The sequence below is a fragment of the Quercus robur genome, chromosome 5 (assembly GCF_932294415.1).
Source record: "Quercus robur chromosome 5, dhQueRobu3.1, whole genome shotgun sequence".
Classification (NCBI taxonomy): Eukaryota; Viridiplantae; Streptophyta; class Magnoliopsida; order Fagales; family Fagaceae; genus Quercus; species Quercus robur.
Genome location: NC_065538.1, coordinates 79,734,886 through 79,806,974, shown reverse-complemented (window position 1 = coordinate 79,806,974; position 72,089 = coordinate 79,734,886). Strand labels below are relative to the sequence as shown.

Genomic DNA, 72,089 nt, shown 5'->3' with positions numbered 1-72,089 from the left:
GTGTCGAGGAAGTGTTGAGGTACAAAACATCAAACACAAGAGTTGAGGCTCGATCAATCCACCAGGTGTCGAGAAGCTATCGAAGGGACAGGAACATTCTCGTTTGATCCACCAACTGTCGAGGATCTGTTGAGATTGTGATAAGAAAAGTCCTTAAGTGCTCGACAGATAGCCAGGTGTCGAGGAGGTATCTAGGAGGTGTTGAGATTGCTTAAAAATCGTTTTTCAAGAAGGGAAAAACACAGATATGAATGCAATCAAACATGCAACTCAACCAAAAATCCAATCAATATTTTAAGCCCTCAAAATCATCTCTCAACAAAAATTTAAGCAAAATGATCCCAAAAACATACACACACATACTAAACAAGTCTAACCAATTTTATATTTCAAAAACAAGTCAAGACAGTTTAATGAGCATAAATTAACACATGTAAAACCTTGTGATGGCCAAATCACATTGTACCTGCACATGTATCAAAAATAGTAAAGAATATTGTGTGTTGTGTGTGAAAAACATCACAAGATTGCATAAGTGTATACATGTTATGACGATTTGAGATATGAGAAAATCACTTTAACTCACACACAATCATAACTGTTTGATGGGGACTATCACCTTCGATGTACATCCTATAACTCCCACATCTCCTAGAATATATGCTTGCAATCATATTTAAAGCATTTTAATCTTTTTGCTTTTCATTTTTTTGCATATTTTTATTTGAGCAAATCATGCATGGGCATATAAGAGAGAGAAAAGAAATACCTGAAAGTTCAAAAACGTGTACAAAAACACTTTTGAACGTTTAGACCCCCAAAAACCAATTTAATCAACACACGCAATATGTTAAACAATAGAGTGCGGAAACTTAACATATGCTATAACATGGTATTGATTAAACAACTATCTAAGCCACAACAAAATAAACCACAGCAAATAATGTAAAGGCAGAGATAGAGAGGAAGGAAGATGCAAACACAGCGATAACACCAGATATGTTATCGAAGAGGAAACCGAAGACCTCGGCGAAAAACCTCTCCGCCGCCCTCCAAGCGGTAATCAATCCACTAGAAAATACAGTTGGGATACAAGGACAGCAATAGACCCTCCAAGCCTAATCTACCCAATGCACCTAAGCCCTCCAAGCTTCTTGCTCCAACGAGGTTGCGCCGAACCCTTTTCTTTTCTAGCTTTCCGGATTCCGCTACTTCACCGTAGCATCAACCAATGAATATTGGCTCCTTCCTAACTGCTTCCCAGAACTCCAAACGACTGTCTCACAGAGATGATAATGGTGAGAACCAGGTTTGGTATAAAGGCCTCTCAAGGATTTGACAATGGAGAGGAAGAGAGTGAGGGATTTTGATGAGACTCTAAGGTAGAGATTGTGGGTAAAACAATCTGGTTTTTCTTTAGGGTTTCTCTCTCAAAATTCTCTCTGGAAGCTCTCTTTCAATCGTGGGTTAAAAGGGTATTTATACTGAAAAAGAGTGGAATGCGAAACGTCAGGTTTTTCCAAAACAGGGGTGGCTCGCGGCTTGACTAAGTCGCGAGTTCCAGTCGCGAGTTAACCGTATGGCCAGTTGTCCTGTTTTGTCCTGTAGTGCTCCAGCTAGCATGACTGTTCATCTTCCAGCATGCTTGGCACGTGTGCAGATTCTGGCGGGTTGAAGCCGCGAGTCCAGTCGCGAGTCCCAGCCGCGACTCTCTGTTTTCTTGCACACTCTTGAGCAATCTTCACACTATCTCACTCACTACCCTTACAACAATCCCACCTAAATACAGGGTTACTAAATGCTGAATTACAAGCAAATTTGGCACGGAATAAAGCCAATTAGATGGTTAAATAAATTCAACCTTACAATCTCCCCCTTTGGCTATTCCGTGACAAAACCCTAAAACAGACTCTAGACTTAACATGTGAGTTGGGAACAGTTGATCAAAACTCACTCACACCTAATTCTAGAAGCTGTGAAGCACTTGAATCATATGAACATAAACTCCTGAAACACAACAATACACCATGATCATTGTAAGCAGAAAATTATTAATGCATATGAAACAGGCAAAAAGAGATCAAGCATAAGATGGAGTTAATGAACAAACCATGGCTTGATCAACCAAGTGAACACCACAAGGTAGTGATCACAGTGTTCATTCACACTTGGAATGAACACAAGGACATACAAGTTAACATGCACAAGGCAAGACACTTGTATGTACAACACTCAACCAATGCATAGCACACAAGGCATATGCATCTAGGAACAATCCTACAAGGGCACAAGAGTGACAGTACATAAACCACAATGCAGAACATTTAGATTTAAAATACTGATTTCACATAGCATAAAGGCTGCACTTAAGCATGGTACAAACCACAAGGCCTACAAACTATGCATAAAACATAAACCCTCAAAGCTTACAAAAGCATATGGGTACAAAGTAACAAATACCTGAATAACATCATCAAACATATATAAAAGTTTATCCAAGAGTATATGAGGAAAGTTAGAAACAGTTATACACCAAAACACAGTGTATCAAAACCAAATAACCATAAAAACACTAATTACTCCCCCTCAACAAATTACTCCCCCTCAAGAGCTGCTTTTCTGCTTCAATTATCAATGGACTTTCTCCCCCTTTTTGACATGGAATGGCCAAAGGGTCACTGGTCATGCTGAGTTGTGAAGCTGTCAAGTGTAGCAGCCAAGACATCAATCTGGTCTTGCATGGCTCTCATTCTGTCAGAATGCTCAGTCTGGACTGCCCTGATCCCATCAAGCCTTTCCAGAATGATCTGGAAAGCATCTGGAGGTGCAGCTGCAGAAGTTGAAGCTCTGGACCTCTTGCCACTCCTCCTTGGTGTTGAGGTGGATGCATGCCCTGCTGCCTCTGCATCAGTCTCCATTGGGACTTCCTCTCCTTCATCACCTTCATCTTCTTCTCCTGGAAGCCTAACACTGATCCTTTTGCAGGTAAGTTTGTTGATTGCAGAGGGTGTGGACATGTGACTGATGTCTTGAGGAATTTGAACACCCTTCCTTCGAAATATCCTCATTAAGAGGCTGGGAAAGATCAGTTTTGGTCTAGATGTTGTTCTTGTCTCATCCACAATGATGTCAAAGATGTGGGAACTTATATCTATGAAGTTCTTCTCTTTGAGATCCATCAGAAAAATTGCTCTAGCACAATTGATTGTGGTCAACTTCCTAATAGGATAAAGGTTAAACATCATGATTATGGTTAGAACCCTCATGTCCACTGGAAAGGCAGTGGTATTCAAACACTTCCCTTCTCTCTGCCCACCTATTCTCTGTTGAACTGTTTCAATAGAGACACTCCTATCCTTGAAATTGACAAACTCCTCATCATCCAAACCCTCAAGCCCTAGTACATCATCTATGACATGTGCATCCAAGATGAATTCTTTCCCTCTAACCCAGCAATTTAACTCATTCTCCTTTATCACAGCATTTGAATAAAATTCTCTAATCAGAGGTTCACACACCAAAGGGAAATCACTTAAAAGTTTGTCCCATCCTCTTCCTTCAAAACAACTGGGAATAAAAGTTTGCCTTAAATCATCCAAATCCACAAATCTCTCTTGAATGATTCCTGCATTCAAGAAGTTATCCTTGTATCTCTCAAAATGATGAACTGACCTAAACAATCTAGGATCCAGCTTAAGTCTTTTGTCAGCCTTCTTCGCAGTAGATTTCTTCTTCTGAGGTGAAGGAGCCATCTGTGAACAATCAGAAAAGGCCACAACAACATATAACAATATATGCGCATAACTAGTCAGTACCATGTAGTTAACAGAGAGAGATATCAATCAAACAAGTGAACTTCAAACACTTAAACAGCAAGCAATTTAGTTCAAACATATGGATAAACCAAGCCTAGGATAGGAAACACATGAACAACATGGTGAAGCCATCCTGAAGGCAGATGAAGGACATTGAGGCAAATTAAAAAAAATGATATGACAAACAAACAATATATTGAACCTAACAGAGTCTTCCCACAGATAATCAAACTAAGACATGCACATCTTGCAAAGGAAAAACTCACAACCTCAAACAGAACCAATAGTAACATCTCAACAGCTCAAAGTTCAGATTGAAATGAAAGGAATACTTAGCTAAGCATAAGATCAATATGACAATGACTATCATTAACTCAACCTATAACAACAGAATCCACAAGCTAAGCAAGAACAAAGAGCAGAGACCGAACCACAAACCCATTTCAAAAACACAATCAAATGCGAAAAATCAAGTGTAAAAGCACAAAATCAAGTAGAAAAGAGTGAAAATCAGAAAACCCATACCTGGAACTCAACGATTTTGGGCTGTAAGGATGCAACACAAGAGATTGGAAAAGGGAGCACGGAGTGTTTGGGAGGGAGAGTGTTTAGAGAGAAGATGAACAGTCACAAAAATTCGAGGGAAAAATTGAAAAAGTTTAAAAACTGCTCCTGTTTATGCAAAACACGCGATTTTCGCGACTGGTTCAAGTCGCCACACAGTCGCCAGCTCAAGCCGCCAAACAACTCAAGATGAAAATTTTGAAAAATTTTTCTAAGTGTTTTTCGCGACTGGAAGGTCTACCCGCGAGTGAGTCGCGAGCTGAGCCGCGAAAATCTCTGAGTGAATCTCGCGACTGGACCTTCCACTCGCGAACAAGTCGCCAAAACTGACCAGCGAAGATGCGACTGAGGCTTGCGACTTGACACACCCGCGACTGAGCCGCCAAAACAGGGCAAAACTGTATTTTTGAAATTTTTTAGATTTTTCCAGCAAAACACTTTCCAAAAACACCTAAAACACTCAAAAATCTTTTTGTGCTTGAATTAACAAAGATTGAGCATGTGAAAACACATTTTATCAAGTACAATCACACAAATGAATAGGGCATTTATCAAACATAAACTTGTGTGTTGTGTGTGGATATCAGCATTGAAATAGTCCTTTGTCTAATGTGAAGCTTCAATGATCAATTCAACCAAGGCATACACAATTAGCACTAGATCATGTGACCAATCTCAATTACAGAAATATGAATATATGACTTCCCACACAACTTGATAACATAACTAGGAGCCTTTCATTTGACTCCACTTTCAGCCATAACATTTGATCTTTTGAGGCAATCATCTCTCATTGTGAGAGGTATAGACAACATTTTTCTTTGAAGAACAGGCCTTTGGCCTTTTTGAAAGAAATTTCACTTTTGATATAAGGTCGCTTACCCTTTTTCCTAGTCAAATACTAGAATGTGCGACAGGCTTTTGCAGCTCAATATCTCTTTTCATTTGGAGATTTACATTTAGTGAGCTCTTTTTAGCAAAAAAAATAAAAAATGGGAAGAGATATAGACACAAGTCTATGCATGTTTCAAGATCAACATAACCATTCACCAATCATTCATGACAAGTTTGAAGATCTATTTACAACAATCACATAGATTTCAAGATTTTTCCCATAGTGATATGAGTGCATGAAAACAAGTAATGTTCGAAAATGCACAAAGCCATTAGCACAAAGGTACACGGCAAAACGAGTTTTAAGACAAAAAAAAAACTCAACACAGTCAATCAAGCTTTTTGATTTTCAAAGTTTTATGTAATTTTTGGATTTTTGACTCAAGAAACAAAAAGACTGATAAGACACAATTAAGAAATATTCACAAACAAACAACCAAAAACAAACACAACAAGCATACCAAACAAACATATTCACAAAACATAGGAAGTATTAATGCATGGACATGTTGTAATGCTTATGCATGAGTACCCCTTTTCACCCATACGACACTTGCGTTTTGGGTGATTTCCTTAGAGGATTGGGTACGGGAGTTAGGGCTTTCAAACCTTCGTGAGAAGCTTTCCAAGCAGTTGGTGAATGCACCAATCATCTTCATCACGTTCATCATTCCGGGATCTCCGTTTTGCTCTCTAGGTTGATCCCCTGCCCACGTTCTCCTATCAACTCTTGGTCCTCCTGACCTTTGAGGAGTAGCACTGTTCTTTGCTCTCAGCTTTTGGCAATTTGGTCGAGTGTGCCCTTGAAGTCCACAGTAATGGCACACATACATTCCTCTAGGACCTCTTTGTGGTCGAGGACGTGACTTGGCACGAGACTCAGACCTGCCCACATGCTGATTATGATGATTCAGCATCCGTTGGTCCACCACATTCTTCTTCTCCTCCACCTCGAGGTTCACACTAGTAGAGTCAGCTACAACTGGATCTTTGGACTTCACAAACTTCACTTCTTTAGTGACATTTCCAGTTGAGCTACTTCCTCCGGTATATCCCAGTCCGGATTTGTCTGAGAAGCTCTTTGGAGATGATATAACATCATCAAGCTTCTTGGTGGTGACCCTCTCTATTTTTGCATTTGCTTGAACAACCTCATTCTCAAGGAATCTCACTTTAGTGTAGGCTTCGGACAGCTCACCATTAAGGGTTTCAATCTCGCATTTGGCCTCCCTATACCGGATTAGGAGACTTTTGTAGTCCTCCTCAGCCTTCTTCATCTTTCTCACAGCAGCCTTGGCCACCCTTGTGTATTCGCCAGATTTCTCCAACAGTGAATTGTAATTTTCTTGAAGAGTTGCTGTGCTTTCTTCTTCTTCAGCTTCTGATTCTTCAACAATTCCTAGTGAGTCATCCTCACTATGTTCTCCAAGGTCTTGAACAAGCAAATTCAATTCATCCGAAGACTCAACATGAGCAATAGTCATGAAAGCTGAGTAGTTCCCTTCTCCATCACAGCTCTCCTCAGATTCTGAGTCGGACGAATCTGAATCACTCAAAGTCGTGGCGTACACCTTGCCTTTTGATTTCAAATAGTTAGGACATTCCCTCTTGAAGTGTCCATGCCCGTTGCATTCAAAACAAGTAACACCTTGTGTGGATTGGGATTCTTTTCCATCTTTCCTCTTGAAATCCCTCTTCTCCCTTCCAGAATTTTGGAAATTTCTCTTATCATCAAATTTTCCATTGTTTTTGAATTTCAAAAACTTCTTGAAATTTTTAACAAGATAGGCTACATCCTTGTCAACCATATCTTCTCCTGACGAGCCTTGATCTTCCACCTTCTCATTAACGGTCTTTAGAGCAATGGATTTACCCTTCCGTTGATTTGGCAGCGACATTTCATAGGTCTGTAAAGAACCAACCAGCTCCTGCACCTTGATGTCGTCAAGATCCTTGCTCTCTTCAATGGCTGTCACTTTTGCACGGAAGCTTTCCGGCAATGATCGAAGGATCTTCCTTACAATCTTAGAATCCTCCATCTTCTCCCCCAAGTTAAACTTGCTGACAACCACTTCATTTAACTTCCCATAGAACGAGTCGAAAGACTCATCCTCACTCATCTTGAGCTCCTCAAACCGAGTGGTCAGCATTTGTAACTTGGTATCTTTCACCTTCTTCGTGCCTTCATAAGTTGTTTCCAGAATCTCCCATGCATCTTTGGCAATAATAATGTGAGAAATCCTGTGAAATTCATCTGGAGACACACCACAGAAAATAGCATTTAGTGCTTTACTGTTAGCATTAGATGCAGTAAGTGCTGCCTTATCCCATGTGGATTTGGCTGCTTCAGGTTTGGTCCAACCTATCTCAACAGCATCCCACACGGATTCATCAATAGAGCATAAAAAGGCTCTCATACGAACCTTCCAAAATGCATAGTTACTTCCATCAAAATATGGAGGTGCATTAAGGGATTGAGACCTATCCATCTCAAAAAGAAAGGGAGTCAAGGATCACACAATGGTAATAAAACCAAACAGATGTGTACCCGCTCTGATACCAATTGAAAGTTCAAAAACGTGTACAAAAACACTTTTGAACGTTTAGACCCCCAAAAACCAATTTAATCAACACACGCAATATGTTAAACAATAGAGTGCGGAAACTTAACATATGCTATAACATGGTATTGATTAAACAACTATCTAAGCCACAACAAAATAAACCACAGCAGATAATGTAAAGGCAGAGATAGAGAGGAAGGAAGATGCAAACACAGCGATAACACCAGATATGTTATCGAAGAGGAAACCGAAGACCTCGGCGAAAAACCTCTCCGCCGCCCTCCAAGCGGTAATCAATCCACTAGAAAATACAGTTGGGATACAAGGACAGCAATAGACCCTCCAAGCCTAATCTACCCAATGCACCTAAGCCCTCCAAGCTTCTTGCTCCAACGAGGTTGCGCCGAACCCTTTTCTTTTCTAGCTTTCCGGATTCCGCTACTTCACCGTAGCATCAACCAATGAATATTGGCTCCTTCCTAACTGCTTCCCAGAACTCCAAACGACTGTCTCACAGAGATGATAATGGTGAGAACCAGGTTTGGTATAAAGGCCTCTCAAGGATTTGACAATGGAGAGGAAGAGAGTGAGGGATTTTGATGAGACTCTAAGGTAGAGATTGTGGGTAAAACAATCTGGTTTTTCTTTAGGGTTTCTCTCTCAAAATTCTCTCTGGAAGCTCTCTTTCAATCGTGGGTTAAAAGGGTATTTATACTGAAAAAGAGTGGAATGCGAAACGTCAGGTTTTTCCAAAACAGGGGTGGCTCGCGGCTTGACCTCGCGGCTTGACTAAGTCGCGAGTTCCAGTCGCGAGTTAACCGTATGGCCAGTTGTCCTGTTTTGTCCTGTAGTGCTCCAGCTAGCATGACTGTTCATCTTCCAGCATGCTTGGCACGTGTGCAGATTCTGGCGGGTTGAAGCCGCGAGTCCAGTCGCGAGTCCCAGCCGCGACTCTCTGTTTTCTTGCACACTCTTGAGCAATCTTCACACTATCTCACTCACTACCCTTACAACAATCCCACCTAAATACAGGGTTACTAAATGCTGAATTACAAGCAAATTTGGCACGGAATAAAGCCAATTAGATGGTTGAATAAATTCAACCTTACAATACCCAATGAAGGTAAGCATTTGACATTCCAATTTTGCTATGCCGAAGCACACAAATGTCATTGACACTACACTTTTGCTATGCTGAAGCATACATGTGTCATATTATGATTGGCGGGCAACAGCGGTGAGATGGTTATTTATGCCTTTCTCTTAGGATTTTCTAGTCCTTCCCATTAAAAAGAGTGATACGAGTGTTAAGTACAAGAGATAACTTAATTTTACTCATCACAAACAAAAGCCACAAAGCTCACTTGCTTAGTTATGCATAGAGATGTTCATCTAAGCTACAAAAGATACAAAGTTTAGAAAACTTTGTTTCAATGACCATCCAAGGTACACAAGTACCAATGTACACAAAACACACATAGTTTTTGTATTTTTCTTATTTTTTTGACTCAAAACTTGAAAGCAAAACACACAAGTAATGCACAAAAAAAAAAAAAAAAAAGATTGAAAGAGAAAAGTGATAGAATCACTTGGAGCTTTTTTCCTTCCACACCCTAGAAGAACCTTTCCTTTGATTAAACCCTTGAACTGACAGTGAGGGGGAAGAATTAAAACCGTTCAAGTTCAAAAGGAACATGAGAGCTTTGAGAAGATCTCCAAGGGTAGCTAGAGAGGATTGAAGTTGATTCTAGCTTTCAGATGCGATCATGCCGTTGCTTTGTTGAGTGGCAATCCACGTATAGCAATTTGGTCGAGTATGACCGGCAACTCCATAATGATGACAGAGATGCTGCTTCTTTTGTTTAGGCTTTTGAGAGTTAGCCTTCTTAGCCCTAGGATTCTTAACTTCCTTCTTATCTTGCTTAAGGGGTGCTTCTAAGATAGATTTTCCCTTGTCTAAGTTCTCACTAGCTAAATCAGTTTTAACATCATTGTTCTCAATTTTAACATTATTGCTAGGTGGAACAAAAACAGTAGTACTAGTAGAAGCAGTATTAGAGGAAGAGAAACCATACCCTAAACCTGTTCGATCAGAAGCAGATTTCTGAAGACTGAGCATCTCATCAAGCTTTGCACTTGAAGTCCTCTCCAATTGAGCTCTGACTTGAAACAGCTCCGCTTGAAGCTTCTTGGTCTTTTTAGCCAAGAAATTGTTTCCGTACTTCAGTGCTCCAATAGTATGATTAGCCTCATCAAACTTTGTGGAAAGCTCTTCATGATCAAGTTCCACATCACTGAGCTTATTGGTGGTCAACCTATAAAGTTTCTCATGTTTCTCAAAAAGCTTGTATAATTTCTCATAGGCTGTATGGATATCATCTTGATCATCCATCTTCTCAAACTTGGATTCCACCAATTCCTCTTCTTCAACCACATCTTCAACAATCCCATCTGTAGGATTGACAGTGGCAGTGAAGGCATTCAAGATTCTGTTATCCTCATTGTCGGAATCATCCTTAGGCTCGGTGTCGCTCAAGGTAGCAACAAGTGCCTTGCTCTTCCTAATGCTCTTAAGATATGTAGGACATTCTTATTTCATATGACCGAAGCCTTAACACCTAAAGCACTTAGGTCCTGTAGGAATAGTGTACTGGCCGCCATCCCTTGCATCCTTCTTCCCTTTGTCTTGGATCATGAACTGAGAAGAACTGGATTGCATACGGTCCTTGTCGAAACCTTTTCCATTGGCATTCTTCATAAACTTCTTGAACTGCCTGGTGATGTAGGACTTCATCTTAGAATCTTCATCATCTGAAGACTCATTTATCTCACTGCTCTTGGCCTTTAGTGCCATGCTCTTGCCTTTACCCGTCTTGCCAATCTTGTCAATGTCCTTTGATTCCTCGATTGCTGTAATCACCTTTCTCACAATCTTGGGTTCAGAAATGGTTTCCCCAAGATTGAAGTTGAGTTCACTATGTCCTTGAGCTTGGCATAGAACTCATTGAATGACTCATCTTTCTCCATCTTAATCTCTTCAAAGCTTGTAGTGAGCCTCTGAAACTTTGAATCCTTAACAGTCTTTGTTCCCTCATAGGTTGTTTGGAGGATGGTCCATGCTTCCTTAGTAGTTTCAGTGGAGGATATCTTCTTGAACTCCTCATTGGTGACCGCACTGAATAAGGCATTCAATGCTCTGCTGTTGAAGTTTGCTGCCTTGACCTTGGCATCATCCCAGTCAGCTGGCGCTTCCTTCGGCTTGGTCCAGCCTATCTCAACAGTTTACCACACTTTCTCATCTAAAGACTTCAAGAAAGCTCTCATGCGTACTTTCTAGTATGCATAGTTAGTGCCACCAAATAAAGAAGGTATGATTAACAACTGTCCTTTATCCATGACAAACAGGGTTCAATGGATCAATCACAGCAAAGATTAAACCCTAATCAGAGTGTGCCTGCTCTGATACCACTTGATAGGCCAAAAACAAATTGACCCCTTGTGGTAAATTAACCAATTAATTTAGCCAAGTGAATTAATTAAGTTAATTAACATGCAAATGCGTGGTAGTACAAACAAATCACTAATAAACTAATTATGCAGAGGAAAATAAATAACACGGTGATTTGTTTACGAATGGGGAAAACCTAACACGCATGGTAGCCCTTACCCCAATACCCAATTCGACTTGTTTTGTAGTGACAATTTCCCCTTTCGATGCATGGCTCCCAAGTACGTGACTAACCAATGCGCAAATCCCAGTACGTGACTTTAATCACCAATTAGAGAAGGTTGTTGGCTGCGAAATTCTTCAGTTCATCCCAACGATGAAGATCAAGAAGATGATTGCTCACAAAACCCTACGGTGCACAAGTTCTAATAAATTATTTCATATGGTTTTGTAATATGTTATTAAGTGGATACATTAACGCTTAGTGTTATTGACACTGACACACACAGTGACACTAATGATATTATATGCTACATGATAGTGTTTTGGGAGTTGAACTCTTATTGATGCAATTTCAAAACATTTTTGCATGGTGAATGAAATGAAAAAATTTGGATAGCTTGTTTGTGTGAAACTGTTTGGACAATTTGCTGTGTAAAAAATTTGCACAAATTGTTTATGTGTGAATGAAATGATGAAATTTGGATCATTATTGTTTATGTGTGAATAGATTTGAACAGTTTGAACATATTAAACAGATTGAACAGATTTTTGAATAGATTGAACAGGTTGAACAGATATGAAGTTCCTATAAAATTTGAACAGATTTTGTTGCTTTTTTTTAAGCAGATTGAACAAATTTTGTGTGAACAAGTTGAACAGTTTTTTATGAAGTTTCTATGAAATTTGAACAATTTTTGTTGGTGTTTTTTGAACAGATTGAATAGATTTCGTTGCTATTTTTTGAACAGATTTGTGTGAACAAGTTGAACAAATTTTTTTATGAAGTTTATGTGAAATTTGAACAGATTTTGTTGCTGTTTTTTTATGAGATTGTACAGATTTTTGAATAGATTTTATGTGTGAATACTTAATAGGTTGAACAATTTTTTTTTTTTTTTTAAAAAAACAAATAGAATTTTTAATGTTTCAAACTGACCAAATCGATTAAACCGAGCTGATCAAACCACATCGCTTTAGGTCAGAAAATCGACTGTATGCATTGGTTTTAATTATGAGAAAACCGATCTCTATCAGTTTGGTAAGAAATTTGAGAAAAAACCGAGTCGATCAAACCGCGCACACCCCTGGTATGCACTCTTTCTCTTTTTCTTTTCTTTTTTTTTTTTCTTTTTTTTTAAGTTAGAAAATTTTAGGATCAAATGAAATATGTATGTAAGAAAAAATTTAAAAGGAGAAATTTAGGAAAAAAAATGAAAAGAAGGAAAAAAAAATTCACGTATAAAAGGTTGTTGGAAAATCAATGTAAACATATACCAATTAGAACCGCTTTCCTAGCAACAAACGAAGAATTGTGGACACCTCATGTCCCCATTAAACCACGCCAAACACGTATCTATTACATGACCCCATTAAGTTGGTATAACATCACTTATTAGCTAAACCCACATGGATGCAGAGACTAAAGGTCCGTTTGGATACAACTAAAAACTGAAAACTGAAAAAAAACTGTAGTAAAATAATTTTTAAATGTGTGAATAGTACCGTGAGACCCATTTTTAATGAAAAAGTTACTGAAAAGTGAAATTTGTGGGTCCATGAACAGTGCACGGTATGCACTTATTAGCTGAAAATTGTTTGACAAGTCAAACTTTGTCGCTACTGTTCATGAACAGTAGCTGTAACAGTAAAATTTGTCCCTAAAACGCATGAAAAAAAAAATTGGAAAAACGTAGACACAAACGCTTTCAGTCGAATCCAAACATACACTAAGTGTGCATTTGGGTCTGGCTGACGCGTTTGTGTTTGCATTTTTCTGTTTTTTTTTTTTTTTTTTCCACGCGTTTTGGGAAAAATTTTACTGTTACGGCTACTGTTCATGCACTGTTCATGAACAGTAGCCGTAAAGTTTGACTTGTCAAACAATTTTCAGCCAATCAGTGCACACCGTGCACTGTTCACGGATCCACAAATTTCACTTTTCAGCAACTTTTTCATTAAAAATAGATCTCACGGTACTATTCACATATTTAAAAATTATTTTGCTACAGTATTTTTCAGTTTTCAATTTCAGTTTTCAATTTTCAACTGTATCCAAATGGACCCTAAGAATAATACTATGGGCATATAAAAATACACAAAGTAATGTGAGGATACATTTCTGCCATTTATAACTTATCACGTGACAAGTTATGGTGTAAAATTGTGCATTTTTACGTATGCGGAAAAAAAATGAAAATAAAAAATAAAAAAGCAATATGAAGCACATGTTTAAAATTTTTTTTTTTTTTTTTGGGGGAAAGGACAGTTTAGTGGGACCATGTTTTGCACCATGCAAATGTGCAAAACGTGGTCTACTAGATTACAACGTTGTTGAAAAACCATTACCTTTCTACCATGGGCATCCTATAAAATTGGATCTAGAATTCTTTTCTACATCAAACTCCAACAAGAAAAATCTCCGTCTAGTATTCACTTTGTGACATTCTCCATGGCATTGTCTACTAAAGCTTTCTTTGCTTCCTCCAATCCTCCAGTTGCTCCAAAAAGAATTCCACAAACTGGCAATGCAAACCCATTTAGCCTGACCTCTTTGCCTAGTGGTCCCAAATGGAGCATTGCCCATGAGCACGCATTGGCTTCTACACCCTTAAAGCGTCAAAACTATGGAATTAAATATGACACAGTAAGTTTTGTGTCACCTTTGGTTTGTGATTCCCAAATTTTATTAATTCACTAGAACTTGTAATTTTCCAGTTCCTAAAGCTACCCCTCTTTGTCTGCAGGGTGATTTTAGTCTCAAACACGCTAAAAAATTGAAAGTATGCGGACATCTGCTGAGGGAACTAGGAGAAAATCCAGTTGAAGGTCTAAAAATGATTGATGCTGTCCAACGCTTGGGCATAGACTACTATTTCCAGGAGGAGATTGGAACAATTTTACATAGGCAATATGTAGAATCTAGTGCTCATGATGACTCTGGTCATTGTCTAAATGAGGTTGCACTACGCTTCCGCCTATTGAGACAACAAGGATACCATGTACCTGCTGGTGAGTATCGCATTTGTTAGCAATGTTATTATTAGAATAATGATTAAATAATTAAATTTATCATTTTCGAATGATAAATTATCATAGTCTCAAAGTGGTGAACCTAGACTAATTCCTAAGACAAGTCATAATTTATCTGTTATAGTTTACCTTAGTATTAAAAATTATTATAAAGCTTTTATTGTTTGGAATAGATGTATTTAACTGCTTCAAAGACAAGGAGGGAATGTTTAACAAAGAAGTGAAAGAAGACATCAATGGATTGATGGGTTTATTTGAAGCTTCACAGCTATGTATAGAAGGTGAAAACACACTTGTTGAAGCTGGAGACTTTAGTCGGCAGCTCCTAAATGAATGGATGAGCCATCTTGATTACAACCAAGCCAAAGTTGTAGGAAATACTCTGAGGCATCCTTATCACAGGAGCTTGGCAAGGTTTATGGCCAAAAACTTTTTTGATAATATCCAAGGGACAAGTGGATGGTTTAATGATTTTCAGCAATTAGCAAAAATGGATTTCAATGTGGTCCAATCAAAGTACCGAAAAGAAATTGTTCAAATTTCCAAGTAAGTTTCATAATAACTTGACTACAGTTGTCTTTTATTGTTGACCTTATTTCTTAATTAGCAATATTACATATTTTAGTACACTAATTTTATAAATTAAAATTTTAATTTTCAAACATTCAACTAAAAATTAATTAAAATACCGAATTATTATGTTGTTGATGTGGAATATTAGAATCAATTATATTAATTTATGTTTTATAAACTTTTTATAGTGAAATTTACAGTAATTTAAACAATTTTTTTTTTTTCTAATAATTCCCACCAATTTTTATTATCTCAGATGGTGGAGTGATCTTGGGTTAGCTGAGGAATTAGAATTTGCCAGGGACCAACCACTTAAATGGTACATTTGTTCCATGGCCTGTCTTACAGATCCAGAGTTGTCAGACCAAAGGATTGACCTCACAAAACCCATTTCTTTTATCTACATAATAGATGACATTTTCGATGTTCATGGCACACTTGAGGAACTCACTCTCTTCACAGAAGCTATCAACAAGTACACGTCTACTGCACTATTAATTTGCTCTCTCTCTCAACAATTCTTATTGATTAATGAATTGTTATATACAGATGGGATTTTACTGGTCTTGAGCAATTACCCGAATACATGAAGATTTGCTTCAATGCTCTTAGTGACATTACAAATGAAATTAGCCACAAGATATATCAAAAGCATGGATGGAACCCCCAAGACTCACTAAGAAAGACGGTATATGTCAATTATAATATTATATTTACTTCTTTGTCTAAAAAAAAAAGAATTTTATTAACGAATGTCTTTAAGTCATACATTAATTATCCATTTTAAGAAATTTTTTATGAAAATTGAAAAAACTGTAAAATAAATGTTTGATGGTTTTTAAAATTTTGCATAAAAAGTTTTCAAAAATAGTTTACTAATGTATGCCCTAACGGCCTAGACCCATAAAAGAAAAACACATCTTTATGAAAATTAAAAGCATGATATTCTATGATTGTTACAGTGGGCAACTTTGTGCAATGCATTCCTAGTGGAAGCACGGTGGTTTGCTTCTGGGCACTCACCAAAATCAGAAGAATATTTGAAGAATGGAGTTATTAGTTCTGGGGTACATGTGGTACTAGTTCACATTTTCTATCTTTTGGGTCAACATATGACCAAAGAAACTACAGCTATTGTCGATAGCATTCCGGACATTATGTCTTCTGCGGCCACAATTCTTCGGCTCTGGGATGACTTGGGAAGTGCCACAGTAAGTATATATGCACAATAGTTTTTATATTTCTTTTTTGCTCAACAGGTAAATAAATTGAGTTTGTGTTATAAACTCGATATTTTGTGTCACTGTTAATCTGCACCATGCAAATGCAACCATCCTTTTCAATTAGTTGGAATATAGTGGACCACTGGACCTGCATTTTGTTTACTTTATCATCCCAACATAATAATAAATAGTCCGTACTGTCTATTTTGGTTCCGTGGAAAGATACTGGTCTACTTTATGCTTCATAGATATTGGTTCACAACCACATGTTACTTGCAACAAACAATAATAGTAATTACACATTTAATTTCATAAATTGCAGAAGTGGTCAACATTAATAATAATTACACATTTAATTTCATAAATTGCAGAAATAGTCAACTAAGAGGGATAGGAAAAGAAAAAAGAAAAAAGTTGAGTACATACAAAAGGTGGTAAATAAAAATGATCCACCACTCATAATCAACTAGTTTAACATATATTTTCTCAAATTGAATCTAAAATTGGATAGATCCTAGATTTTTTTTGTTTTGTTTTGTTTTGTTTTGTTTTTTTTTGTTTTTTGTTTTTTGGTAATTTGACAAATTAGTGGTTCCTAGTCTCAACCAAGGTTTTTAACCTATATGAATCGTGAACACTCTCATGTTATCCATAATTTCAGAAATAAAATACATACAAGTTTGGTTTGAATCAATGTTATTTCATGACAGTGAACAAGAAATAGATACAACTTATATCCAAAAAATAATCATACGTCACTTTCATGTAAAACTTGTAAGGAAAGTTTAATCTTTCGTACCAAATTCAATAAACACATCATGAAAATTTTATGGAACTCAAGTGTCGGTGAATATTCACTACAACACCAATATGACACAAGTCCAAAAAATAATCATTAGTCACTTTCATGTCAGAAAGGAATCTTAACTTGTCGCACGAAATTTAATAAAGATGTCTTGTATGAAAGGGAATTGTATGATGCATAAGTGTCCACGGGTACCAACAAATTCGTGGTCGCTTAATAGTTGATGTGACTGAAAAATAATAATGCTTTCCGATATTTGACTAATAATACTTGTTGACGTTACTTTTGCTTTTTATGTAGCTGTTTGGTTTATGTTTTTAAACAATTATTTTTAAATTTTAAATAATATTACATGTACGGATGATGAATATTTTTAGTGAAACATATAACTTATATGCAAATTTAACCATGAAAGCTAATTATTGTAATTGCAGGATGAGAGTCAAGATGGGCACGATGGATCGTACATAGAGTACTATATGAAGGAACACCAAGGCTCTTCTGTCAATGAGGCAAGAGAGAAGGTTGTCAACAAGATTTCTGACGCATGGAAGCGACTTAACAAAGAGTGTCTGTCTCCAAATCCATTTCCAGAAACGTTCACTAAGGCTTCTCTTAATCTTGCAAGATTAGTTCCTTTGTTGTATAGTTATGACGACAACCATAGCCTTCCAAGCCTTGAGGCTTATATGAAATCCATGTTTTATGAGACTGTGTCTGTGCAGGGCATCCAAAAATAAAATAAAATAAAATTCAAGCTTTTATTACTATAAAACTTATATGTACCTAATTATAACAATAAAATAAGCACAAGATTTGGAAAAGTGTTCATTTATCACTAGTCTCTGAGCACACACTCATAGGCGTGTTCAAAATCTTTATTTTTTATTTTTTATTTTAAAGATTAATAATTTTTGATAGGTCAAGAATGTATTGACCATTTTGGTAAATTAACTAATTAATTAGCCAAGTGAATTAATTAAGTCAATTTAATATACAATACGCATGGTAGCACAAACAAATCATCAAATAACTAAATGCAGCGGAAATTAAATTTGACACGGGTGATTTGTTTACGAATGGGAAAAACCACCAAGGCAAAACTCCACTGGGTGAATTTAAGGTCACCATTCCTGAGAATCCACTATTATCAAAATAAGCAATTACAAGTAAAAGAATCCTAGTAACTTATATCAACCTACAGTTAAACCCTTACCTCAATATACAATTGGATTTGTAATGTAATGACAATCTCTTCTTTCAATGCATGGCTCTCAGTACGTGACTAACCAAATGATGCACGGATCCAAGTACGTGACTAACACACCAACTTGAGAAAGATGTTGGCTGCAATGTTCTTTAATTCATCCACACGATGAAGATCCAGAAGCTCCTTGGTTACAAAACCCTTGGCGCACAAACACAATAGCTTCTTTCAAAGAAAGATGAACTAGGGAAAATTGTCTTCGGTCACAATTTGAGTGAATAATCACTTTGCATCATGTTGCATCACCTTTGACGACCCTTAAAATAATTCTTATATATGTCTAAGGTTGTAAGAAAAGAAACCATACACAAATAGTTTGGATATGCGTGAAAAACAGATCTGGAAATCTGAATTTTGTAATCCTCGATAGATACAATTGTCGAGCTTCAAATATTAAATCTCAATAGATACATCTGTCGAGCTTTAATGAATAGCATTTCTTCACTTGATTTTTGGACAGATTTGCATGGCTTCGATACTTGGACTTGAACTCTTGTTCCTTGAAGTATTAAACACATCATAGATCTACCCAATTACAAGTAAAGTGCGTTTTGTCAAAGAATTAGCCAATTCTATATGACATATGTTCTTAACATGTTCCACATATGTCCTAGCAATTTTTATTTACCCACAAACGCATAAATCTCATCACACCATTATTGGAAACCAAAAACTAAAATTTAGAACTTTCCCACCAAATACAAATCAAATAAATATAACAAAATAGATATTTAAAAGAATGTAAATTAAAGTCATGCTGGCAAAAAATGGAGTGCTACAAAATAAGAAAAAATAAAAGTTAAATGTGATGAATAATAGAAATATTGTTACAATAATAGAAATGGCTGAAGTAAATAATTAAAAGTAAAAATAATATGAAGAGTGAAGATTTTATGAAATGAAATGAAAAAAAAAAAATGTACTTGAAAAAATTATTGCATAGTATAGACATTGTTCTTCAAAATTCTTCAGGGAGAAATTGAGAGAGGAAGAAAGGTGAAGACATGTATTTTGTGGCTTAACCTTGATTCTTTGAATCTAAAGTTAGGATTAGAAAGTAGAAACAAAGGATAATTGTCAAAAAAAGTAAACCCACGTAGTGATTAATACAAAAATGTAATAGAATAAAATAAAAAACAAAAAATATGGGAAGGCACATAGTCAACAAGAGTGAGCTAGCGTTGCGTGAGGCAAACCAAAACATGTTTCCTTGTGCATGCTTTGGCTTCACCAATAAATTATGGGTTTAGTCTGACAATATGTTTGGCTATAGCTGAAGCAATAACATAGCAGCTATGACAAAGTTCAGTTTTAGTGGATGGGGTGAAACCGTGAAAATTTTGACTTCATCTTCTTTAAAGTTTAAACTCGCCAATTTTTTATTTATTTATTTTTTTTTTCTTTTCTTTATGGAACATGTTATCTAGACATTTATGAACGTAACTTTCTTTTTCAATTATATCAATGGTAAAATCTGTTACATTAATGAATACAAAATATGATAAACATGACAAAGGATTATAAGGGTCAAACATGTGACACGAATATGATGCAAACGTTGTACTGTGAAGAATTTTGAGCATTTTTTTTTTTATTTTTTTATTGGGTGGGGGTACATTTCAGTGGTGGTATTTGCATTTTCACGGGACAAAATGGGCTTCTGTCATTTTTGGGCAAATTAATTAGTCTTTTGCCTTTCTTCCCAAACTAAATAGGGAAATGTCATTCTTTTGGAAATCGAGTTTCTCAAAATTGAGTTAAAAAAAATAAAATAAAATTTTGGAGCCCTATAGTGACGTTTTCAAGGATCTATAGTGGTGTTTTGTAACTTGATATCCATGAAATTGAGTTAAGGGCAAAAGGCTAATTAATTTGCCTGAAAATGGCAGAAGCCTATTTTGTCCCATTTTCACGTGGTAATAGATCATTGCACATGTCAAAATTAAGGCTCAACTCTAAGTATACAGATTGTGAAAGTCCTCTGGTTAGCTAATAATTCATGTTGCTTTCAACTTTCATGGAATGCTAATACACGTTCTTGTCTTGTTCAATTAAGTTTCCTTCAGTGTCACAATCCAAATCTAATTGCTCTTTCGTAAAATGTTGATGAACAAGATTACATGCAAGAGTCAATAATTAATGGGTTGTGTTAATTAACGCGTAAGGTGCCCGTTAACAGTAGCTTTTTGTCTTCTTTTTTAATTTGCAGCTTTCTGTTCTCATATGCAGCTTTATAGGCTCTGTGAGACTGTGACCAATTTCATAGAAAGAAATGAACAATATCAAAATAGGTTGTGTGGTCAGTTTTATCATTTATGCCTTTTCTTATATTTATCCAATTTTTTTATTAATTGAGACCCACATTAGTCTAACTTTAACGAGCACCACATGGTGCTTTTTAACATTTTCCATAATTAAAATGGCAAACACTATTCTCATGACAGGATAACAATTAACACTTCATCAATTCTTTTCTAAGAAATAATTTATTAACCAATAAAATATCAAGATTAAGCAAATTACCATCTAAAATTTGGGAATATTTTGATTTTACTTCCTAACATTAAAAAATTTGGCATTGGACTCCTAAAATTATATAGTGTTTTGAAATAAGTTCTTCCATCCATACTTGGTACTATATATATATATATATATATATTAAGGGTCGCCTAAACTACATTATAGTTATGATGACAACCATAGCCTTTCAAGCCTTAAGGCTCATATGAAATCCATGTTTTATGAGAGTGTCTGTGTAAGGCATCCAAAAATAAAAATCAAGCTTTTATTACTGATAGGCCAAGAATGTATTGACCACTTTGGTAACTTAATCAATTAATTTAGTCAAGTGAAATTAATTAGATTCAATTACATGCAATGAGTGTGGTAGTACAAACAAATCACCAAATAACTAAATGCAGCGAAAATTAAATTTAACACGGGTGATTTGTTTACTAATGAGGAAAACCACCGAGACAAAATCCCACCGGGTGAATTTTAAGGTCACCACTTCCGAGAATCCAATATTATCAAAACAAGCAGTTACAAGTAAAAGGAATCTCAGTACCTAATACCAACCTACAGTTAAACCCTTACCCCAATACCCAATTGGACTTACAATATAGTGACAATCTCTCATTTCAATGCACGACTCTAAGTACGTGACTAACACACCAACTTGAGGAAGATGTTGGCTGCAAATTTTTTTAGTTCATCCAAATGATGAAGATCATGAAGCTCCCTGGTTACAAAACCCTTGTCGCAAAGACGTAGCAACTTCTACAAAGAATATGATGAACTATGGAAAATTTTGTCTTCGGTCACAATTTGCATGCACAATCAATTTCCATTAAGTTGCATCACTTTGCATCACCTTTGACGGCCTTTAAAATAATCCTTATATATGTCTAGGGTTGTGAGAAAAGAAACTCTATACAAATACACTTGGATATGCGTGAAAACAGATTTGAAAATCTGAATTTCGTAATTCTTAATAGATACTATTTCTGTCGAGCAGCTGTCGAACATCAGCATTAAACCTCGATAGATATTATCTATCGAGTTATCTATTAAGCTTTAATGAACAGCACTTTTCACTTGTTTCTTGGACAGACTTGCAAGGCTTCAAGAATAGACTTGAACTCTTGTTCCTTAAAGTACTAAACCCATCCTAGATTTACCCAATTACAAGTAAAGTGCATTTTGTCAAAGGATTAGCCAATTTACATAACATATGTCTCTAACAATATCAACATATGTCCTAATAATCTTCCCCTTTGGCAATCCGTGACAAATCCACAACAAACAAATGAAGTACGAGAAAAGTCATAAATCACTAAACTCATAATCACTTGTTGAGTACAATAAAATCTAATCCTAACACAAACTCTTGAAAAACTTTACAAGAAGAGAGTTCATGGCAGGATAGATTTTGACAACCTGTCTTTCTGAAACACTTTAAACAAAATTCATCAAGGCATCTTAGTGTGAAACAGAAATAAAGGATTGCATACATAAAGAAACATATGTATAAAAAGAGAAAAGAAAAAACACATGGAGAGATAGGTGAAAGACAACATACATCATCATATATATAAATGAAAAATAAAAGTACAATGTATGTTATCAATAAATGGTCACAAGACCGGTGTACAAAAGGATAATGTATCTAAGATAAATAAAAGAAAAGTACATATATCCTTACTACATCCCTCAAAAACAAAAGACACTCCCCCTATCAAAAAAAAAATCATATGCTAACTCTCTCCCTAAGTACATGACTACTCTCGTCATCCTAAACCAAAACTACTCCCCCTTTTTGTCACGAATGACAAAGGGTAAGTCACTGAGAGGTCGTCATCTCCTCATCACTAGAAGAGCTAGCATCCTCATCCTCATCATCATCATCATCATCATCACCAGTACCATCTATACGTTTTTAAACCCCTTAAAACACAAGTTGTTTAACCTAGTTATTTAGCCAAGTGATTACTTAGATAAATTATTCAGATCTAAGTTAACACAATTAAATCATATCATGTAAGTAATGCGGAAATATAAAGAATACAACGATATGATAATCCAGGAAAACCAAACCGGTAAAAAACCTAGAAAGGATTTAACCTAGCTATCCTCAAGGTAAAATAGATCCACTATGAAAGAATTGAAGTTTTACAATAGCGACTTAGGCCACTAACATCCTATGGCTATCTCAAGTAGAAAACTTACTACCACGACCACGTGACAGCTTCGAGTCCATGGACTAATTCTTTTCTTGATCTACAGCAACCACAAGTACTCCCACTTATGTTTTCTTTAAGCTTTTGAAACAGCAACCAAAGAGATCACCAAGCTCTCGACATCAATCTTGATCTTGATAACCCTAAGTGTGTATGAAGGCAAACACCTCTAGATCTCACAAGAGATTCACACACAACATATCAACAACCTCTAAAACGTGGCTAGGGTTTTTCCTTTTATACTTGAAGCAAAACATAAAACCCTACACGTCATATGGGCTTGAGCTGAGTTGGAAATTCTGCAAAAAAAAAAAAAAAAAACAATCTGCACGAGCTTCGATCGATCGAGTCTAATTTTCGATCAATCAAGCCTTGTAGAAATTGAATAATAATTTCCTGCAATTACTCGATTCCAACTTTACACATAACCACACTTTGAACAGCCTAAATCTAGATTAAATGTTTTGATCATGGTTTGCCTACATTACACACTGAAGTTCTAATACATTTAGATCCTAAAGTCTTAAAACCTAACAAACTCCCCCTTTGGCAATCCATGACAAAACACATACCAAAACAAAAATGCTCAAAGTTACAAAATAGTCCATTAAACATTAAACATTCCCAAAAACAATTCAACCTAACTACTATCTATCAGTTGTCAATGTAGACAGTAGCACAACTAAATAAACTTGTATATTCCTAAAACACTCAACAAACACATAAACGTATGTGTGGAAAATGCAAGTAAAAACAAAATAAATTCTTGATTTCACCAAATAGAAAATAAAAGACATATATCATGAATAACCTCATAATATAAATCAATAATCAATTTAGTACATGTGAAACAAGAAACAATAATAGAAATAGAAACATAAAACAAAGTATCTCCCCCTAACATATACAACTCATAAAAATAAATACATCAAGATAAACACATCATGAGCCAAAAAATAAATACAAGACGAAGCACCTAGATACAATCTAAAGCTCCAAAGCTCCAAAAACTCAAAACCTCCCCCGATCTCCATCAATATGTACTCCCCCTTTTTGTGACGAATTGCCAAAGGGCAATCAAGACTCATCATCGAAAGAAGATAGTGGAGAAAACCGCTAAATGCTCGTCAAATCTGCACGCAAAGCCTAAAGCTACGTGAGCACATCGACCAAAAGTTGTCAATGCGCCGCCTAAACGGTCATGACAGTATCTAACATACTTCGAATGCTGGAATCATCCGAAGCAGAAGGTGGTGGATCAACTACGGTAGTGGGATCAACAAACTCCTCAGCTGTGGGGCCACCTGAAGAAGGAGGATGAGATGTAGCACCTATGGAAGACTCTACATGAGGGCGTTTAGAGCTAGCTTTCATCTGAGCTGCTTTCTGCCTAAGGAAGGTGGTACCTATGGGAGCTATAATATGTAAAGGCTTAGACACGGGAAAATCCTCTAAACCTAAATGTAACAAACTACTATGTATAAAAACAGAGAAGAAAAGACCATGTGCTATAGAGCTACTCCTATGAACCTCAACCAAGGAACAAATGAAAAAAGTAGGAAAACTCATAGGAGCATCAGTCACAAGGGCATACAAAAATGCACATCTCTCAATAAGAATGGTGTGCAAGTGAGAGATGGGCCAGATAGAATGACAAGAAATCTGGAAAAAAAAATAATGAATCTCAGTGAGCTTATGGGAGGTAATACAAGGATCAGTACCCCACTAAATGGAAGTACCGGTGAGATATGACATAATATCATCAAGAGGAGGGGTCTTATCATAAGGGTAAACTGGTTGTCATACCAAAGGTACCCCAAGAGCAAAGGCCACTACTGAAGGAGTAATGGTATACTCTTCACCCCTTATCCAACTCATCACATAGTGAGTGTTGGAATCATTGGAGTGGATAGAGAGGTTCGAGTAGAACTCTCTAATCAAGGCAGCCGGAGGAGAATGAGAAATATCCAACAAAAATAACCAGCCCCTATACTCAAAGTTCCTCCTAATCACTGGATCTAACTCATCTAACACAACCTTTCTCTCAGCCCACACAAACCTAAATATGTTCAACTTCTCATAGGCTTCTTGGTTTTTCTCAAACCGAAACCTATCACTATCGAAGGCAGGGGTAGAGGTGGAGGTGGTTTTCGTATTTGCTCTAGTCTTCCTAACCATGATGCTAAGGGAAGGAAAGGAAAGACCAAAACAGAAACCAAAGAAAGAAAACAAAGAAAACCAAGGGCAGACTGCATCAGACAGAGTTAGAGAGAAAACAACAATAGAAAAAAATCAATCTATATGATGCATGAACTAAATGAACAAATGATGCATGCTCTAATGCAGTGAAAATTGTTCAATTATACTTTAGAGACCAACAATTGACTTCAACATAGAGTTTTAGAACAAAAACCCAAACTTTATAAAACCCAATTTCAAAAAGTAACCCAAAATGAGCAATTAACCATCATACTAGTTGCGAAACATCATATAATGAATTAATCAATCAATTACACAAGTCAATTTTACCAATTATAGCCTATTTGAACAAAACCCCCAATTTCATGTAGTTTCAAGCCCTAAAATTTCAAATTGTTCTCAAATCACCAAATTAATCAAATTAATGCATGGGAAACATGTTTACAACATCTAAGAACAAAAACCCAGTGATCAAATTTGAAAGAAACTAACTCAAAAATCAAAAACCCTAAAAATCTTTAGGTCCGAAAATTTCACCTAAAATGCATGAAAAATGTGAATAAAATGAAAAAGGAGTAAAAAGGTCTTACCAACACTTGAAGACAAAGAAACTTGAGAAAAATTAGGAAGAAAACAACAAATTTGACTTGAAGTGGATCGGTCGAAGAAGAAGAGAGAGAAAGCTTTTGAAAAAGTATGAACAGTGTGATGAACACGTGAGAAAAACTTTTTAAAAAACTCTTGGACCGATTTTCAATCGGTCAAAAATTAGATTCGATCGATCGAAAATCAATTTTGATTGATCCAGCACTAATCGAGCACCGATCGAGCCAGGCAAATTGTAACCAAAATTTTTATCACATTTTCGATTTGTCAAGCAACAAGTTCGATTGATCAAAAATCTAGAAAAAACAGTTTTTTGAAAAACAGATCATTTTGATGCAGAAACTCCTCAAAGCACATTGTGGTAGGCCAAAAATGAATTGACCTCTTGTGATAAATTAACCAATTAATTTAGCTAAGTGAATTAATTAAGTTAATTAACATGCAAACACGTGGCAGCACAAACAAATTACCAATTATTTAAAGTATGCAGCGGAAAATAAATTGACACGATGATTTGTTTACGAATGGAGAAAACCTACATGGCAAAAACCCTACAGGGTGATTTTAAGGTCACCACTCCCGAAATTTCACTATTATCACAATAAGCGGTTACAAATAAAGGAATCCCAGTACCTTATACCAACCTACAGTTGAACCCTTACCCCAATACCCAATTGGACTTGTTCTGTAGTGTTAATTTCTCCTTTTGATGCACAGCTCCCAGTACGTGACTAACTAATTGCGCAGATCCCAGTACGCGACTTCAATCACCAACTAGAAAAAGTTGTTGGCTGCAAAGTTCTTCAGTTCATCCCAACGATGAAGATCAAGAAGATGCTTGGTCACAAAACCCTATGGTGCACAAACACAGCAACTTCTTCACAAGAAAGATGAACTAGGGAAAATTCAATCTCCGGTCACAATTTGTTTGAACAAACTTTACTCAACACTTGTGCAACTTGTGTCACTTTTGACGGCCCTTAAAATACTCCTTTTATATGTCTAGGGTTGTGAGAAAAGAAAGCCCAAACACATAAACATGGATTGGAGTCAAAACATAACTGAAAAATTGTTTTTCATAAACCTCGACAGATACCCTGTCAGTCGAGCTGCTGTTGAGCCATAGGGCTGAACAGCTCTTTAAGCTCGATAGATGGCTAGCTGTCGAGATTTAATGACAGACACTTTTCAGCTTAAATCTTGGACCGACTTGTATGGTTTCAACACTTGATCTTGAAACAAAGTTTCTTGAAATATTAAACATATCCTAGATCTACCCAAATACAAGTAAAGTGCGTTTTGTCAAAGGATTAGCCAATTACATAAAATAGTGACATATGTTCCTAACAAGTGAATCACATATGTCCTAACAATCTCCCCCTTTGGCAATCCTTGACAAAACCACAACAAACAAATGAGATATAAGAGAAGTCATATATCACTCAACTCATATTCACTTGTTGAATACAATAAAATTTATCCTAACACAAACTCTTGAAAAACTTTGCAAGAAGAGAGTTTATGGCAAAAAGACTTTGATAACCTGTATTTCTGAAACACTTTAAGCAAAACTCATCAAGGCATCTTTGTGTGAAACAGAAATAATAGATTGCATACAAGTAATAAGAACCATGTGTATAAAGAAAGAAAAGAAACAACACATGCAAGGATAGGTGAAAGAAACATACATCAACATATAAAGAAAAATAAGTACAATGTATGTCAATAATGGTCATAAGACCTAAGGTACAAGAATACATGTATCTCAAGTTGAGAAAAGAAAAAGATACAAGTAATCCTCACTACATCCCTCAATATGCACTATCCCCCTAACAAAAATCTCCTATGCTAACCTCCCCCCTAAGTATGACTATCCTTATAACATCATCATCATCAGCAGCAGCAGCATCACTCTCATCCACAGGGGCCATAGGAGTGGAAGGCATAGTATAACCACCCATCTAAGCCTGGCGTCAAGCAATGCATCGAACAAGGGTGTTCACCTGACACAACTCATCACTGAGAGTGTCGAGGCGAGCATCCATGCGCTGAAGCTACGCCACGATGTCCTCTAGAGTCACTCCGCTCATAGAAGAGGAGGGAGCGGAAAAGGATGGAGCAGAAGGAGTGGGAGGAGCTGCCGTATCGGACCGCCTCGATCGAAACTGCGCCTCGCTTCGTTTAACGGTAGCGTAGTCAATGGCACACATAATGGGGAAGTGGTCGAAAGAGGGAAAAGGAACAAAAAAATGACATAGAATCCTAATGATAGCCGAAGGGAAAATGAGCTTATCACAGGTAGTCGTATCCCTATACACATCTATAATAGAAAGAATAAAATGTGAAGGAAAATCTATAGTGAGGTACTCTAACAGAGAAAGCAAAAATCTAGCATGAGGCTCTGTGATAGAGTTATAGTGAGAGAGTGAGTGCAAAACAAAAGTCATCACCATGTTCATGAATCTAGGACCTTTAACAAAGGCCTTACATGGTGTAAACTAACGATCACCCCAATTAGAAGGGCGCTCGCAGAAAGCAAAGATCATCTCGTCTTTGGACATAGTCCTCAGACGTTCACATCCGGGGTAGTCAGGATGCTCTACCCTCGGGACATGAAGCACATCGAATACCAACTCCGGCGTGACAACAATGCGCGTACCTTGAACGTGAGTATGAAAGAGAGGTATTAAAGAATCAATTCCATGCATATTGGAGTAAAACTCCTGGATTAGCATGGAAGGATAGGTGACCAGGACGTCAAATAGTGACTCCCAACCCCGACTGTGAATGACATCGGGTAGGTCAGTGTCGGCGAATTCTGCCAAATGACTCAGCGTTCCGAATGAACACCTCATCGAGAAAAGTTCTTCGAGAAGTCCTTTCAGGCATCCTCATCATGGAACCGGATAGAAAAAGGGGTAGGATCAAAAGATGAAGTGGAGGCCCTAGAATGCAAAGGGTTCTGGGATGGAGCAGACTTACGTTTTGGTGCCATTGACGCACTAACATAAACTAGAGAGTGACGAGGAAGAAAGAAACACTTAGAAAAGCTCCAAACAGTTCAAATATATAGAAATATACTGAATGTAAGGTATGGATGCATGAAAATGCATGCGCATATGATATGCAAAGTAAAAAGCATCATGGGCTCAGCCCAATCCAAACCTACCAGCACACAAACAATTCAACATGTATAACACACAACTAAATGCATGAAAATATAGTTATAATGCACATGTAATGCAATGCATGAAGTTTTTAAGATTAAATCTTCCAAACCTATCCCAAAAACCCCAAATTTTGCAAAAATCCCAAAAACTTAGGTTTCAAAGAATGAAATGCATGAAAATGAGGGATTAGAGACTTACCAAGTGAAGAAAAACTTGATTAATCTCAAAAAACGCTTGAGGAAGAGGTTTAAGGGAGAGGGGAAAGTGTTTGGGAGGTGAATAGCCACGGACAAATCGAGAGAGATCGAGAAAATGAAGTCCGGATCGCATAGAACCTATATATAGAACCTCAGTAATTCTCGACAGATTGAGGTGTCGAGGAAAAAAGGCATCGACGGATGAAGCTATTGAGGAGCTGTCGAGGGACAATTCAACAAAAGTTAAAAAGAAGTTTGATCAATCCACCAGCTGTCGAGAAGCTATCGAGGGTCCAAGAACTTTCTCGATCGATCCACTAGCTATCGAGACAGCTATCGAGATTGCGATAAGAAATAGCTTAAGATCTCGACAGAAAGGCCAAGTGTCAAGGAGGTGTCGAAGAGGTGTTGAGGTTGCTTATAAACAGTTTTTCAAGAAAGGAAAAACACAGATATGAATGCAATTAAGCATGCAACTCAACCAATGATCCAATCAACATTTTAAACTTTCAAAATCATCTCTTAACAACAATTTTTAAGCACATGGATCCCAAACACACACACACACACACACACACACACACACACACACACACACACACACACACACACACATGTGTGTGTGAGCATGCACAATACATGCAATCACTTCTTGCAGCAGACATTTATCAGTCGGACGTGGAGATGTAAAATTAAGAGTAATCATGTTGTGGTCCACTCGCACTTTGATGTATAACTATTATCCTTAATTATGTTTCAGATGTATGTGTGTCGTTGTTGTTGTATTCGTATTGTGTAGGGAATAGTGTTTATGGTTAGGGGTTTATGTAAACCTTATCATCGTTTGCACAAATATGTACGTCTGATGCGTAATCTGGAATGACTATTTATAGCAAAGAGGTAGACAAATTATTAGATGCATAACCTATACATAATACCTAAATTTTCCTACACACGATGTTGGTCGATATGCATGACCTGCATATCAACCAACTAACACATACATGCATAACACATACAACGTACATATTCTTACATAGGATACCATCAATATGCATGACCTGCATATCAAGGAACTGGTATTACCAACATTGATAACATAATTCTAGAGATAGTACACACCACACATAGAACTTAGTTAGGCAATGTAGTACATAGATATTCATTTAGACAGGTAGTCCTCGTAGCTGAAGACACTATTACGTTCCACTTGAGTGAGGTGCCTATTGGTTGCAGCAACCTGCTCTTCTGCAAGCTGCAATAGGTGGTACCTGCACCTACGAAGGAACATTAGGTTGGTTTCCTTTTGGATTTTAGCAATGGCCTGCCTGCATTGCTCCATGTTTCCCTTTGGCATTGTTAGCGAGACTCGGTCCACCAAAGGTGCCTCGAGTAGAAGGAGATCATTGTGTTGAGAGTTGAACTTTTTTATGCGGTACTCCCATTCTCGCCGAAGTCCTGCATAATATTCCCTCTCATCGTTATCTCTCTTCCTCTTGTAGCTATCAGGAAAATGGGGTAGGAGCCTATTGTGCATCTACATTGCAAAAGGTGAATTTGACTGAGGTATATCTAGATGCGATATATGGTGTGGTGTGGTAGTATGGTGTAAGGATTGACTGAGGTACATATAGACGGATTGCATGGGCAACTGTATGGTGTGGTAGTGTCGGCCATGTGCAAGTTGTTTAGTAAATAGTAATTGGTACATGAGTCAGCTTGATCGATTGATATGACTAGACTAGGTGCAACAGTTCATAATTGGCACAGAAGTAGGCTCAACTGCATAATAGTAATTGGTACATGTAGGCTGCTCACTTGATATGACTAGACTTGGTACAGCAATTTCGAGCTGATGTAGTGAAGTGCACCAGGTAATAGGAGTATACACGTGAGAAGAATAATAGGGCTTGTGTTTGATCTGATTGGATAAGACGGAATAGTGATGGGATGTCAGGATGTGCACACATAATTGAGAAAATGACTCGACTCAACCGTAGCATTTGTTGGCGTGTGTGGTGTGTCTGATGTGGTTGACATGACTGGTCTTGGTGCAACAGCGATAGATCCATGCAGTGTAGTACAGAAGCGTGCATAATGAGTCACGTGAATGAGTTTCTATGTCAATGAACGTGGTGAAACTATCAGAAGTTGTCACATAGTAGTGGAAAAGTTGGCCGCATTAATCATTTGAACTGTATTCACGTGATTCGGTTTGATATGACTAGAATCGGGGCAATAGTAACGGGTTGATGAGGGTACTGTGAGAAAGTTTGTGTACATATTCACGTGAAGCAGTTTAATAGGACTAGACTTGGCGCAAAAGTAGTTGGTGTATCCAGTTACTCTATTTTTTCTTTTGGGAATGACTTGGCATCTGTTGTAGTTATTATTGCTATTGTAGTTATTATGACTATTACTGGTCGCTAACCCGTGCGATGCATGGACCAATTGAACAACACGATGAAGAAATGATAGTAAATAGCATTATAAGACTTCTATGAGATTAAAATTCGTATACTCCATTCCAGTAGTGCAAAAGCAAAACAATCAATATTTGATAATAAAAAAAACCGTTAGACCTAATGCGGGAGTGCATGAGGTCATGCCAAGTGTCGCTCTATTTTTTTTTTTTTTTTTACTGTTGAACATAATATGACCTAATCATAATTTACTGTAAACTGACTGCACTACAAGGTTTCATCAATAAATTACGTAATGAAAATATGATGCATGAGGTACAGTCCAGATGGGGACCAAATTTAGAATAATATAAATGCTGGTTTAATAGGACAACAATGTCCAATCAATGGAAAATATATGACTATAAAGCAAAACCTGCAATAAAAACAGTTGCCTAAAGTCAAGATATAGCTTGATCCATTGCTCCAAGGAAAATCTCCTAGGTGGTTCATTAGCAATATCAAACCCTGTAAAGCAATTGTGCTTTCACAAACCTTCAATTTGTATTAATAATTACTGTAACCTAATAACACATGAACGCTGTACAGAATTATGAAATAAATCTTATTTACATTTTTGGCTCTACTTGATATTATATAGAATCACATAATAACATAAAAAATTCTTACAGTTAGAACCATTTCAATAATACTAATAATAATAACGATGGGCATGACACTAACTATCATATCAATATATCAAATTACTTTCCATAAATACCATGTTCTTCAAACTGCACTACACTAAAATAACAAAATATACAACTGCCTGAAAGTTACTACACAGAACTGTTATACAATTCTCCAAATATGCTACAGCAACTACAAAAAGTTTGACTCCTCGTTGGGTACAATGGCCAATGGATATCATCAAGAGTCAGATGGTGGAGAAGGTGGAACAAGACGTCTATAGTCAGCTAAGTCCGCTCGTAGAGCCGCAACCTTGACAAGAAGACCATCTAAAAGCTGCCCATGGGCTGCCTGAGTCATCATAACGATGTCCATCATAGCACAAAGAAAGGGAGGAGGAGGGATTGTATGCGTTGCAGCAACAGTGTCAACATCTACCACATCATCACCATCCTCGGCAACAGTAGCTGTGGGATCCCCATACATGTCCTCATCTGGAACATCTCCAGTAGTATACCGTACTTGTGGTCTCTTAGATGAGCCAACACTGGGGTCGACAAATTTCTTTTGGGCACTGTTTCAGAAATTTAGCTCCTATGGGGGCAAGGATGTGGACCAACTCTTGGAAAGGAAAATTCTTTAATCCTAAGTATTTGAGGACCCTATGGATGAAAATTGGAAAGAACATACTATACCTCTTATACTTGCTCCTACGCTCCTCCATAATGGTTTCAATGAAAAGGGAAGGAAAACAAAAGGAACTATTGGTGACGAGGGCGTAAAGAAAGAAACACCTGTCTATAGGGATTGTATGGACATGAGAGATAGGGAAGATGTTGTGACAAGCTATTCTAAAGAAGATATAATTAAGCTCAGTTAACTCACTTGAGCTAATACTTGTGTCAGAAACCCCGAGTGACTGATCTTTCACAAAGAACACCCATAACAACATCAATATGAAGAGACTCAGAGTATGGATATGTATGTGTACAAATTATAGGTACATCAAGAGCATTTGATACTACGTCCCTAGTTATTTTAAACGGTACACCATGTATCACTCTGTGACCATAGCAAACATCCTCATGCACCGAGACATTCGAATAGAATTCTCTAATCAAGTCAGCTAGAGGGGATTATATGTTTGTACACAGATACAGTCAATGCCTAGACTGTAGATTCTCACGGATAGAAGGATGCAATTCACCTAGATTGATTTGCCTTTCTCCCCAAATAGACCTATACTTAAAGGTTTCAAAAGTTTGCTCATTTGCATGCATGTGGAACCTTAATCGATCAAACATCACTTTAGGTTCGGATGTAGCTTTGGATTTTCCCCTCTTAGCCCTCCTTGGAGCCAGAACTAGCTGATGGTCAGTAGTGGGAACACGATCAACTCACAAAAAAACATAACCAAAAACTGCATTACGAAGAGATAAACCCAACACCCACAAGATGCATAGACACGCAAAATAAAAATAAAAATATTTAATTAATATTTTAAAAAATCCATATCAACATTTGAATAAATAAAAATTCCTTACTTTTAAAGTAAAAGAAAAAAATTAAACTAAAAAATAAAAACTAAATCTGTAAATTTTTTTTCTTTGGGTATCTTGGCCACCAAAACACATATATCAATTGTGAAGATTTGATATAATATACACAAATCAATGTTATTTGCCCCATTGAGGAATTCACCTAGGGTCCTAGACCAAGCAAACAGTTCACCTATATTGTGTTTGAGAAGCCTTTGTTATTTCTTGGGTGTTTGACTCTAGAGGATAACTTCTTCAGTTGTGGACAATGCTCAATGTTCAATTTTTCAAGAAGGCACAATGTTTCTTTGTCTATAATCAATGAATTTAATCCATACAAATGTTGAATTTGGAATTGCACTCCATTTTACGCTTCCATTCCCAATATGAGCTCCAATAGATTAGGAGCTCATTTTGGATGGCTTTGAGTGGATCATCACTATATCCAGTCCAGTAAATATATAATTTGACTAGGTGTGTTTGAGTTGAAGACATTTAGGTGGAGATGAAATATGCTGTAAATCAATGAACTCTTCGTTGGTTGTTCAATTTAGTAGATTCAAAGAAAAAAGAAAAGAAAAGTGGCTAGTTGCACCCACAATCATACATAAGGGCCCATTAACCAGTTTTGACATTTGCACCCACAATCATAAAATCCCCAAATTGCCAAGCATACATTATCAGCTTTAGATTTTTAGTCTTCAATAAAATCTAATGTACTTTACGCAACTACAAAGTATTACACAGGCAAACAACATTCATACTGCCTAACCCATTAAGCATTTCAGAGCCAAACGCCTAATTTCATCACAATCTACATAGACAATGAAGTTTGAAATTGAGAACAAAAATTGGAGAATAACGCACCACCATGTGTAATTTTAAAGACAATAACAGTTAAAAGAGGCTTACTGCATAAAATCTTTGAAGAATTTGTACGGGAAATTCTCAATTCCAACTAGATGTGCCGAGAGCAATCCAAAAGAGAGAGAACTGATTATTGCAGATTCTGTAGCAATCGTGGATTTATCACAGTGGCTTCTTGAATAACTCGATTTAGGGGAAGTCGAGTTTCTATAAGTAACTTGATTTTATAATTATCGAGTTACTTAAAGCAGTTTAACTCAATGACTAAAGAATTGAGTTACCCCTTGTTGCTCCCATGTCCAGCCCACAACTTTAACTTGTTTTCACCAAAATCTCAATTTGTTGACAAAAAACACATTGAAAGCCAGTATTCTCCCTAAGGCAAGCCCACATGAGATTTTGTCCAAGAAGCTCAATGATCCATAAACAAATGCACAGCCGCCAAGATTCTCCCTAATTAGAACATGTTGCATGCTTAGTCCAGTCACCATAGACAGGAAGTATAAGCACACACTATCTGATTGTTCAATGACCTTTTCGTTTCTGCCCATATGCCCTCACAGGTCTCATCTCACCTATTTCATCAAACACAACAGCTTAATTAAATGAACATATTTAATCAAATGCACAATACAATTAGCTCAAAAAGATGGGAAGTGTAGATGAATTACATACCGTCACCAATCTCGCAATCAGGAGCGTGCACAGGAAGGCATCGCGGTCTCCACAAACCCTCCATTGGCTCAATGTCCTCACTCGGTATCTGCTCAATCTGTACAGCCTTTTTATGGCGGGTTGGAGGTGAAGGTCCCATGGTGGGCTCCACATGCACTAGAGGTGGGGTGGGTATGCCTGGTGTGGGGACAAATATGCATCCACCATCGTGGGCAGATCCACTGAACACTAGGGGCGACATACGGGTGGACTGTCAAGGGGCCTCGTACTCCTAGCTAGCACCACGGGACTAGTGTGGGTTGGAATAGTGTCATCATCATCGGCGATGTGGGATGGCCCAATAGCATCATGGGTCGTGCATTGCGGTGTCCCAACGCCGTCGTCAGACAATACCCAATCACCCTCAAGCCATGATTCTTCTGCACCGACTCATCCCTTTCCTCGTAGATGGGTTCCGGCCCAGTCGCACATCTAGGACCAGCTCGACCACCTCCACGGTGTCCATGCCCTTGAGACCCACCACTTTGCCCACCGCAACCTAGGGCCTGTGTACGAATGTCGAATGCTTTTGCAAGAGCATCCGCCAATTTAAGTTGGCCCAGCTCGTCCACAACCTCTAATGTAAACTTAAGGTCATTGTACATGTTGGAACCTTGGTTGCACCTCTGTAGAGACCTAAGCATCGTCTGAACCTGCAAAAAAAGGGTGTCATAAAAGCAGGAACGCAGGTATGATGCAAACTATAATAAGGGTCATGTGAATTTATCTTTTTATTAACTTAAAAAGTAATTTTGGTTACAAAGTAATGAAACTTGAAGGGTTTTAGAAGGTCGAAAATGAAATAACTTTAAACTTAAAATGTCAAAAGTGTACTGTAGTGAATAATCTAGTTCTTTCCTTAGATCCCTAAATACATCAAATCGCAGGTCAGTATAAGCATCATGGTTAACAACATTCAAAACATACAAGTGGAGCAACAAAAATGCTAAACCTTACAATTCATTTGCTTTCTGAAGAGTCAAGTAATTCCAAGTTCTTTCCAATGTCTTCCTCAAATCCCAAGCAAGGATATATCCTTACAACTTTTTAATATAAGACAAGACAAATATTTGATAGGAATTGCATTCAAGTTACATTTATGGTAACTTATGTTTCAAACTTATAGTACTTGACAGCTTTTTCCCAATGTAATTTTTGGATATTATAGATATCAAGGTGATTTGGAATTTGGATACTACAAATTCACTTATTTATGAAGAACTTAAATCATAGTATGTTTCTCGCTTTAAAATATAATGAAAGATAAACTCATAGAGATTTAACGACAATAATTATTGTGAAGTTTTGAATGCATGATAAACTTGCTGAAGATATTTAATCAAACAATGTTTTCAACAAAGGGGAAGGAATTGTTGCCTTACCATGAGTTCCCACTATGCAGACTCTAGTGTTATGTACCACCTTGTGTTGCCATTGTACCACGTCATGTACTCAATGGGGTACGTCGTATCACCGTCCAGGAGAGGGCAGCGTGAACAAGTTGCCCTTGGTTGCCCTATTATTGAATATGGGTAGCATGTTCTACCACCCAGTCCTTGTCCCATTTACCCTGGAGGGATATCCTGTAAAGGTCAATCGACGTATCCACGACCCCTGGAACCGGTTGCTTCATCCCAAACTGATGGAAGACCCACTCGGGATGACGCCCCTCCACTATCCAAAAGTATATCAATGGCACCTCAGTCCTCCAAATATGCTGCCCAGTAGTGCAATACACAGGCAGGGAGCCCAACATATGCGTGTACGGCTCCCATACAATCTACATAAGTGGATTCTTAGTTTAGTGATTATGTGAAGATGGATGGGTTTCATTTTTCATGGAAGTTAAGAGTATTTATAGGCAATTTGATTACTAGTACACTACGGTTTGGGATTTGAAATATTTAAACACAAGCAAGTTTATGACAACTCTAACCTTCCCCCTAAAATTCACACTAGAAAAATGCTACCATGCAACTATTTAACCCAATCATGTACAAGTTGCATATAAATTTCACACTCAATACAAGATTTTCAAGCATAGCAACTAGACATATCAAAGATGAAGTTGTGCAAAACCAATCAGTGAGGAGACCTCAATATTAGGAAATTATAAATGTGATATATAAGATACAAAAGACTAAAATCTAGTTTATTACCAAAAGGTTGAGATAAAAAGCAAAAAAAAAAAAAAAAAAAAAAAAAATAGAGGAAATAAGTTAGAGCCAAACGCACTAATATTTTCCTTTGTTTCATTGACACCGTACATACACTAACCTTAATAGCTTTGTGACTAAAGGTAAATTTTGGTGTTTTAAGCTAAAACATTCAAGGTTTAATTTCTTCATTTCATTATTTTAACTATGGAATTATATATATAAAAGATACTGACCAATAATTCACAAAAAATTAGATAATGCATGGGATCATGTTTTTATCTTATTATATCTACAAAGGGGATTATTTATATACCCTTCCAAAATAGTATCAACTAAGAATTTGCCCCAAGAACTAAAGGAAAAAGTTGGTGTTGACAAAGCCACCCACAAATTATCCATTTGCAATTGTATTATATAGGCAAAAATATGAGTACATCATCATCATAATCAAGATTCCACTTTCGGATTGTGAAGCAAAACGTAATCTCCTGTGGTAGTAGAAGGCAAGAAGTGTAGAACATTACTTTTTTTGATAATCTTTTTTATTTTATTTTATTATTTTTTATAATCAAGTGTAGAACATTACTAGTAGCACAATATACCTAAACTTTTATTTTAGGGTGTGTTTGTTTCATGTAAAATATTTTTAAGTGTTTGGTTGCATTTCAGAAAATGTTGTGAAAAATATTTTCTGGTGTTTGGTTGTGTTGTTGAAAATACCATAGAAATCACATTTTCTACTTATTACTCACATTTTCTCACATTTTCTCAGCTGCCAAACAAATATATAATTTCATTCCTCAATCCAGAAACACAAATAAAACCCAGAAAAAAAAATTCATAATCCAGTCGCGACTAGGTTCGACGAGAGGCGAGATCGCGCGAAGCCAATCGGTGTTGCGATCGCGATCGGCGTGATGGCGAGATCGCGATCGGGGATGACGATCTAGGTTGAGGACGATTGGTTTTGGGGTGCGATGCGATCGGGGATGACGAGGACGATTGGTTTTGGGGTGCGACGCGGTCGGGGACGACGATCTGAGTCGGGCTCTTCTGGGTTTTCTGGGTTCTTCGGCTCTCTCTGTCTCTCTCTCTCTCTCTCGCTCGCTCTCTCGCTCTCTCTCTCTCTCTCTCTCTCTGCGGGCGGGCTCTTCTTCCTCTCTCCCTCTCACTCAACTCTTTCTCTATTTTTCGGAAAATAGTATTTGAAGGTAAAATAAAAACGGAAATCAATTTACACCCTCATCATAGGACAACTGAAATGCATTTCCGGAAAATGCATTTTCCATGCGCAACCAAACACCCATAAATACGGAAAAGCATTTCCAGAAGTGATTTTCACCCAAAACAAACACAGCCAAATCTTTTGGGACGTACATTCTCTACCAATAGCCCCTAAAAACAATTATCTTTTATAATTCTTTTGGGCCGGACCATCTGGGCCTTGTGCTTTGTGTGAGAACAATCACAAACGATTTCTCAGCTAAACATTAGTAACTCGTTAGTCATTAGATATACTATTATAACAGAATCCTCTTCCTATGGATTAAAAGGGACAGAGCAACCATTTGAAAATCAGTGACAAGTCAATCATGGTTGAACCATTAGGTATTTGAAGTGTGGAAAAATTAATAGAAATGACACATTTTGTCATTATATGTTGATGACTTTTTATATGATTATAGAATGATCACGCATTTCTTAATTTTCAATACATTCAATCTAAATGAAAATGATCATTTTTCACTTAAAAAAAAGATGGACATTTCCATTACAACCTTTTTTTTTTTTTTTTTTTTTTTTTTTTTGAGAAGCCTCCATTACAACTTTAATAGTATAAAAGAAAAACATAGATATATCTCGGCCTTTATGTGAAAAAGATTTTGAGGCCAATACTCAATGATTCAATGCCTTTTGCTTAAGATTCTTGTTTTAAAATCTTGCTTTTGAGGAGGTATCAAGAGAGCTGACTCACATGTTGTGGGCCCCACAAGTGAGTTGGGATGAGCCTATAAAGGTATTGTTGACTTTTACCCTCTAGAGTCCAGCCTCGAGTTTAGTATGGCCTAAGCCCAACTCATTGTAGGCCCAACTATAGTCTCCACTTGGTAACCCAAATGTCTTAAAACTCTCCAAGTTCTATAATTTTGGGATTAATATTTTGTTATTATTATTATTTTTTATTTATTTATAATGGAATCCTAGCCCTCCACACCCATTGTATCAAGTTGGAGGACCTTAATTTGTAGATTTCATAAGAATTAAGAAGAAGAATAAATTAATAAAAGACAAATGACCTGAATATACAAGGATATTAGAGTTTTCTGTCATCAAGGTTTATTTATTTATTTATCTATATATATATATATATAACCGAAGCTTTTGCTGGCACCACAATTTTCCACGTCAGCATAAAAAATAAAAAATAAATAAAAATTATAACTCCTCAAAACCCTAGCAACCTTACCCCTCTCTCAAGTTAAGAAATATAAAGTCACGGTTTCTGCAAACTCTCTCTTTCTCCAAATGTAGGAAGCCCTAAAGCATTCAAGATCTACAAAACCCTAACAACCTTACCCCTCTCTCAAGTTAAGAAATATAAAGCCACGGTTTCTGCAAACTCTCTCTCTCCAGACGTAGGAAGCCCTAAAGCATTCAAGATCTACAATGCACGGTATTTCAAGATCTACAATGCACGGTATAGATTTTAGCTTATAAAGTTCAGCTTTTGTAAGGTTAGTTTGTTTATATATTTAGTCCTTATGTTTAGGTTTAGGTTTTAAGAGATTTATATATTACTACTATGTGGCTGAATTTCCCGTGACATCAGTTTTATGTTTTTTTTTTTTTTTTTTAATTTGTTTTATGTAAGGTTAGTTTGTTTACATAAGTTCTTTATCTCAAAGATAAGGCTTTTATTTCTATCGCAAGAACTATTTAGGTATGTATCCCTTACAAGCACACATGAACTTAAATTGTCTTTTAATATATGCATGCTTTATTATTTTTCTAATAGTTTCCCGTGCATCGCACGGGTTAGCGACTTGTTTATTAGTATTAGGAAACTCTATTTAATTGCAACATCTATTTAATTGAGATGTGAAAGTTGGACACAATTCAATCATGCATCACAACCAAATTTGAGGGTTGACTTCTTAATATAATCAAACAATATGCAGTGTTATGGTAGGTGTGTCTCCTGCCCAACTAGTTGAGAATGTAGAACATAAATGGAGCATGGTCGTAAATTTGTTCATGCTCAAGTAAGTTTAGATAATTTGGTCCAGCATAACCAACCTAGAAAGGAACCAATATTCTTAAATCAACTCATTCCTACAACAATCCAAGAATTGAAACAAAAATAAAAATAAAAACGTGGTCATGCAATTGAGGACGTAAATTAATCGAATACCTGCTCTACCCGTAGTGTAGCCAGTGACATCCAGTACGCAGCAAGGACGTGTGTGGCATGCTATGTGGTGCTCTTTGGCCCGCTCCACCTAGCAAACATGGGGTTTCAACAAATTCTCGTTAATGAACTTTCATGTGATGAACTGTGAACAATGTCGTTAGTGAACTCTCTCTTCCTTTACATTTAACAAACTTTGCTTTATATTTCACATCCATATACTTCAGTATATAAGCATCGATAAGTTTCTTTTATTTGTTAGTTTGGCATATTTTTAATTTTATCAAAGAGAAAAATTAAACATAATATACTATTACACATAAATAATTAATCCTAACAGACACTTAGCTTGAATAATGAGAACAAAATGAACGTACCTAATGGCAAGGGGCCTTGAGTGCACTGGCGGTAAAGGCGGCCTCGCAATTGGGCATATTCGTGGGAACCTTGAATAGGCCCACAGCTGCACCAACAACAGTGCTCCTCCAATCTGCATCACATCCTTCTTTGATGCACTACAAAGGTGCCTGTAAAGCTAGGCCAACACTGCACTATCCCAGCTATATTGTCTTGCATTGCTGATTGGGTTTAGGAACTGTAGAGGCAGGAGTGAGACTTGGTCTGCCGACTTGTCCATGAACAACAGGGCCCCCATCCAAACAAGTAGGTGGTAGCGGGCATGTTGCTGCATTACTTCATCACCGGCGTCCGCAGCTGGGGGAGCGGCAAACCATGCATCAAGCCACTTATATCTTATCCTCACCCAGCAAGGATAGACGTGTTTGAGTTGGGTATCGGGGGCGAAGGTTGATGGCCCAACAACTTTTGGTACAATCGATCCAATTCATGTTTGTCTTCCCAGTGACAGGCAACCCATCCATCGGAATCCCTAGTATCACCTCTATATCTTGCAAGTTGATATCCATTTCTCCATGGGGTAAGTGGAACGTGTGCATCTTCGGACGCCATCGCTTGACCAAGAACGTGATCAAGGTGTGGTCGACCTCCATATCGGGAACCTTGAATAACCTAGTGAAACCTACTACATCTATGTATTGCACGATATGTGGGTCTAGCCCACCCTACGGCAGTACACATTTACGGTGTCGAACCTTTATGATGCTAGGCACCTCCTACACACGGACAAGCATTGTGTTAAGTAGTGCACACAAGGTAATTATAAAACAGAGATGTATTAATAATACAACTACATACCTCGTCATCAGCACGCCTCCAAAGTAGAGTTGACCAATGGTCCGGCTGCCGATTCAACTGGGTATCATCGTCGAGTCTAGGCTTCACTCTATCCAGTGCTTGCATATTTGACATGGTAGCAAATAGATTGTTAGCAATTATTGAGGATTCACTCTATGACAAGATGTAATTACAATAGCAAATCATGTCTTTTTTCATATATCAGACCATATAGTTATCAAATTGTGGTTCAAAACTCAAAATTCACATAAAAAAGAAACAGTATATACCATATAAAAAAGAAAGATGACCATATAACGATCAAGTATTGCTAGAATTTGATTACTGGCAAACTCATGATCAAGTAAATGAAAGATGACCATATAATGAATCAGCACAGAGAAAGAAAAGTTAATTCCACAAGCATAACAAGTAGTTTTTTTTTTTTTTTTTTTTTTTTTAATTAATTACAAGCATAACATGCAGATAATGATGACAAGGTAACAACAACAATAAACTAATGAATTAAAAGACACCTAAAGCAAACACAACATTTTGACAGAAATGGATCCTAATTAATTATCACATCTCTATGTTCCATTTGATTGTCATTACTATGACGGAAATTTAGAACAAAAGGATGAAAATTGTTTGGTTTTAGCAATAAAGAAAGCATACTTGAAAGATTAATCTTAATTTGTGGGAGAACACACTGATAAATTAATACAAAAGCAATTCAATTAACATTAACAAAAACTAATAAAAACGTACCAAACAAAAGTAAAGTCATTGAGACATCTTATCACCAAATTGTCTTGCTATTTTAAAAGGGATTTTATCATTTGGTTCAAGATTCAAATGAATGATGGAAGATTTGAGAACCAGCATTTAACAAAAAGATAAAAAGTATAAGATTCACAGTCAACATAAAACAAATGAAAAAACAAAGATAGATTGAAGTAACAGTCAACATATTATTCTTAGAGGGAATGAAAGACAAAGATAGATTAATCCCCCTCTGATAATCATAAAACAAATGAAAAAAAATTGAAGATTAATAATCATAAAACAAAAGTTACAGATTTGATGTGCATTTAGTCTCTATTTTTAATGTCAGTGCATAGATTAATATAAGAAACTTCACAAAATGGAAATCATGAAATTCATGTCATGGCTTGAACTCTAATGAAAGCAGCAATATAGTCTCTATTTTCAATGTCAGTGCATAGACTCATACTGTTTGTAGCAAATAGAAATTCTACAAGAAATGAAATCAGGAAATGATATCAACATGAAGTTCAATGTCCACACCTATCGCAAAAATGGAAAATTTTTATATAAACTATACTTTCATATATTAATGAATAATTTTTTTTAAACATTTGGATTATCATATTATGATATAATATGAAAATGACTATGTTGTTCAGCTTGGTTTTGGAATCTCATCTGAGATACTTACAAGAAATCCACTAGTCAAGTTCTTAAGCTGCAAGAACAACAATACTGTTTTTCTAGGGTCCATTTGTCTTATGATAAATAATGGTAATTTATTAATAGAATAAGTTACTTCATGTTCATGATGATAAGCAGACCATAACCTAAAAGAATTATGCACAAAGCTAAGTGATTATGTGAAATCTAGAACGAGGTTCTATTTGTAAGCACCCCAAGCATGAGACCAATCAAACAAAGTTCTATTCAACAATGATTCCAACCAAGTTTTTAATTAGTTTGTATCTTCAAAAATACAGATATTTTGCTCCTTCCATAGTAGCCATTTTTTCTTGCAATATGAAATAGAACTTTTTCAAACAACCCATTTTCAAATAGTAAAAAATTTAACTACACCAATCAATCACTTATTATCATCTTTTCTTCCCTAAGCAAAATTTGAACCTGAGTCATACCCATAAAACAAATGAAAAAAAATTGAAGATTTTGGTAATGCGAGATCTCCCTCTGATAATCATCCATTTCCCACAAAACAAATGTAGTACAAAACAGTAATCAATGGCAGAGCAACGTACTTGTAATTAACGGCAGTGGGTACGGTGAGGATTCGACGGAAGCACCAGGGTTCTGGCAACTGCGACTGATCGAAGAGGGTGAGGGAGACTGATGGAGAGTGGGGGAGAGTGAGGATGAGTGATCGCAGAGAGAGGGGGAGTGTAGAGGGAGAGTGATGGCAGAGAGCGAGGGAGAGTGTACAGGGAGAGAGTGAACAGGCGTTGTGAGATGTTAGGCGTTCAAATTGTTAAGGCAAACTCGGTTTTCTAGTTACCGAGTTATGCATGTATAAACGACCATTTTTTTATTGGAAAAAGCCACGTCTGCTTTGCCAGTGTGACACAAAGTTGAAACTAACTCGACTACATGAGAATCGAGTTCTTCAATAAATCTCGACTTTCATATTATCGAGTGACAAAACAGGGGCATTTACCTAATTAGTTTGAGAAAAAGGGCAAAATGCTGGAAAGTTTGTGAGAAAAGGGTAAATGCCCATTTTGGCTCAGGTGGGAGTCTTTTAGTGGAATGGTTGACCCTTTATGACTAAGTAAAACCTTCAAAGTTTAGAAAAATGTTATGACTATAAAAAAAAATTCTCAAGTTTTAATATAACTTGCTATGTGTTGAATTGTGATTAGTGAAGGTGTGGATCCACCATTTTACTTCCACCAATTAAAACTCACTGCATAACAACTTTTGCCAAATATTGTAAACTTTTATATAGCCATATTAGTATTCTGAAATCCAATAGAAAATTGATCAAAAAAATAGTGGATGGCGACAAAATAAAAATAGAATGATAGTTTCCTTTCATAAAGAAAATAATGGTAGTGTGATCATGTCAATGTCATTTGTTCTTTTCAGACACGTTTTTTTCTAAATTGATGATTTTTTCCACCTTTAAATTTGATGTCACACATTTTATTTATTAAAAATTGAATGATGTTACATATGTTACAAATTGATGCGTGTTCAATTATAAAAAAAAGTAATTTAAAATATTATTTATTTAGATTTAAAATCCACCAATCAAATTAATTATCTCTAAGTTTATGTAGCAAAATTTGTAATAAATCTAACATTTAGTTTTAAAACATTATAAACTAGCTTTATATAATATGCTCATATAAGTTAGTTATGTCAAGAGTCTTGTAATTCAACTGATTGATACTTTCTAAGAATTTTTGAAATATTAATCTAGGATGCAATTCAAAGTATGATCGATTGATGAAGATAGAAGAAAACTTATTTCAAGCACACACTTTGATGATTTTTTTATAGACTATTGTTTTAATACAATATAAAAAATTTATGGACTAAATTAGAACATTTAAATTATTATGGACTATTTTAAAACATGAGACAAATGTTAGAGACTAAAATAGTATTAAAGATATATTTTTTTATAATTTATATTATAAATAATTGATATCAAATACATCATTCATGATAAAATTTTAATTTTTAAAAAAGCTAAAAAGCATAGATGATGTCACATTATTTTCATTTATTATTATTTTTTATTTAGTAAATTGAAATCTTAAATAACAATAGCAAGACATTATATATTGTTAGGTTCTAAGACTTTAGGAACTAATGTATTAGAATTTCAATTTGTAAAATGTTGGCAAACCATGAACAAAACATAGAATCTAGATTTAGGCTTGCTCAAAGTATGTTTAATTGTAAAATTGGAATCGAGTGATTGCAGAAATTATTGGACAAAATCTGCAAGGCTTGATAGATTGAAAATTAGACTCGATCGATCGAAACATTTGCAGATTTATTTTTTTGCAGAAATTCCAATTCAGCCCAAGCCCATATGACGTGTAGGGTTTTGTGTTTTACTCCAAGTATAAAAGGAAAAACCCTAGCTACGTTTTAGAAGTCTTTTGATAGTTGTGTATTGAATCTTTTGTGAGATCTAGAGGTGTTTACCTTCATATATACACTTAGGGTTATCAAATTCAAGATTCACATCAAGAACTTAATGATCTCTTTAGTTGCTGCATAAAGAACTTTAAAGAAGATTTGAAACCTTTGAGTGGAGTCTCAAAGTCATAAGTAGGAGAACTTGTGGTTGTTGCAGATCAAGGAAAGAAGTAGTCCGTGGACTCAGAGCTACCACGTGGTCTTGGTAGTAAGTTTTCTACCCGAGGTAGCAATAGGGTGTTAGTGGTCTAAGTTCTATTGTAAAAACTTCAATTCTTTTATAGTAGATCTATTTTTACCATGAGGATAGCCAGGATCTTCCCTAGGTTTTTTACCGATTAGGTTTTCCTAGATTATCATATCGTTGTGTTCTTTATATTTCCACATTATTTACATATATGATTTTACTGTGTTAACCTAGAATATAATAATTTATCTAAGTAATCACTTGGCTAAATAACTAGGTTAAACGACTTGTGTGAAGGGGTCTAAAAATGAACATATATGTTTAGATTCTTGAAAAACTAAAGTAAATTAAGAGCTGTTGATCAAGGATATTAACTAGAATTCGGTGGGATGCCAATGTAATACCATGGGTCATAATTCTTTTGTATGAAAAATGTAAAGAAAAATGGTATATATGTGGTCCCAGAAATTTAAGTTCATTTCTACTTTAATACGGATAATTTGGAAAGTTCCTAATTAGTTCTTAGAGAATGATATTATCCTTGAAAATAATGACATATATTTTTATTTTATATATATATATTTGGGTCGATATGGACTTGGAACTTGTACCCAAACTTGTGAATTTTTAACCCAAAAAAAACACCCGATCCTTTTTTTTGGGAGGGGGGGGGGGGGGTTGGTTGTGTTAAAATATATATAAAAGACTAGTTAAATTAGCAAATCAGTATGCTAAACCATTTAAAGGTAACATGATATCAACCATCCAAAAGTAATGACCACGTTGAATCAAATGGCAACCACCATAAAATTTTCTTTCTAGTTTGACCATAGGGAGAAAATATTTAGAGAAGTCTAGCATCCTTTGGTGCAATACCCTGTGGGGGGCCTTTTTGTGTTATTGGGCTAAGCCTACTAGGCTAAGACCTGTTATGGTGTGAGTTGGAAAGTTGGGCCTGACCTATTATTCTAGCAGGACCTTGATAAATGTCTAGTCTTTGCACAAACCCAGCATCCCAAAAATAAAGACAACAACCATTAATGAACACATGTATATTAATTCACAAATGTTAGTATGCATTTATAGATTCAAGAGCAAATATCTTGTGGTAGAAAGATAAGTTACATCGGGAAAAATTAACCAGCAAAGCAATTAACATAGTCAATATGGCAGAAATCAAAATGCTAAATAATAAAGCATAATGTAAAATAACATAGCAGAATGTAAGAATGATAAGTCCTTCCGCAAGAAGTGAACCAAAGAGAACCCGAACCTAACTTGAACAACCTTACTATTGGGTTGAGTCATCAAAGTTGTGCATTCTGGGGAATGGGCCTAGATGACTACTTGTTGCTGCTTTGGGATTTCAAAGAGTGGGTTTGCTGTAAAAGGGAGGGAAAAGATAGCCTATTGATGCATGCTTTTTCTATCATGTTTACTCTCGCTTCTTTTACTTCACTCTCTCTTTTCTCTATTATTTCTGTTTCAATTCTCTCCATTTTCTTGCCTTAATTGCTATCCTCCTTCCCTTTATAGCTATTGTTCGTATTTATACTAGGCCGATCCAATAGGATTTCTTTCTTTTACCCTTATAACTCACCAACCATTTTTGTCTGCTGTGAGCATCTCTTCAGAGCCGGCCACTAACCTATTGGTTGCTAGCCACCACTACATCTAAGCATGCCCAGTACCTTCTCTCTCTTCCACTACTCATTCCACGACAAATTCCAATTCGTTTGGTTTTGTTGTGAGTCTTTCTCCTTGCTTGTACAGATAAGGATTTAGGTCTCTCTCTCTCTCTCTACTTACTTCTTTGGCATGTATCGAGTGGTCCCAATTGTCTTCCACCTATTTTGGGGATAGATGCCATCCTAAGAAAGCATCTCCCAAAAGAGGCCCTAGCTAGATATCAGAAATAGGTCATTTTCCCCCCTCCACCAAACCACACATTATGTAAATCTCTTAACTCTGGGCCCACCTCCCTTGCATTGGTTGGGTACAGGTTGGTGGTGCTCCAGCCATAGTGTTATTTTCTAGCACTTTCTGTTTTTGTTTTCTTTCTTTCCCACACTGTTTCCGCCATTGTTGATCATCTTTGTCTTGTTCTGCTCTTGCTTCTTTTTTTGCCCCTTCTTATCCTTTATGGAGGATGGCGATGGGCTTATCGGGCTTGCCCCATTTTTGCCTATTCTTGGGCTTGTGGGCTTGCCTGCTAATATTTTTTGCCGAGTTGGCCCATTGAGCCTTGTTTTTTTCTCTCTTTCCTTTTAGGCTTTTATGGCCCTTTATTTTTGCCATTGCTTACTAATCTCTTTTCTCCATCTCTCTTTGTTGGTTACTAGGCTTTTATGCTGTTGGGCCATTTTTATAAAAGAACGAGTATCAACAAACCCTAAATTTCTACAATAAAACTCATAAGATTCTTCTCATTCATATTTGAGAGAATTAGAGGTTAGAAGAATTGTTGCTGTTACCCTAGAACAATACTAGAGCTATGGTCACTTAATGTACTTTTTTTCTAAAAATATTACTATTTAATTTGAAGATTTTTTTGGAATGTAAGAATTTATAAAAGAAAGAAAAAACAAAACAAAACAATGTCATTTTTGGCACTAGACGACAAATCATCTAACTTTTATGGTGATTAGGGGTGTGCATCAAACCCATACCCGACAAATTTGACCCAACCCAACTCAACCTAATGCCTTGAGTTGGTTTTCATGGGTTGTGTTAGGTTAGAATTTTATTTTGATCCTTGGGATGGATCGGGTTAGAGATGATAGTTTTTTCAACCCATATGACCCAACATGATCCATCATTTATACAAGTATATTTTATTATCGTTATTTCAATTTTTTAATTTAATTGATTTTGGATTTTGATATTTTGATAATTAGTTAGGATGAATTTGAAACATTATTATATAACTTGTAATAATTTATTAAAAAAATTGTTTAAATAATTGATGAAAAGCTTAATTGTTTACAAGGTTATGTATGCATAAACCACTAACCCAGACGTCAAGTTGAGTTGAGTTGATAATTTATCAACTTGACAAGGTCAGATTGGGTTGAATAAAAATTTAAATTTTGGACACCCCAAGTGACGATAATATCATTAGTGAACTTTAACTTGTGGAAAAGAAGAAATTTTATGTGAATCGAACAAATATGGGTCGATTTGTAACCTGATTACAGATAGTGTTTTTTGTGTTTATTGTGGATCGAACAAATTAGTGAGCTTTTTACAGATAGTGTTTTTTGTTCATTATTATTATTATTATTATTATTATTATGTGAACAAATATGGGTCGATCTGTAACCCGATTAACTAAACCCATACTTAATCGACTTGACCTATTCGTAACCCATTTAAGATGATCCTTTTTTTTAAACCTGAACCCAATTAATGACCATACTTGACCCGACCAATTTTCCAAGTCTAATATTCACAGGTTTTACGTGACAACAATTTTGTCACATTTTCTAATAACTCACGTGAAATCGAACAACTCCATGTTGAGTATGATACCCACTAGTATTAGAGGTAAACACAGCATAACATAGGTACTACCAACAAATTTAAAAATGGTAAAAGAAAGATGTTCATATGTACGACCCCTTTCCATTTTAAATTCGAAAAGATCTGCACAAATTTTTAATAAAAGTACACGTTCTTTTTTCATAGTTTCTTTTCTTTTCTTCGTTTTAAGAAACTCTTCCTAGTTTTTTTTTTTTTTTTTTAAACTTTTTTTGTGAATATTGTTTTTTTTTGAGAATCTTTTGTTGAATTAATAGTTTGTTTTAAACTAACTGAATGATACATGTACATGCACCAAGCTGTAAACTCTACACCAAGCTACTTCAAAAAAAAAAAAAAAAAAACTCTACCCCAAGCTGTAAACATTTGATTTACTTTGTAATAAAAGAGATCAGGTGATAATGTTATTGCAGAAGTGAATTAAGGAAAAGAAAAAAAAAATAAAGTGCTTATGCATGTAGTAGTAACTCAAAAAAGTGAAGGATGGTGGAGCTATGGTTCCCTAGCCTTTTGAAATTTTTTGTTAATATATAATAACAATCTCCCAAAAACATAAATTTAAAGTGATCAATTAGTTCGTATATGTGACTTGTGATCAAAATAAAAATAAAAATAAAAATCATTTGTTACGTAACAAACAAAAACAAATCCTATAAAAAAAAATCTCATCTAAAAAAAAAAGAAAAAGAAAAAAGCAAGCGACGATAACTACGTTTCATACGAGGTTCACTTATTTGGGACATAAAACTAAAAGTTGGGACTTCAGAATTTAGTTCTTTATTCTTCACTCAACTCAAGATCTTCAAGAGATATGTGAAACTTTGTAGAATTGATTATATTTTTGTCATTAAACAAATTTTTTCCACAAGAAATCACAAATCATGAAAATCTCTTGTTCAAAATAGAAGTTCACCATTATTAGCATAATAATATAGTTCTACATCTGGATTTAAAAAAAAAAAACTGTTGGACGTTTTAGAATTGTGCCAACTGCTAATATAGATCAATAGCCTACCAATTTATTTATGAAATGTTTGTACTTGTACTTATTCTTTTGGTATTTATTATAACCATGGAACGAGCATTTTGAATCTTAAATATTATAATATACTCATTGATTTTTTACATAAAAAAGGAAATTAGGGTAAAATTTAGTAGAAAATTATCATAGATGAATTGAATAATACAAAAGAACATTGAGTTCAATTCTGAATATAATAAATGATAAAGTTGAAATATTTTAAAAATGGTTACTTGTATTTTGTATCTTTTATTTTATTAATATTTAATTGATGCTAATTTCATTTTTCATTATTAATTTTGTTTTATATTTTAGTATATGTATATATATATATATATTATTCTTTAATGATCAAATTACTTGATTCATATCTTGCCCCCCAAGTCAAATTCCTCGCTCTGTCCCCAGCCACCAGTCCCACCTTTACAACAACAACAATAAATTAAATTAAAAAAAAAAAAAAAAAAAAAAAAACTTTAAAATGGAAAACTCGTTTTGCCAAACCATCGACAGTGTTTGATTTGCCTCCAGTTTGAAAAGCCCCATATATAGATGTATAACAAAACACATTAATAAGCCTTATTGATGTAGTAAAAAAAAAAAAAAAACAGCCTTACTGGTTGTTATAAATCTGTCTTCAAGATAATTTTTCCAAATTAAGCCCAGATTCTGAACCAAGTTTCGGAGATGAAGATTGTACCAGAAATTCCCTACGATTGGAAGCCCAGCCACTGTTCATCATGACCCATTTCCTCAAACTCAACCGCACCCTAGCAAACAATTAGGCTATAGCACAAAAAATGGGACATTGTAGATTTCATTAAGCACTAACGAGGATATAACTCAGTAATTGAAGCTTCATTTGTTGAGACTAAGTGAAACTCCTGTTGTGATGATGAGGTATTCGATTTAACACTGCTGTGCCTGACAAATGCAGGCTGGGAGAGTACAGGAAGATTGCGGGAGAAACTATTAAGCATGAGAACCACTGAAGCCATAGTTGGTCTCTCAGCAATATTTTCTTGAACACACAGTATAAGCCGATGTGGATGCATCTCCATATTTCAGTTGTTGAATTGCTTCTCAACGTTGGATCTATAAGATTTGACATATTCCCCTCCCTTCAATATGTATATACAAAATTAAAAAGGAAATTCTTCTATTTCTTTTCAATGGCATGAACACAATTCATGATAAATTACTAACTTTCTCTAGAGTCCTAACTGTTATAAACCTGTGAATTTAATAATTTAATTAACGTTTTAGCAATTCAAAGAAAAACCTTAATGTATTAGCGGGGAATTTGAGATTTATACTTACATGGGTTGGAAGATACTCTACATTCTCCTCGTCACGAAAACAACTATTTCTTTGGCCACTCACTATTTCCAAAATCAACACACCAAAACTATAAATATCTTATTTGATTGAGAAATGTCCCTGCATTACATATTCTGGAGTCATGTATCCACTGCATATAAAAGATAAATTTTTTTACAAATCATCTTCAATTCAAATGGTAGTAGAGCTTTAAAAATCAAGATAATAATATTCAAACTATATATTTATTAACAAAATCCACTCATTTATGGGATATTCTCATCTATTGGAAAATTTTTTATTAGATTCATGTACAAAAGTAACCTCTAGAAATAAATTGGGGAGTCACGTTTAGTTGAGTTAGTATTATTTTGATACTTACTGGGTTCCCACAATTCTACTTGTATTTCCTTGAGTTTGGTCCAATACAAATAATCTTGCCATACCAAAGTCAGAGACTTTAGGGTTCATTTCTTCATCCAAGAGAATGTTGCTGGCTTTGAGATCACGATGAATAATACGAAGTCGAGAATCCTCATGAAGGTAAAGAAGCCCTCGAGTAATGCCGCCTATGATTTTGTAACGTTTTTCCCAATCTAAGTGTGCACAATTGATTGGATCTATAATAATTGTGGGAAGTATGTTACTATCTCAACTCTCAAGTATCATGTAAGTTCAAAAACGTGTATAAACACCTTTGAACGTTTAGACCCCCAAATTACAACTTAACCAATTCAAGCTTTATGTCAAACAACTAGTGTGCGGAAACTTAACATAAGCTATAAACAGAATTGGAAATCAATCTAAGCCAATTATAAATCACATCCATAGCAGAAAATAAAAGGCAAAGATAAAGGGAAGAGAGATGCAAATACAAGGACAACACACGATGTGTTATCGAAGAGGAAACCGAAGCTCTCGGCGTAAAACCTCTCCGCCGCCCTCCAAGCGGTCAATAATCCACTAGAAAATGTAGTTGGGATACATGAACAGCAATAGACCCTCCAAGCCTAATCTACCCGATGTACCTAAGCCCTCCAAGCTTCTTGCTCCAACGAGGTTGCGCCGAACCTTTTTCTTTTCTAGCTTACCGGATTCCGCTACTAGACCATAGCATCCGCCATCCTTGGCATCTTCCAATGCTTCCCAAAATTCCAAAAACACTCAACACTCTAAATGGGTGTGGGTAGTGTTTGGATAGAAATCTCCTCTCAATAGGTATGACAATGAGAGAGGAAATGAGAAGAGACTACAAAGATTTCTCTCTAAGAATGAGTAGCTCTCTCTAATTGGGTGGGTGTTTTGAAGAAACCTCTCTTAGGGTTTTTCTTTCTGAATAGCCACACATATCTTGTGGGAATGAGGGGTATTTATACTGGTGTGAGAATGGAATACGAAGAGTCAGTTTTTCCAAAAACAGGGCTGGCTGGCGACTTGACCTCGCGACTTGACTGAGTCGCGAGTTCAAGTCGCGAGCTAACTTAATGGCCAGTCTGGATTCTTGTCGTGTAGTGCTCCAGGTGGCGTGACTGTTCAGCTCCCCTGCATGCTCTGCACGTGAGCAACTTTTGGCGGCTTGCAAGCCGCGAGCCACCCGCGAGTCCTAGCCGCGAGTCTCTGCTTCACTGCACTGTCTTGAGCATTTCTTCACACTCTCTCACACACTACCCTTACATGATTCCCACCTAAATACAAGGTTTCTAAGTGCTATATTACAAGCAAATTTGTCATGGAATAAAGCCAGCACATGGTTGATTAAATTCAACCTTACATATCATTTATGCAAGATTTATAACTCAAATAAATTCTTTTGATTTATAACCTTGAAACAAAAAAAGAATTGCAAATTTACCAAATATGAAATAATCCAGGCCTTTGTTAGGCACGAGCTCATATATAAGAAGTCTTTCAGCTCCTTCCAAACAAAAACCTAGGAGCCTAAGTTTTGATGTTGAAGCTTGGCGACTAACAAGACCTCAATTATTAATTCCGCATCTCCTTGTCTAGAATTCATTGACAACCTTTTGACAGCTATATCCTGACCATTGGGAAGCCTACCCTATGATCAAAATAGAGTCTAAATTAAAACAAACGAAACAATACAGAAGGAATTCAGATACATTGTTTATTTGCTTTAACACATTTATGGATGGTTAGTAGTCCTTTTCACATGATAACATTTCCTTACTCTATAAACAGCCCCAAATCCACCTTGTCCAAGCTTATTTGCATCCGAGAAGTCATCTGTTGCTTCTCTTACAGTGTTGAAGTCAAATTGCAAGGACTCTCCAAAACTGATGTCATTCGATGCTTCATGGAGTAGACATTTATTAGCTCATGTTTAAATATATAGTAAGTGCATGATGTGGATAGTATAGCAACATACAAAAGCGTGGTGCTACTAAAGTGTATGTCAAATTGACTTTACTACAATGGAAAATATATTTTTACACTACTTTACATCTACTATATCACACACATTCTCACAACATTTTAAAAACTTTCAAATCCCAAAACTTCTGAAACACTTCTAAAAGTGAATATGAAATAACCAATGTAAAAAGAGTGATGTGATAGAATAAAAGCCCTGCTAAAATATTGATCCCTACATTGGAGCAATGTATGTGACAACAGTTGCACACATAAAAAGTTTTCCCTAGTTCACATGGCTGGACTTGGGTTGGGACAATAATCATTGTAACAAATATCGTAATTTTATTTCACAGAGAGAATCAAGGAATCACTAGGGTCATCAAGAAACTGTTAACGAACAATTGATTCATTTCATATTTCACATTAGACTTACATTATAATTACGTGAGTCTTGACACTTTTTGATTATTAGAAAAATTGAGAGTATAAGGAAAATTATGGCTCCCAAATTGATTTTTTGTGTACTAATTAAGGTCGTAGATCTTTTGATAAATGTGTTCACTGTGTTGTAGTAGGGAATAGTATATGACGCAAATAAATTGCCTGAAGTTATATACTGTTCCATGCAATTGTAACAGTGCTCCCAACAATATTTCTACAGGCTACGTGTCCCAAATACCAAGCGAAGCAATTATGTGGTCCAATACTTATATTTATTTATGTTGAAGCTATTACTGGACAGACCTAAAAATAAACTCAAGTTGGCTGCAGAATTTATGTGAAATCAAATTTAATCTCTACGATCATAACCCCAAAAGAATCCAAAAGGCAAGTGCATGAACCTATATAATTCAGCCATCACTGGTACTTAGAAAAAGCACATGAACCTCTGTTATGCAAGTCCATCAGCACATCATGGGACAATAAACTTGTAAAATGCAAGAAATTACCTTCAACTTTTTCCCTCGGCTTTCTCACTCTTAAAAAGATGTCTAAGGTTGAATTTAATCAACCATGTGTTGGCTCTATTCCATGACAAATTTGCTTGTAATATAGCACTTAGAAACCTTGTATTTAAGTGGGAATCATGTAAGGGTAGTGTGTGAGAGAGTGTGAAGAAATGCTCAAGACAGTGCAGTGAAGCAGAGACTCGCGACTAGGACTCGCGGGTGGCTCGCGACTAGGACTCGCGGGTGGCTCGCGGCTTGCAAGCCGCCAAAAGTTGCTCATGTGCAGAGCATGCAGGGGAGCTGAACAGTCACGCCACCTGGAGCACTACATGACAAAAATCCAGACTGGCCATTAAGTTAGCTCGCGACTTGAACTCGCGACTCAGTCAAGTCGCGAGATCAAGTCGCCAGCTAGCCCTGCTTTTGGAAAAATTGACTCTTCGTATTCCATTCTCACACCAGTATAAATACCCCTCATTCCCACAAGATATGTGTGGCTATTCAGAAAAAAAAAAAAAAAAACCCTAAGAGAGGTTTCTTCAAAACACCCACCCAATTAGAGAGAGCTACTCATTCTTAGAGAGAAATCTTTGTAGTCTCTTCTCATTCCCTCTCTCATTGTCATACCTATTGAGAGGAGATTTCTATCCAAACACTACCCACACCCATTCAGAGTGTTAAGTGTCTTTGGAGCTTTGGGAAGCATTGGAAGATGCTAAGGATGGCGGATGCTACGGTCTAGTAGCGGAATCCGGTAAGCTAGAAAAGAAAAAGGTTCAGCGCAACCTCGTTGGAGCAAGAAGCTTGGAGGGCTTAGGTACATCGGGTAGATTAGGCTTGGAGGGTCTATTGCTGTTCATGTATCCCAACTACATTTTCTAGTGGATTATTGACCGCTTGGAGGGCGGCGGAGAGGTTTTACGCCGAGGGCTTTGGTTTCCTCTTCGATAACACATCGTGTGTTGTCCTTGTGTTTGCTTCTCTCTTCCCTTTATCTTTGCCTTTTATTTTCTACTGTGGATGTGATTTATAATTGGCTTAGATTGATTTCCAATTCTGTTTATAGCTTATGTTCATTTTCCGCACACTAGTTGTTTGTCATAAAGCTTGAATTGGTTATTTTGTTTTTGGGGGTCTAAACGTTCAAGGGTGTTTATACACGTTTTTGAACTTTCAAGATGCAAATGCTTATGACAAGTTTCATGATAATAATCACTGGAACAACAATGAGGACGATAATATGGACTGAATTACTCGCCTTTTCTGCAAAATCCAGAATTATGTTTGAAGAGGTAAAAATATGGTATGACGGACATTCATTAAATTGGGCCTGACGGATCCTAGTCCATGGGCCGATAGAGGGCAAGCCCAAGGCACAGCGGAAGCCCTAGATGGGAAATACTTGCAACACACACACTTAAATCATCATAGAATCCCAAGAAAAATAGGAATCCTAGCACAAAGAGAATTCCGGAAGATACGCGCGTTAATGAAGATCTTCTCTACAAGGAAATGTCTTGCCCATCACGTTTGGGACTATTCAAGAGGATTCCTATAAGGAAAAGACTTCTACACCAAGGAAGAGAGGCCAACCTTCTACTACTATAAAAGCCCCAATACCCTCACAAATCAAGGTACGCATAATTTACCCCTCTCTAGCACTTTATAGTTGTGAGAGTAGTTCTAACTTAACCTTCGGAGGGTATTTGGCCGGCACTACACCGGTGCTCTCTGTTAGATCTTCTCTCTTTTCTTTGCAGATATCGTTACGAGCGTGCAAGGATCATGTAGCTCATTGGTGATATTTACGGCATCATCAGTTGGCGCCGTCTGTGGGGAAGAGTAGTATCGTAACTACAGCTTGTAGACCATACAAACGCTACTCGGACAAAGGGCTACATGGTACTTACACGCTCAAGGGCGACCACCAACAACGTTCAGGAAGACGAGCCATAACCTACTGCCCTGGAGAGACAGGTCCTAACCCTTACAGTGGCAGTGGAGCGCCTCACTAGACAAAACCAGACCTTAGAGGAACAGCTGCGACAGAAAAACGCAGCGATGGGAAACCAAGAAGAAGATCAAAAAGGTGTCAGTGCTGATCGTAGGAATCAGGAGAGACCGAAGGGTAGTAACGCCCCAAGCAGACCGAAGCGACAAAACATAAGCCTCCCAACCCTCATGGATGGGGCTCCACCTATTGTCGCAGAGATGCAGGTAATAAAGGAGTAGATGGAAGTTATGATGAATGCCCTTAAAGGACGAGTATCCAACGATCTTAATGACCTAGTCAACCGAACCGACTCACTGTTCACTGCTTCCGTCAATTGCTTCCCTCTGCCGCATAAATTCCGCATACCACATATGGACAGTTACGATGGAGTCAAGGATCCTCTAGATCACCTGGAGACCTTCAAGACCTTGATGCACCATCAAGGAGTTGCAAACGAAATCATGTGTAGGGCCTTCCCTACAACGCTAAAGGGTGCTACGAGAATTTGGTTCAGTAGATTAACGCCTGGCTCTATTAGTACTTTCAAGAAGTTGAGCGCTCAGTCCACTTCGCACTTCATTAGAGGGCACAGATACAAGAAGTCAATTGCGTGTCTGATGAACATTAAGCAGTGGGAGGATGAGACACTGAGGTCCTACATAACTTGTTTAAAAAAGGAGGCCCTCTCAATTGACGAAGCGAACGACAAGATACTCGTGGCAGCATTTACTAATGGGCTACGAAAGGGTAAGTTCCTGTTTTCTCTATACAAGAACGATCCAAAGACCATGTCGGAAGTGCTTTACAGGGCTACCAAGTATATGAACGCAGAAGACGCACTGCTGGCTCGCGAGAATAAGCCCAGAAAAAGAGAAAGACAGGAGGACACACGACAGGATAGGGGGCGCAAAGTGGTTAGGACCGGAGAACGACGGAATGATAGACGCTCCAAACCCTCCGCTGGGAGATTCACAAGCTTCACCTCGTTAACTACCCCAATAGACCAGGTCTTGATGCAAATCAAAGACGAAGGAAGCCTGACATTCCCTAGCAAGTTGAAGGGAGATCCCAGCAAGAGACCAAGGGATAAGTACTGCCGCTTCCATCGAGACCACGAGCACGACACAACTGACTACTACGATCTAAAACAGCAAATAGAGGCCCTTATAAGACAGGGGAAACTACAGAGGTTCATGAGCAAGGAGAAAGCGGATCCGCCCCAAGAGAAAACCCTACGACGGGAGAATGAGTGCCCAAGGCCGCCTATTGTAGAAATAAGAATGATCATAGAGGGCACGGCAACCTCTGGATCATCCAAAAAAGCCAAGAAGACCTACCTAAGAGTGGTCCAGAACGTCGAGCTCACGGGCACTGTACCCAAGATGACACAGATTGACAACCCCGTCATCGGATTTTCAGAAGAAGATGCTCGAAGGCTGCACCACCCACATGATGACGTGCTTGTCGTCAGCCTAAGGGTAGGAGACTACAACATGCACCGGGTTTTGGTCGACAACGGCAGTTCGACAGACATCTTGTATTACCTGGCTTTTCATCAGATGAGAATTGACAGAGAACAGTTGGTCCCGGTTAATGCCCCTCTAGTTGGTTTCAGAGGGATGAGAGTGTTCCCCATCGGTGCCGTCACATTGACATTAACGGTGGGAGATTACCCCTAGCAGATCACTAAGGAAGTAACATTCTTGGTGGTCGACTGTTCGTCCGCTTACAATGCCATTCTCGGACGACCCACCCTCAACTCATGGAAGGCTGTAACTTCAACCTACCATTTAATGATCAAGTTCCCAACGGATTATGGAGTAGGAGAACTGCGTGGAAATCAGGTGGCAACACGAGAATGCTATATTGCTATGCTAGAGATGGACGATCAACAACAAATAATGTGCATAGAAGAGAAATGGACAGTAGCAGAGCCAGTTGAAGAGTTAGAAGAAATAATCCTTGATGACTCAAGGCCAGAACGGATGACTAGAGTGGGTACATTAGCAAGCTAGCCGGTGCGCCAGGAGCTCATGGCATTCTTAAGAGACAATCAAGACGTGTTCGCCTGGAGTCATGAGGATATGCCAGGGATTGACCCAACAATCATGGTTCACAAACTGAATGTATCACCCACATTCTCCCCAATCCGGCAGAAGAAACGATTATTCGCCCAGAAGTGGGACAAAGCCATTGCCGAGGAAGTACAAAAGTTGCTTGAGGCAGATTTCATTTGAGAAGTGTACTACCCCGATTGGTTGATAAATGTCATCATGGTTAAGAAGGCCAATGGAAAACGGAGGATGTGCGTAGACTTCACGGATCTCAATAAGGCTTGCCCCAAAGACAGCTATCCACTCCCTCGGATAGATACTTTGATAGACTCAACCGCAAGACACCAGCTTTTGAGCTTTATGGACGCTTTCTCGGGCTATAACTAGATTAAGATGGAAGAAGCCGATCAAGAGAAGACCTCTTTTGTCACCAGCTAGGGACTGTTCTACTACAAGGTGATGCCATTCAGACTCAAAAATGCTGGAGCAAAATACCAAAGATTAATGAAGAAGATGTTCGCGCACCAGATTGGGAGGAACGTATAAGTTTATGTTGATGACATGCTGGTGAAGAGCCTGCACGAAGATGATCACCTAGGCGACCTCCGTGAGACCTTTGACATTTTTCGGTCATATAACATGAAGCTAAATCCAGGCAAGTGCGCATTCGGAGTAACGGCGGGGAAATTCTTGGGCTTCATGGTATCCCAAAGAGGCATAGAGGTTAACCCGGAGAAGATATGGGCCATAATAAAGTTAGAATCGCTGAGGACGGTCAAGGATGTGCAAAGTTTGAATGGCAAAATTGCGGCCCTGAACAGGTTCGTCTCGAAAGCAACGGAAAAATGTCTACCTTTCTTCCGCACCCTGAGAAAGTCGTTTGAGTGGACGGACGAAGGCCAGACGGTGTTCGACCACTTAAAGGCATATCTTTTGTTTCCCTTGTTGCTCAGTCCGTCCAAGCCAAGAGAAGAGCTTTACCTCTATTTAGCTATTTTACAAGCTGTTGTCAGCGCAACTTTGGTGAGAGAGGAAGACGGATCTCAAAGACTAGTCTACTTCACAAGCCAAGCGCTTCGAGGAGCAAAAGAGAGGTACCCTCAGATGGAGAAGTTGGCCTTCGCATTAATAACCGCAGCACGAAAACTCAAACCATACTTCCAAGCACATACCATCGTTGTCTTGATGAACAAGCCCTTGAGAAGAGCCATGAGTAGCCCCGAGGTTGCGGGATGAATGGCTTTGTGGGTAGTGGAGCTTAGCGAGTTTGACATATAGTACCATTCGCGAACGGCTATAAAAGGGCAAGCAGTGGCTGACTTCATTGCCGAATTCACCCTCAAAGACGACCAGGGGGAAGAAGAGACACTACAGTGGAACATTTACACAGATGGATCTTCAAATAGATGAGTAGGAGGGGCTGGCATAGTGATCCAAACCTCGGAGGGAGATAAGATCGAATGCATGATCCGACTAAATTTCCCCACAACCAACAATGAGGCAGAATATGAAACCTTGGTGGCAGGGCTAGACCTCGCAAAGGCTGCAGGTGCTGAAAACGTGGTCGTGCATTGCTACTCATAAGTAGTAACAAGTCAGATTAATGGCGGCTACGAGTGTAAGAATGAAAGGATGAAGAGGTATCTAGAAGAGGTAAAGAATCGAATCAGCAGCCTCGAAGTCAGATTCGTTCAAATCCCTAGGGGGGAAAATGAGTACGCTAACTGACTAGCAAAAGCAGCCTCGGCAAAATTTATGCTTGTCCTCGAACAAGTATTGTCATTTGTCCAAGTCTCCTCACTTATTGATGACGGAACAAATGTGCAGGAAGTAAATTCTGAAAGCAATTGGACTACACCTTTGATATCATACCTGAAGACTGGCGTTTTACCAGACAGGAATGATGCCGCTAGAAAGGTAAAGGTCCAAGCATCACGATTTGTGCTGATAAAAGATGTTTTATACAAAAGAGGATTCTCCCGACCGTACCTGAGGTGTTTATGCCACGAAGAAGCAGATTACGTAATGAGAGAAGTCCACGAGGGTATCTGCGGAAACCACTCGAAGGCATGATCATTAGTGCACAAGTTGATCCGAGCAGAATACTATTGGCCTACAATGCTGAAGGACGCACAGGCTTATGTCAAGGCTTGCGACAAGTGTCAAAGGTTCAGTAATCTCATCAGGCAACCATCCGAAGAACTGACTTCCATGACGGCCCCTTGGCCCTTCGCACAATGGGGATTAGATATCATGGGACCCTTCCCAACAGCAGTTAGGTAGCTAAAGTTTCTGGTGGTTGGTATCGATTACTTCACTAAGTGGGTGGAAGCAGAAGCTCTAGCCACTATCACAGAGAAGAACATTAGAAGTTTTGTTTGGAGGAATATCATCTGTAGGTACGGGATATCTGGCCGGACGAGTTGCCAAGCGTTCTGTGGGCATACAGAACTACAACAAGAATGCCCATGGGAGAAACGCCATTTCGACTAGCATACGGAAGTGAAGCGGTCATCACAACAGAAGTAGGTCTCGCTAGCTTTCGGGTGGAGAACTATGACGAGAATAAGAACGAAGAGGCCATGCGACTTCAGCTTGACCTAGTGGACGAAGTGCGAATGATAGTGGAGCATAGGATGGCGCGGTATCAGAATCTCATGGCGAAACACTACAACTCCAACGTCAGGCGTAGAGACTTTCAAGTTAGAGATCTTGTACTACGGAAGGTAATGGGCGCTACTAGAGATCCTTTGTAAGGAAAGCTCAGCCCCAACTGGGAAAGACCCTACAGGATCGTATCATGGTAAAGGAAGGGCACCTACCACCTTGAGACGCTGGACGGACAAAAGTTTCAGCACCCATGGAACACGGAGCACCTACGAAAATACTATCAGTAGAGACAGCATGAAGAGCAATGACGCTATTTCCAGTTTTTCTTTTTAAGTTTTACTACAATTATTAGTTTTACTTTAACAACTTTTTGCTACAATACCTCAAGTATCTTTTTAAGCCCAAGGGGGCAGGTACTTTTCTACAAACACATATTTTTTAAGAAGAATATTCAGACACATTTATGTCTTCTCGACCTGAACTATCACAAAGTCCATAAAAGTGGACGGATACAAATAAAGTCCACAAGCTGGACAGATCATCCCAAACTGGTGAAATTTCTTAAGTCCATAAAAGTGGACGGATATAAATAAAGTCCATAAGTTGGACGGGTGAAATTTCTTAAGTCCATAAAAGTGGACGGATAATAATAAAGTCCACAAACTGGACGGATCATCCCAGATGGGTGAAATTTCATAAATCTATAAAAATGGACGGATATAAACAAAGTCCACAAGCTGGACGGATCATCCCAGGTAGATGGAATTTCTTAAGTTCATATAAGTAGACGGATACAAGTCCACGAACCGGAAAAATCATCCCTTGAGGATGAAAAATTCCAAAGTCCAAAAACATGGACGGACATAAGCCAAAAACCACAGAAAGCACGGATCATCCCATAAGGTGAAAATTCTAAGTCCATAAGAAAGGACGGGATAAACTACCTAGTATTTGAGGTGGATAGTTCGTCCATACAAGGTCTAAAATTGTGTACAAGTCCATAAAGGTGGACGGTTCTACCAAGGTGAATCAATATTGCACTCCATAAAGTGGACGGATCATCCAAAATGGTAAAAATTTAGTCCAAAAATTGGACAAATTGTCTAAAAAGATAGATTTTAGTCCATAAAGTAGACGGACCATCCTTGAATGTTAAGCTTAAGGATGAAAATCTTAGGCCATGATATGGACACCTGAAAAGGACGGAGACTTATACATCTCGTTCAAATAATAAAGATCACAACAGATCACACAAAAGACCAAATAAGACGAGCATAAAACTGCGGAATAGAGCAAAATAAATACCATTGACGGATAAAACCCTCGAAGGGCAGTTGTTCAATACACAAATTTAATGACGGATTGTTCTCAAACTTAGCCAAAAAAAAAAAAAAAAAAAAAAAAACCTCTATTCTCTAGGGTTTGCATCTTTTTCTTGGCCTTGAACATTCTGTGCTTGAGATGACTCTTCATCACCTTGGGCTGCATCCTCAGCAAAAAGATCTTTTGTGTTCTCTGAGGCGACGGGCATAACGGACGTCTGGGCTTGGTCGTCAACTTTAATGATAGATACATCCAGGGCAAGGTAGGCCTTCTTAACTTGACAGACCGCGCCATCAAAACCTTGCAGGAATGAGTCTCCCAGCTCGGACAGTAAGGCATCGGAGTCACGGTACTCTCGTATCACCAACTTCTTAGCCTGATGGAGCTTTTCCTTCAAGTCTTGGACCTCCTTGTCTTTGACCTCCATGGCCTTCCTCGCCTTGTCTGTCCTTTGCTCAAGCTCCTTCCTCACTTGCTCTGAAAGCTCAAACTTTTTCTCCATTGGGATTTCCATTTGTTAAGTTGAACTAGTTCATCCTCCGTCTGCTCTGCCTTTGCTCACACATGTTCCAAAGCCGTCTCACAGTTAAGACATCGATCCATTAGCCCTTTCATCATAATCATGGACTGAAACAAAGAAGTTAGAAGAAAGGGTTAGATAAAAAAACTAAGTAGAATGGACGAACGGAAAGCCGACGGACAAGGATTACCTGAGCAATTGCGAAAAGCCCCGTCTCCCCCATTGCCTCTGTGGAGTGATTGCCTAAATCCTCGTAGTCTTCCGACGTGATGATGGACGAAATCTGCTCCAAGGCATATTTGGAGTCGTCATGGAGGAGGGAAGGTGGCTTCTCCTGGCTAGTGGACGGGGCCTTCATAAAACCTTTGCCAGACCCATGCTTTGCTAGGATGACTGTCTTCGTACCCTCAGCCATTAACCCTACGACGGGCTCCAATGGGACCTTAGGTTTCTTGAGTGGACGGTCCCCTTTGGACGGTTGCTTCCTTTTTATCGATGGAATACTTAAGCCTGTCCCCTTAGGAGCCACATCACCGGTCTCCTTTTTCTTGGCGGCCTGTGATTTAATCAACACCCTTCTCTTAGCATCGTCCATTTCTGTAAAGGAGGACGGATGAAGTTATTAACTAACAAAAGTAAAAGCCATTTAAGCAAAATACGGTCGACAGACTTATGTCTGCGAATTTTGTCGTTATATCTAACGGCTTCTAGCGTTGGTTCAAGACTGTCACAATACCAGTGGATAGTATCAGGTGTCACTAACTTTTCCCAAGTCCTTTCCTCCGGCTTGGTCTTGGAAAAAATCTTTTCAAGAAAACTGAACTCCTCAAGACTAACTTGTGGACGCCATCTAATTGCATAAGAAAAGGACGGTTAAAAGTGATGGAGAAATTATAACTAAACAAATGTAAAGAATTTACAAACTAGGACAGGTGCATTCTAGAAGGATTCAATACGCCCCAAGTCGTGTCGACGGGCATGTGTTCCGTGTCCCCTGGATGACCCATCCACTTGTCACCCTCTAGGAAGAAATAACGACTCTTCCAGTCTCTATTGGAGTCGGGGGTTTCAAATATAACCTTCAACAATGGACTCCTACTAGCAAAACTATACATCCCCCTTGATTTGTCTATTTCATCTGGACGGTAGCAGTGAAGGAATTCCCCACCGTCAGTGGAAACCTAAGTCCCGCCTTCAGCATCTGTTCGTACACCTCAACACCTTCTACCCCTTTATAATAACATTTCTCTGATACATAGGGTAGATGGATTAGGATATTATTTGGAATTTGAAAATTAGCCCTAAGATTGTTGAAGTGTTTCTCCTTGATGGTGGATGTGAAGTGAAAATTAGCATGATGAACTCCCTAAGTCCATCAGCACCTACGACAGATCTTATTAGTTGTTCCTCATCGTTATCAGAAACATCCTCTAGCTCAGCCATCTCCATATCCTCATTTGTTAAGGACGAGGAAGAGGCGGACGAACTCCTCTCTTTGCCTGGACTCGCTTGGTCTTTATGACTGGACGGGTATACTTCCTCGTAATCCGCCCCGTCACCAACGACTGACTAATTACTTGACGCACTAGACATTGCCTACACGTGATGACAAAACCTAAGACTCTGACGGATCTAGAAGTGATGGCAGGTGTGTATAAAGTCTAGGAAAATAAAAAGTATATTTGCAGGTAAAAGAGACTTGTGAAAAGAGAATACTCACCAAACCTATGAATGAATGAAGGAGTTGTAACGATGACGAATATAGCTACTGAACGGATTGCTCTCTGACAAGGATGACGGTAGCGTTCTAACAGTGTGTTTCAGCTGAAAATGAAGAAATAAGAAAGGAGGAGTGTGATATATGAAGAGGAAGTGCACGGAAGACGAAGTGACACTTCGATCCGAGGAAAAATCTAATTGAAGAGGGACACGTGTCATACGTCATAATTGCTTCCAGACAACCTGTCAAGAATGGGCGCAGTTCATGCCGTCCTCTTTGAATCCGTTAACCCACAACCCTTTGAACCGTCATCCCTAGAACTTTTAACCGTAAACCCCAGAATATTGAACCGTCACCCCATTGGTCCTTCCATTTAAGCATGACGGACCATTATGTTTGAAGAGGTAAAAATATGGTATGACGGACATTCATTAAATTGGGCCTGACGGATCCTAGTCCATGGGCCGATAGAGGGCAAGCCCAAGGCACAGCGAAAACCCTAGATGGGAAATACTTGCGACACACACTTAAATCATCATAGAATCCCAAGGAAAATAGGAATCCTAGCACAAAGAGAATTCCGGAAGATACGCGCGTTAATGAAGATCTTCTCTACAAGGAAATGTCTTGCCCATCACGTTTGGGACTATTCAAGAGGATTCCTATAAGGAAAAGACTTTTACACCAAGGAAGAGAGGCCAACCTTCTACTACTATAAAATTCCCAATACCCTCACAAATCAAAGTACGCATAATTTACCCTTCTTTAGCACTCTAGAGTTGTGAGAGTAGTTCTAACTTGACCTTCGGAGGGTATTTGGTCGGCACTACACCGGTGCTCTCTGTTAGGTCTTCTCTCTTTTTTTTGCAGATATCGTTACGAGCGTGCAAGGATCGTGTAGCTCACTGGTGATATTTACGGCATCATCAATGTTTGTTTAAAAAAAATTTTAATAGTGCTGAACTTATTGTGTAACAAAGGAATATAGACCAGTGTTGTAAAAAGCATATGCTATGGGTAAGCATCAAACACCACTATCTTTCTGATGCTAATAGCACTTTATAAAATGCAATGTGCTGTAGTGTTCAAAACTGATGCAAGTACCATAAAACTGATAGTGATGTTAATAAAGTTTGGGATTCAAGAAAAGAAGATCACGGGTTAATTATTTGAAATTTTTCCTATGCTATCTTTTCTCATATATGTCTTAGTTGTTAGTGTATCACATGCGCATTGGTATTGTTAGGACATATGTGGTTCACATGTTAAGAACATATGTTATGATTTTATGTAATTGGCTAATCCTTTGACAAAACGCACTTTACTTGTAATTGGGTAGTTCTAGGATGTGTTCAAATACTACAAGAAACAAAGTTTCAAGATCAAGTGTTGGAGTCATCAAGTTTGTCCAAGAAACAAGCTGAGAAGTGCAAATTCATTAAAACTCGACAGCTGTCTCCATAGCTGCATCTATTGAGGTTTAAGGAAGCTGTTTAGCCCGTGGCTCGACACTTGCTCGATAGCTTATCTATCGTGATTTAAGAAATTCAGAATTCTGATTTGATTTCTTGGAATCCGTGATTATGTGTTTAGGTCTTCTTTTCTTCTAACCCTAAACATATAAAATGATTATTTTAAGGGCCGTCAAGTAGTTCATAAATTACACAAGCATTGAGCAAACTCTGTTCAAGCAAATTGTGACCGGAGACGAAGTTCTTGTCCTAGTTCATCTCTTTCTCTTGAAGAAGTTGCTATGTATGTGCACCATAGGGTTTTGTAACCAAGCATCTTCTTGATCTTCATCGTGTGGATGAACTGAAGAACTTTGCAGCCAACAACCTTCTTAGTTGGTGATTGAAGTCGCGTACTGAGATCTGCATAATTAGTTAGTCACGTACTTAGGAGCCGTGCATCGAAAGGAGAACTGTCACTACAGAACAAGTCCAATTGGGTATTGGGGTAAGGGTTCAACTATAGGTTGGTAAGGTACTTGAGATTCTTTTACTTGTAACCACTTGTTGTGATTATAGTGGAATTTCGGGAGTGGTGACCTGAAAATCACCTTGTGGGGTTTTTGTCGTTAGGTTTTCCCCATTCGTAAACAAATCACCGTGTCATTTATTTTTCGCTGCATATTTAGTTTATTGGTGATTTGTTTGTGCTACCACGCGTTTTGCATGTTAATTTGATTAATTAATAACTTGGCTAATTAATCAATTATTATAATCACAAGGGGTCAATTCATTTTTGGCCTATCAAGTGGTATCAGAGTAGACACACTCTAATTAGGATTAATCTTTGCTGTGTTGATCCATTGACCCCTGTTGTCATGGCTGTAACCGGCTTGAAGAGATCTTTGTTTTCAAATACATTTTGTTTTTCTAATCTCTATTTGGTTGAGTGTCTCAGAAAATACAAGTCTGAAAGTTATTTGAATTCTCTTATGATGACTATTGAAAAAGATCTCAGTTTGGCTAAGAAGAAACTAGACTGTCTCAGAATGAAAATGTGCAAAGGAGTTCGTCTAAGAAGAGTGAAAGTTAAAGGCTTAACTTGAAAAAGGCAGATGAGAGAAAGCACCATTCCTACTGATCTATCATCTAAACATGAAGTGTGTTTTATGATGAAGTCCGCATTTAAAGTTATGGACATATGTTTGTGGTACCTTGACAGTGGTTGCTCAAGACACATGACTGGAGACCGATCTCTTTTCAAGGTTTTCGAGTCTAAAAAGGGTGGCAATGTCACTTTTGGTGATGGTAGCAAATCACAGATTAAAGGAAAGGGAATTATCTCTCTACTTGGGCTGCCAGACATTGCAAATGTTCTATATGTGGAAGGTCTAAGGGTGAACCTGCTAAGCATAAGTCAGATATGTGATCAAGACTTCGTGGTACTATTCTCAAAGGGAAAATGTCTTGTTATGGATGAGTCTGGAAAGAAACTCATAAGTGGTGTTCACACTTTAGCCAACTGTTATGGATTGGTTCCTGATGCTGATATTATGTGCAATAGCATTCGTATGCCAAATGAAGATTTATGGCATCAACTGATGGGACATGCTAGTTACAAACATCTTTCTATTGTATCTAAGCATGAATCAGTCTTGGGGATACCAAAGCTTAGTAGAATGAGCAATGTGGTGTGTGGACCATGTCAGCTTGGGAAACAGACAAAAGCTAAGCATCCAAGCATTCAGACATTAGCTACATCTAGGCCATTAGAGCTTCTACATTTGGATCTTATGGGTCCAACTAGAACCGAGTCTCTTGGTGGTAAGAGATACATCATGGTTGTGGTAGACGACTTCACTAGGTACACTTGGGTCATTCTCTTACGATTCAAGTCTGATGCTCCTGAGCACATTGAAGCTTTATGCACAAGATTGCAAAATGAGAAGAACCTGAAGATTGATCGAATTCGAAGTGACCATGGTAAAGAATTCAAGAACTCATATATGGAGTCCTTTTGCACAAGATCAGGTATATCTTAAGAATTCTCTGCTCCTATTACTCCTCAGCAGAATGGTGTAGTAGAACGGAAGAACAGGGTTATTTAGAAGATGGCCAGAGCCATGTTATACAACAAGGATGTGGCTAGAAACTTATGGGGAGAAGCCGTTAACACTGCTTGTCATACGGTTAATAGGGTGTACTTCAGACTCGGTACCAAGAAGACTTCATATGAGTTATGGAAAGGAAGGAAGCCGAATGTGAAGTACTTCAGAACCTTTGGAAGCACTTGTTTCATCCTCAAGGATAGAGAAAATGTGGGAAAGTTTGACTCTCGGAGTGATGAAGGTGTATTTTTGGGCTACTCCTCTACAAGCAAGGCTTATTGGGTATACAACAAAAGAACTATGAAGGTAATGGAGACAGTGAATGTTGTTATTGATGAGTCTTCAGATTTAAGTTCTGAGAAAGATATTGAGGAGTTACCCAAAGAAATTCTTCCTCCTGAGACTAAGGAAGTTCAAGAACTTATTGAACAAGAACCTGCATCTCCAAGTACTCCCAGTGTTTTGGAAGAGTCTGCAGATATACCCACTTCACCAGATCCTGAATCTCATAAAGAGAAAATACCTTCATCTAGGGTTAAATTAAATCATCATTTAGAAGATATTGTGGGAAATATGAATGAACTCACATTAAGGAAACGAAATATTGATAAATGTGTTGCTAACTTTGTGTCTTATTCTTGTTATCTGTCACAGGTTGAACCCACAAAAGTTGAGGAAGCTCTTCAAGATGAAAGTTGGGTCGAAGCAATGCATGATGAACTTCTTCAGTTTTAGAGGAATGATGTCTGGACCTTGGTACCTAGACCGGACGGTGAACACATCATCGGTACAAAGTGGATATTCCGCAATAAGACTGACGAGGAAGGCAATGTGATCCGCAACAAGGCTCGACTTGTGGCCTAAGGATACTCACAAATGGAAGAAGTAGACTATGATGAAACATTTTCTCTGGTTGCCCGTATGGAGTCCATCAGAATTCTCCTTGCATTGGCTTGCCAATTAAAGTTCAAGCTTTATCAGATAGATATAAAGACTGCTTTCTTAAATGGACTGCTCAAAGAAGTCGTCTATGTGGCTCAACCAAAAGGATTCATTGATCCACACTTTCCGGATCATGTACTATATCTCAAGAAGGCACTTTATGGGTTAAAGCAAGCCCCTAGAGCTTGGTATGATTGGCTTACACAATACTTGGTGTCACATAAGTTCACAAGAGGAAAGGCTAATCAGACTCTCTTCATTAAAAGAGAAGATGGTGAGCTGATTGTTGCTCAAGTCTATGTTGATGACATCATCTTTGGATCAACTAAGGATGAACTTGCTCATGGTTTCTCAAAACTCATGCAGGCCAAGTTCAAGATGAGCATGATTGGAGAGCTGACTCACTTCCTTGGGTTGCAGATTCGTCAACAAGATTCAGGTATATTCCTATCTCAATCTAAATATGCTAAGAATCTTGTGAAAAAGTTTGGTTTGGAATTTACTAGTTCTGTCAGAACTCCTATGAGCCCAAATGTTAAACTCATTGTTGACTTGTTAGGTAAAAGTGTTGAACCTTTTCTATATAGAAGTATGATAGGTAGTCTTCTTTACCTTACTGCTAGTAGACTTGACATTAGTTACAATGTTGGAGTGTGTGCTAGATATCAGGCTAATCCCAAAGAGTCCCATATGACTGCTTTAAAAAGAATCATAAAGTATGTCAAAACCACTGCTGAGTTTGGTGTGTGGTATAGCAAGGACACAAGTGATGTCTTAACTGGGCACTCTGATGCTGATTGGGCTAGGAATGCTGATGATAGAAAGTGTAAGGTTGAATTTATTCAACCATCTAATTGGCTTTATTCCGTGCCAAATTTGCTTGTAATTCAGCATTTAGTAACCCTGTATTTAGGTGGGATTGTTGTAAGGGTAGTGAGTGAGATAGTGTGAAGATTGCTCAAGAGTGTGCAAGAAAACAGAGAGTCGCGGCTGGGACTCGCGACTGGACTCGCGGCTTCAACCCGCCAGAATCTGCACACGTGCCAAGCATGCTGGAAGATGAACATTCATGCTAGCTGGAGCACTACAGGACAAAACAGGACAACTGGCCATACGGTTAACTCGCGACTGGAACTCGCGACTTAGTCAAGCCGCGAGGTCAAGCCGCGAGTCACCCCTGTTTTGGAAAAACCTGACGTTTCGCATTCCACTCTTTTTTCAGTATAAATACCCTTTTAACCCACGATTGAAAGAGAGCTTCCAGAGAGAATTTTGAGAGAGAAACCCTAAAGAAAAACCAGATTGTTTTACCCACAATCTCTACCTTAGAGTCTCATCAAAATCCCTCACTCTCTTCCTCTCCATTGTCAAATCCTTGAGAGGCCTTTATACCAAACCTGGTTCTCACCATTATCATCTCTGTGAGACAGTCGTTTGGAGTTCTGGGAAGCAGTTAGGAAGGAGCCAATATTCATTGGTTGATGCTACGGTGAAGTAGCGGAATCCGGAAAGCTAGAAAAGAAAAAGGTTCGGCGCAACCTCGTTGGAGCAAGAAGCTTGGAGGGCTTAGGTGCATTGGGTAGATTAGGCTTGGAGGGTCTATTGCTGTCCTTGTATCCCAACTATATTTTCTAGTGGATTGATTACCGCTTGGAGGGCGGCGGAGAGGTTTTTCGCCGAGGTCTTCGGTTTCCTCTTCGATAACATATCTGGTGTTATCGCTGTGTTTGCATCTTCCTTCCTCTC

General features: G+C 37.7%; 2 protein-coding genes and 1 pseudogene across 2 annotated transcripts; 2 read left to right on the top strand and 1 right to left on the bottom strand.

Annotated features, from left to right (window-relative positions):
- The first annotated feature begins 13,885 nt into the window (after positions 1–13,885).
- On the top strand, positions 13,886–17,969 carry LOC126727298 ((3S,6E)-nerolidol synthase 1-like). The gene is made up of 7 exons (XM_050432882.1): positions 13,886–14,151; positions 14,252–14,516; positions 14,711–15,083; positions 15,367–15,585; positions 15,660–15,798; positions 16,073–16,321; positions 17,573–17,969. The coding sequence occupies exons 1-7, from the start codon at positions 13,957–13,959 to the stop codon at positions 17,876–17,878; spliced, it is 1,746 nt and encodes a 581-aa protein (XP_050288839.1). The 5' UTR covers positions 13,886–13,956; the 3' UTR covers positions 17,879–17,969.
- A 33,837-nt stretch (positions 17,970–51,806) lies between these two features.
- LOC126728789 (cysteine-rich receptor-like protein kinase 10) lies at positions 51,807–57,576 on the bottom strand (annotated as a pseudogene).
- Positions 57,577–57,854: 278 nt separating this feature from the next.
- Positions 57,855–59,294, top strand: LOC126728788 (uncharacterized). The gene has a single exon (XM_050434568.1). It carries the CDS (start codon positions 57,855–57,857, stop codon positions 59,292–59,294), a length of 1,440 nt encoding a protein of 479 aa, XP_050290525.1.
- Positions 59,295–72,089: the final 12,795 nt, after the last annotated feature.

What these genes read in the sequence shown, in the direction of transcription:
- LOC126727298 (XM_050432882.1), top strand. Translation starts at nt 13,957, where the DNA reads ATGGCATTGTCTACTAAAGCTTTCTTTGCTTCCTCCAATCCTCCAGTT. An exon ending in AAGACTCACTAAGAAAGACG is followed by an intron (nt 15,799 to 16,072) that starts GTATATGTCAAT and finishes TGATTGTTACAG; the next exon opens with TGGGCAACTTTGTGCAATGC. An exon ending in ATGACTTGGGAAGTGCCACA is followed by an intron (nt 16,322 to 17,572) that starts GTAAGTATATAT and finishes TTGTAATTGCAG; the next exon opens with GATGAGAGTCAAGATGGGCA.
- LOC126728788 (XM_050434568.1), top strand. Translation starts at nt 57,855, where the DNA reads ATGGAAGTTATGATGAATGCCCTTAAAGGACGAGTATCCAACGATCTT.